This window comes from Musca vetustissima, unplaced genomic scaffold (assembly GCF_032173495.1).
Source record: "Musca vetustissima isolate MV318-11 ecotype Yass unplaced genomic scaffold, APGP_CSIRO_Mvet_v1 utg71086, whole genome shotgun sequence".
Taxonomy (NCBI): domain Eukaryota; kingdom Metazoa; phylum Arthropoda; class Insecta; order Diptera; family Muscidae; genus Musca; species Musca vetustissima.
This window is the reverse complement of record NW_026875128.1, coordinates 36283-103295: the sequence shown is the minus strand read 5'-3', so window position 1 is coordinate 103295 and position 67013 is coordinate 36283. Positions and strand designations below refer to the sequence as shown.

General features: G+C 35.0%; 1 protein-coding gene across 1 annotated transcript; it reads left to right on the top strand.

Annotated features, from left to right (window-relative positions):
* The first annotated feature begins 11760 nt into the window (after window positions 1-11760).
* On the top strand, window positions 11761-12538 carry LOC133337635 (uncharacterized). Its single transcript, XM_061545846.1, has one exon. The coding sequence runs from the start codon at window positions 11794-11796 to the stop codon at window positions 12277-12279; it is 486 nt and encodes a 161-aa protein (XP_061401830.1). The 5' UTR covers window positions 11761-11793; the 3' UTR covers window positions 12280-12538.
* The last annotated feature ends 54475 nt before the right edge of the window (window positions 12539-67013 follow it).

Here is a 67013-nt window from a genome sequence, read left to right as displayed (position 1 = left end):
CTAAAGTTGTTACTGGAGTTGCATCAATCAGGAAATTATGATTACACTAATGATAAAGTTTCTATTATTGAAGCAGAAATAATATATTAATGATGAATCTAATTCATCCAGTCTTATCCATATATCATGACATATAGAAGGTAGTCAATTTCAAATAATATGAAAATTAAATTCTATAAGATTATATATTATATAAAAATGTGTATTTTCTAAAGCTTTTATATTTGTACGGGCAATTGTTTTAATAATTACTTATAAATACACATATAATCAATAAAATTCATATCTCAATTTTTATACACATTATTCTCAAGATATGACTATATATTTTGAAACTTATATTATATATTACAAAGGCAGGAAACTTTAAAATGTCACCGAAAATAAATTATTTTGTATTTATTACAATCACGTGTAAATTTTGAAAGCTGAATTATTAAAAATTTAAATTATATGTCTAAATGTATAATTATGTCATGTCCTTGTATAATTTTGCCATACTCTGATACATACTCCTATTTCATTGGTATGAAATGATAATGTATACAAAGGAAATAATACATACATGGAAAAAGTCAATGTAATAAATACAGATTCTAATTAAAATATATTTTTACCAAACGATTTATTCTATGTTCAAGAAGAAGAGTACTAAACTATATTATAAAAACAAATAAAATTGAAAATCAAATGAATACATAAACATATGTTGTTGCTTATTACTATAAAAATGGAAATTTTTTAAATTATTATTTAGTGTTCAATCTTAAGTTTTACAGTACAATTGAATTTCTCTAATTTAGAAAATTTAAAACCATTCAACGTCCTTGAAGCAAATCTTCAAAAGAAAGATGCACGATTGATAACGTTTAATTCCTTGCCCTTGACAACTACGGGACCCCAAGAACTGGCTATGATTGGATTTTATTATACTGGAGAAAGGAATAGGGTAGTGTGCTATTTTTGTGATGTTGAAATTTGTTGTTAGAAAGGACTCCCCAGTTGTCCAACATGCACGTTTGTCAAGTAACTGTGCTCTTATGAGAAAAACTTTAACCAACAATGTAGCAATAAATTCTAAGGAACTAAATAAAGGTCTACCTGAAAATAACGTTGATATATGTGGATCACATTATATTACTATTAGACATCAAAATCATCCCAAAGAAATGCTAAATTCCACTGCGACATTAATATTAAAAAGTTTAACTATTAATAATTTTTTAGTGTTATTTTTAATTTTTATTGTTTTTATTTCTGTTGACTGTTTTACATGCTTTTAAACATATTCGATATACAAATTATTATTTATTACTATTACTAGCTGTCAATTTTTTTAAAATTCAGTCAACAATCGATCATGATATCGATTAGTCGATTGTTTCTTCTGCAAATTCTTATGCAAATTTCGGACTAAGGTGTCCTTACTCTTATTTTCCTTTTTGCACCGATTGCCATTTTGGGGTCATTCTAAAAGTGCAATTCAAATTAACAAGACGTAGCGGCTGACCACAACAATAATTTTCGCAGTATAAATGAATATACCGGTGGAAAGTGCTACTGAAGAATTTTAAGTGGAGTGTTTTTTTTATTTTTCCTGTTGGTAGGTTTCAGTGAAACTAACAAACCAATGAAAATTAGCAAGTTTGTATAGGATTGCGTTACTTTCTTCCAGAATTTTTGTAGCGGTAGTTGTAACGGTACATGACCGCGTGGTTGCCTTAACGGTACTTGGAGTACCTAGAGTGCAACGTGTCTATCCTTGGTCAGGAATTCTATTACACTCCTGTATTATACAGTGTAAAATTACATCACCAAAAACCATCTGTTGCTGTTAGCATTTTTTTCTTTTTGCATTGGTGTAACCACACCGAAGGCGACATTAAAATTTCTTTGGACAATTTTATTGAACATCACACACATTTTTGGACATTCATCACATACGAAGCCATCATCAGCACCACCATCTGCATCAACGAATACTTTCCATCCATATTTCACTGGACGATCAAAAGACAAGTCAATCTTACAGTAAAGGTTTGGTCTCGGTTTCACAACTGTAAGTACACACCTGGAAAAGTGACAGTTTGCGTCAAATTTTGTTTTTGTGCTCGTTTGGTACCCTATCCGACCAGTCACATACCGGGAGGTTAGGGGCCATATTTTCCCATTGTTCCTCGACGGTCATCCGAGTGTTTTTGAAAAAACTTGTAACATACTTAAACGGTCAAATACATCCTTAAAGGCTAGATTGTTTTGTCTTGGAAATCATATTAATAAAAGTTCGAATTCCCCCCATTTTGTGCACGAGATTCCATCGTTTTCTTTGTTTTCTTCAAATTCATTAGAATCGTACCAAAATTAAATCTCTGAAATCAATATATTGTTCAAATTAAACACTCTTTCGCATTATAAAACAAATTTAATTGTAATTTTATATTTAAATTTTTAAATATAATTATATTAGATATACATATTTTTATAGATGATATATATACCCGCAAATATTATTGTATATAATATACATACGTATATATATATATATATATATATAGATTTAATATTTATGTGGATGAATATGTGGACATAGATGTATATAGATGTATGTTACATATATATGAGCATACATTTGTAATATACATGCAAACACACATACATATGTAAACGTACATACATATTCAATTGATTCAATTTATATAATTCATATATGTATATAGTATATATTTTTTTATCATTATGGATTTAAATATTAAATGTTAACGCCTATATATACAGCTATTATTTTGGATTTAAATTTTCTTAAAAATATTTCTCGATTATTGTTGTCAAATGTTTATCCCTGTTCATAAACAATTTTATTAAAACATTTTAGGAATAATTATAACCCATTGAGCTCGATAGGTTATAAATATATCCTTTATAAATATATATCCTCTAGTATACAATATAGTGCACAGTGGAACTTAAATTGGGATGAACATACCAATGTAATTCATATTTGTATGGACTTCCTTATATTGTAATTTTTTTGACATTGTCGATGGTTACTTAAGTAAATAGGTTTAAATAAATATAAAATGTTCTTCAAATTATCATTATGTATAATATTATGTATTATTATACGATATAATTTTATTATATCATAAATAAAAATGAAAAGACTTATTGAATTAAAAAAAAAATATGAAGATAATAAAACATAACAATATGTTTTAATCCACTAAGCGGATAATGTAAACTAAGGGTGAAGTCAATATAGGTTTTGGGGGTATCTCACCATAGTGGGAGCCCAAAAAGGGGATTCATGTCGGAATCGATAGTATGAAGGTATCCATTAACATCTGGATCCCAGAAAACAATTCTGTCTTGAAAAAAACGCAACAACGATTCCCTTCTTTTTGATTTTTTTATATTAGTAACTCAATTTTTGTTGTTTCTGTTATGCACACCGCTGAGAGTGCCGACTGAGCAGAGCCGGAGCAAACATAAATAAATCGATACCACTGTCATCTAGGTTAAGTTAAACGATATCGACCTCTCGTTTTGAGAACGTGCAAGATAGCAGGTGCTATGGCGCTCAACGTTAAGGCCAGGTCCATCCTGGTACCTCTTTTGAATTTTGGATCTTGATTACGTTTTTGTTTTCGACTTGAGTTGTTACCTAATGATAACACTCAATAGCGACTTAGCGTGATTGATAAATATTTTATTCTAGATTTCCATCTTATAGAATTGTATTTTATATGTCATTGAATCATCGTTTTTATTACGGTATCAATTTTGCGATAAAATACAAGCAAATTCTGAATTTTTATTTGAAGCATTAAATTTATATAGCCATTAAATTTATTTATATAGCCAGCAGTAGGTAAATATATGACCAACAGTTGAATTTGCGAAAGCTAATGTGTTTCATTTTTGAATTACTAATTAGAATTTCTTTCTAGATCGTATTTTTTTGTTGCGTTACAGATATGTTGTTGTTTTTCCATTTTGACTTCTTTAAACCAACCTATTTACATTTCCCTTTATATTGAATGAAATTCACCTACTTGATTTTCTTAAGAAGAAAATTTAAAATTTGTTTTCGACGAATATTAGAGTACAGTATTTGACTTTTTGAGTATTTGTTTCTGATTTTTACTACAATTTTGGAGTATAACCCTTTTGATGAGACTTTTATAAATTTAATTCTGTTATTAAATAAATAACCTTTAAATACATTGCTTTTTTATTTTCAAATTTTGAAATTTTTATTAGAATTTATTTCGGATTTTACATTGACAATTGGAATTTAAATATCAGCTAATTATTATCGTAATTATTTGGCTTCATGAAACCAGCACCCTCAGCGGTACCGAAGCCTCACGGCAGGAGCACCCGTTCCAATAGTAGGGCCGCAGGAGATTTAACAGATAACCAGGGTAATACACAATCAGAAGATACTGGTAGTGGTAACGGCATTACACCGACAATTGTTGATGACAATGAATCTCGATCTGTACAAGCTAAAATAACTGGTGATAATAGTACAGTTACTAGACCTTCTTTCAATCCACTCACATTTCGTGGAAATAGTGTTGACCGAACCGAACCATTGAGCAGTACAGGGATTGTTGAAGTGGTGGAGACAGCTTTAGAAGCTTCTCAAGCCTCTATGATAGAAGTCATGAGAAAGGAAATGCAGTCGGCAGTAGCGGCGGCAGTGAAAGTTGCTCTTTCACAATCTCCAATTACTCCTTGTAATCTTTCTGACGGTTATGTTTCTCCGGCGCAAAATATAAACTGGCCACACGAATTACCACCGATGCAAACCGATACTAGGCATGTAGGTTCCGGTAGACAAAATAGTGAATTTCAGAATTGTGATGGCAGAGATTGTTTTAACAGGTCAAAATACCCGTATATTAATAAGTGGGGAATTAAATTCGATGCAACGCCAAAGATACCATAGATTGAAGATTTCCTTTCTAGAATTGAGAGACTGAGAAGAAGTTATGGATGTTCGGAAAGGGAACTGCTCGATAGATTTCATCATTTATTAGAAGGCTGTGCCAGCCAATGGTATTGGGGTCAAATCCGGCGGTATCCAAATATGAACTAAGAGAATTTGAAGGTTAACATTACTCATGAATCCCAGCGTTTTTAATCCAATTTGGACGTCATGCGTCAAATTATGGGCAGGAATCAGGGAAGGGATGAGTCTGCAACCCAATATATAGATGCAATAACCAGCTTGTATACTCAATTGAGAGAACCTTGAAAAGATTTTGAAGTTATAGACATTTTGAAAGCAGGATTAAAAACCAAACTTGCACATCTGACTTTTAGTGGTAATTTGTATTCCGTTGAACAATTTCGTAATGAAGCTAGAAAAGCCGAAGAGTTCTTAGAACGAGAATCGCATTCTGAATGAAATGTTTGAATCCGAAACTGACGATATGGTTAATGAAGTTGATGAGTTGAGATTTAGATCGAAACCAGCAATTGCTAGCAATAAAGATTTTTCTCGATGTTGGAACTGTGGAGATCGTAGCCCTGTTTTTAATCAATGCGCCAGTTCCACACGATCTTTATTTTGCTTTCGATGTGGTACTCCGGGTGTTACAGCTCCACAATGCAACAATTGCAAAGAGCAAAGCCAATCAAGTAATTCCTCAAAAACAGAATCAGTAGACTGACTAGGCTCGAAAGATGTTTCCACTTCCATAGACCAAAGTTTTATTGACCAGATTGCAACCAATAAACCTTCCGATTATACACATAAATCCAAACCAACATTGCCATTCCATGTCCGCATGGCTAAATATTTGAAAACTCGTGATATCCGCAAATTCTGTTGATTTCATTTCCAAACGAATTTTGAATTCTCGCGAACGATACAGGCGTATCGTTCCACAACCTTTTCTGAATTTAAAACTAATGATCCTCGACCATTCTGAGAAGTTTTAGTAAATGGCGAATCTGTTTTGGCACTCTTTGACAGTGGAGCAACTGTTACTTGCTTAGGCAAATATTGTTTTTCTCTGATCGACAGATTAAAAATCAAAGTTATTCCTGTTTATAAATGTAGTCTAGGTACGAGTTATGGACAACGTGTTTCCTGTGCCGGAAAAGTTAAAGTAGATCTCACGTTCGATGATCAGACGCAGGTCATGGAAGTATGTTTAATTCCGGGTCTTGAGAATTTCATGTATTGTGGCATTGACTTTTGGAAGAAATTTAACATAGCACCGAAGCTCATTAACAGTATCGAGATCAATTCTGTAATTAAAGATTTTGATATGCATTCTTTATCTGATGATCAATCAGCTCAGCTGGAAAAAGTCAAGGAATGTTTTGTAGATTTTGATATGTATGGTCTCGGTAAACCCCATTTAGATGAGCACATCATTGATACTGGTGATGCGGTTCCAATTAAACAGCGGCATTATCCTGTGTCTCCAGCTGTGGAGTCATTAATTTATCAAGAATTAGGTCGTATGTTAAATTTAGGTGTTATTGAACCCAGTATGTCACCATGGAATTCGCCGGTCACTCTCGTTCGACGTGAAGAAAAGAATAGCCTGTGTTTAGATGCACGCAAGTTAATTAGGTAACCGTGAAGGCTGCTTATTCCCTCCCGTTCATCGATTCTCTTTTAGGCCGACTTCAGGACACCTACTTCATTTCTAGCATTGACCTTAAGGATGCTTTCTGGCAAGTTCCTTTGGCTGTTGAGAGCCGTCCGAAGACTGCGTTTACAGTGCCGGGGAGACCACACTATCAATTTACTGTCATGCCGTTTGGGCTGTGTAACGCAGCTCAGCGGTTATGTCGGTTAATGGATAGAGTGATCTCACCGGACTTGAAGAACAAGGTTTTCGTATACCTTAATGATCTGTTAGTCGTTTCGCCAGATTTTTAGACTCATGTCGATCTGTTGCGCAAGGTAGGAGAGTTGCTTCCAATCTAGGCATTGGTGTAGTCTTGTACCAATTAGACGCTGAAGGTTTGGACCGTCCCATAGCTTTTCATTCTGCACAATTATCGAAGGCTGAACACAATTATAGTGTCACTGAACGTGAATGTTTAGCGGTTATCAGTGCCATTAAGAAATTTCGCCCGTTTATAGAACTAATGCCTTTTACTAATGCTTTTACTCATGTCGATCTGTTGCGCAATGTAGGAGAGATGCTGTTTAGAGCGAATTTGACCATTAACTTAAGAAAATCCAAGTTCTGTCGTCTAGAGTTACGATATTTAGGATTATAGTCGGTGAAAGTAAACTCAAGCCATATCCTTCCAAAATAAACAGTATTACGGATATAACAATTCCTAAACCAACTCGCGATGTTCGCAGATTTTTAGGAATGGCTTCCTGGTTTAGACGTTTTATTCGCAATTATGCCGAAATCACAGCTTCAATTGCAAGTACTTTGAAGAAAGGAAAACCTTTTTGTTTCGATGGACAGGCGGTTGAGTCATTTAATAAATTGAAAGTAGCTTTGACTACTAGTCCCGTTTTAAGTCATCCCGTTTTCGATAAGAGATTTTATGTACAGTGCGATGCTTCCAATCTAGGCATTGGTGCAGTCTTGTACAAATTAGACGCTGAAGGTTTGGAACGTCCCATAGCTTTTCATTCCGCACAGTTATCGAAGGCTGAACACAATTATAGTGTCACTGAACGTGAATGTTTAGCGGTTATCAGTGACATTAAGAAATTTCGCCCGTTTATAGAACTAGTGCCTTTTACTGTTGTTACGGATCACAGTGCTCTGAAATGGCTTATAGGACAGAAGGATCTCAGTGGTCGTTTGGCTAGATGGAGTCTGAAACTCCAAGCTTTCAATTTTGATATTCACATCGTAAAGGATCGCAAAACGTTGCCGGCGACATATTATCTCGTTTACATATGGATGAAATAAATATGTTCATTTCCGAAAAGCCTTTAATTGATTTAAAATCTAATTAATTCAAATGTGAGGAGTATACACAGTTGATTGAAATGATACGCGAAAACAAGGATAAACTTCCCGATTTAAAAATTATCGATTCGTTTGTATACAAGAAGACACTTCCGTCGGATGACAATCCAGTTCACTAGAATTTCACTTGGAAACTTTGGGTTCCTACTGGTTTAACCGAATCACTTATTGAGAATGCACATAAGTCTATAGTAAGGAGTTATTGTGGTATCGGTAGAACCATAGCTGCACTTAGGGACTATTTTTATTGGCCTAAAATGGCAAGACAAGTACGAGACTTTGTTAATGGAGATGAAAGCTCCAAATAAAGTCTTGAGAGCCAAAATGGGCAATGAAACCGTTACGGACAGGTCATGACAAAAGATTTTTATTGATTTTATTGGTCAATTTCCCCGATCGAGGTTAGGCAATACATTAATTTTCATTGTGTTAGACCACTTGACGAAATTTATTCTTTTGAAACCAATGGCCAAAGCAAATTCGAAAAATGTTATTAAATTTTTAGAGTCTGAAGTTTTTCACAAATTTGGTGTGCCAATCAGATCGTACATTTCGGTGGATCAAAAGGATTGGGACAAATATCTTTCCGCAATCGAATATTCTTTAAGATCCACTATGAACACATTAACCGGATTTACACCATGTTTTTCACTATTTGGAACACATATGATAACACACGCGAGTGAGTACGATTTGGCACACAAACTTGGGATTTTAAAAGACGGTACGGTAGATATAGTCACGAAAAACGACATTCTACATTTAGTTTGAGACAGGATTAAAAATAAATTACACGATGCTTTTGAAAAATCTGCCACACGCTACAATACACGATCACGCGAACTTCATTTTGAGTGACGCATCCCGCCATTTTAATTCGAAGTTGTGTCAGAAGTTTGTGAAGTGTAGAGTTGCTCATCACCCGATAAAATAGTGAGCTAATATGTGCCGCGAGTTCACCCATAAGAACTATAAAAAATGGGTTGAGGCTTCGGGTTAGTTGCCCACTCTCGTAAAACCCAACCTACTATGAACAAGCTAAGAAAAAGAAACCCAAACCCCCCTAATGCTGACGACCCCCGCAAACGTATAAAGGACCACGATCTGCGAATCTGCACTTGGAATGTGTGCACGTTGTACAGAAGAGGCGCAGTGTTCGCTTTGGTGGATATACTCAAAAAGTACAAACCCGATATTATTGCCTTACAGAAAATGCGATGGAAACGGCAGGCGTAAGTAAATTAGACGCCCTGCATTATAGCTGCCGTGAAACGAAACATGAATAAGACTGCGGATTTATGGTTAACAGGAGAATAAAAGACCGTGTCTCCAGATTCACTCCAGTAGATTAGCGAATTGCTATAATCCGTATAAAAGCGAAGTTCTTTTACACCAGTCTTTGCGCCCATGCTCCGACCGAAGATAAAGATGAACAGACCAAAGACATATTTTACGAGCGCCTAGAAACAGCATATGACCGTTGCCCTGGCCATGATATTAAAATTCTGCTGGGAGATTTTAATGCAAAAATCGGAAGGGAAAATATCTTTGGCCCCACCGTCGGAAAATTCAGCCTTTATGAAGAAACATCCGACAACGGCATGAGGTTGATTGACTTCGCGGCAGCAAAAAACATGGTAGTTAGCAGCACCAGATTCAAGCATCTCGATATACACAAGGCCACCTGAATCTCTCCTTATCCAGTAACGAGAAATCAAATTGATTATGTTGTGATAGACGGAAACGGATGATAAACGTGTTTTCAGAAAAAAAGAACAAGAAAAACGTGAGCGTGAGCAAATCTGATTAGCAGCTGATTAGCACAATTTGGCTAGATGAATGCATGCCCAATGATTGGAACCTCAGCATCCTGTGTCCCGTGCACAAAAAAGGAGACAAGACGATATGTGCCAACTATAGAGGAATAAGTCTCCTTTGAAGGCAATGGTCAATAACATCATCGGACTATACCAATGCGGCTTCAGACATGGCAAATCCACCATTGACCAGATTTTCACTCTGCGCCGAATCCTGGAAAAGACCCACGAAAAACACATCGACATATACTACCTATTTGTCGACTTTAAAGCCGCATTCGACAGCCCTATCCGTTCAGAGGTTTTTAAAGCCATGTCTGCGTTCGGCATTCCTGCAATATTAATACGGCTAGGCAGGATAACTTTAAGTGGCACAAGGTCAGCAATTAAAGTAGGAAAGGACCTATCGGAGCCCTTTAATGCCGGATGACGATTCAGACAAGGTGACAGTTTGTCGTGTGATCTTTTTAACATCATACTGGAAAAGGTCATACGAGACGCAAATGTGAACAGAAATGGCAATCTGTACACCACACAACATATGTTACTCGCCTACGCCGATGACATCGATATAATGGGTCGAACATTGCGACCGGTAACAGCCTTTGAACAAATTGAAAAGGAGTCTGCAAAAGTGGGTCTGGCAGTAAACGGCGAGACGACCAAGCTGATGGTATCAACGCGCAAGACGTCCAGTAGACTCGGACCAACTGTGGAACTTGAGAACTACATCTTCGAGGTACTTAAAGACTTTATATAACATGGTACCGCCATAAATAAAACGAATGTTATAACCCAAACCAAATTCCTTTCCAATGACTTGGCAATATATTCATATTACAATTATCGTACCATCTGTCATTTAAAAACAGCCACACCCTTCTTGCAAATCACACAATCGATCGTATTTCAAATCATACGATCGAATCAAAAGACCAGTAGAATAATCATATTACAATAATCATACGATGTATCTAAAATTTAAGTAAACAATTATGTATATTGCACTTATATTCACAAATAAAGATTCAGTTCTATTCTAGCAGCAAACTTTAATTAAAGTTTTATTTTGTTACGCGAGTTTCGCTAAAGGGAGAAAAACTCACTTTAGTTTTTTTAAAAACACAATCCTATTAAGAAGGATTAAAATTGGCGCAGTCGGTAGGATTACCAAGATCGTTTGGTAGTCCGTGAAACAAAATCCTACGTAAAAGGATAAGTCCTCCAGAAAGGGACAATAAACTTAGTGATTAAAGAAACATTTTAGTGAATAGTAAATAAGAAAGCAAATAATTACAATATAAGAAATAATTACGAAACTTAAAAAGTGAAAGTGGTAAAACATTAGAGGAAAACTAAAAAACATTTAAAGACTTACAAATAGCCAAAAAAATAGCAACGAAGTGAAGTTTGGAACATTAATAAGATTATAAAAAATTGAAACAAAATGAATAACGCAAATCAACCAGCCCTTAACCCAGCGCAAAACAACATACAATTACGTACGCTAGACATCAATCCCCTTACATATATTGAAAAATTAAGGGAATTTGATGGGAAGAAGGAAGACCTCACAACATTCATAACATGACATAATTCCTACATTAATGTTATACAACGAACAAGCTCAAAGAATGTGTATGAACTTCGTAAAATCAAAACTAACTGGAAAAGCCAGAAGAGCAATGGAGGTTCATCCCCATTTGACCCTTTGGACTGACATAAAAGCGATGCTAGATACCAACTTTGGTGGCTTTGCCACTGTGGACCAATTATATCAGTAACTGAGAGCAGCGCAGTATAAAGGAGATACTATGGATTTCTACAACCACATCCAACACAAACTAGCAATTTTAACCAAAAATGTGGTCAGGAGAATCGATTGGATGAAGTGGATAGGAATATCCAAACTGGTCTGAAGACTTTTATAACACGCCTTCCAATCCATATGAGGACTGTATTATGCGCATTAAAACCACCAACAACAACATTGGCAACCAAAAATAATGCAGCCACATTACCAACAACAGCAACATTGGCAACCAAGGATAATGCAGCCACATTACCAACAACAACATTGGCAGCCGAGAATTGTACAACCAAATTTGCAGCAACAAGAATCGCAACAACCTTACTACAAGCCTCAGCAACCACAAACCAGACAACAGCCTCCAACATCATATCAACAAAAGCATGAATCAATGGATGTTAATGCATCTCAACAATCAAAAAGGCAGACACACTACCAGGAGCAGAAATCATGTAAGAATTTAGAAAGTATTAACAATAAAATAGATATAAGCGAAGATGATTTGTATCAAGACAATGTATATCAGGATAATAAAGAAGATCAATACAGTTCTGAGTATGAGTATGGTACTAATGAAAATTTTGAAGCCAAAGCGGAAAATTTTCGGTTAGTTCCTTACAAGGAGCCACCGGACTTCCCTATATTATACTCAAAGGAAGATCAAGGAAAACAAGATTATTAATTGACACGGGTTCCACAGAAAATCTAATATGTAAAGATCATTGTCCCCCACAATATATAAAAAATTCTCACACTCCAATATACATTAAAGCTGCAGCAGGGGTCATTACGGTTGAACGCAATGCCCATTTTTCAAAAAATTCTATTAAGATTCCCCTTAATTCAGGTACAACATTTAGGGTGTATACCTTTCACAAATTCTTCGACATTACAAGAAAATTGTTCTGTAATTAGTTATAGGAAAAAAGAAGTAAGTATTAACGGTCAAAAGTTCCGGATATATCTTGAAGGAGATTCTGAAGAAGACGAATTTTCAATCAGACTTTTAGAAAAAAGAGACTGAATTTTTAGGACATGTAGTGACTAATAATGGGATAAAACCAAACCCGAATAAAATAAGATGTATTAAGGTGTTCCCCATACCAAAAAACGTTAAGGAAATACAAAGTTTTCAGGGATTAACGGGTTACTACAGAAAGTTTATCCCAAGTTATGCAAAAATTGCAAAACCCTTGACTATGAGACTTAAAAAAGATGCAATAATTAATACTAAAGATACTGACTATGTACAAGCATTTAAGAACAGATTCTGATGTCCGATATGGTACTTCAATACCCGGATTTTGAAAAGAATTTTACTCTGACTACCGATGCTAGTAATTATGCATTAGGAGCCGTCCTGTCACAAAGCAATGGACCAATAGCATTTGCTTCACGCACTTTAAACCGTCATGAGATTAATTATTCCACGATTAAAAAAGAATTACTTGCAATTGTTTGGGCAGTCAAGCAATTCAGACATTATCTTTACGGTAGCAAATTCGAGCTAAAAACCGACCATAAACCCCTTATATGGCTGGCAAATCGTAAGGACCCTAATTCCAAACTAATCCGTTGGAAAATAAGGTTAAATGAACACGAATTTGACATCAAACATGTAGAAGGGAAGGATAATAAAGTATCAGCTACTTTAATTCTCTCAAGAATTAGAGAAGTTAATGCAATCACAGCTAAAAAGAAACATAAATGTGAGATATGTAATAAAATGTTTAGTAAGAAGAATCTGCTTAGGAAACATTTAGATGAACATTTAAAGAAAAGACCACCTTCACCTACTTCTACAATACACAGTGCTGACGAAGATTACCATAATTTTTTTAAGATATCAGAGAAACCTCTTCAGCACTACAAGAACCAAATAAAAATTCACAATTCCAAGGACAATAAGACGACACATGAACGGATATTTGATAGAAATAGGAAAATATACGCTTATGAAACATTTGACGACGAATTAATATCAAGAATATTGAATGAAGCCATGGAAAATAATCTTACAGCATTGTGTTGTGTGGATACGGAAATTTTATTGAAATTACAGGAAAAATATAAAACCACAAAAGATAATCCTTTAAATACAAAACAATTTGAAATCATATTAACAACTAAATTTCTGCAAGATGTTAGATACGAAGAACTCCTAGAAATCATAAATAGACACCACCGATTTGAAAACAATCATCGAGGAATAGATAAAACATATATTGAATTAAAAAGAAAATACTATTATCCGAATATGAAAAAGGAAATTGTTAAAATTATAAATAACTGCGTTATATGTAATTTCAAAATAGAAAGAAACCTTGTCAAATTACCATTCGAGAAAACGGAAACACCACATGGACCTTATATTACCACTTGAATATTTGGTATCTTAATAACCAAATATTTTATTTGACCATGATTGACAAATTTACCAAATATGCAGCAATGGAAGAATTATCTGACAAAACACCATTACAGGCTATAAAAGCTGTAAATAAATTGTTCCTCATCATGAAGAAACCCCAAAAGATTACTATGGATAATGACCCGACGTTTTCTAATCCAGTATTTACGGGACACCTTGAAGATAATGATATTTACAACACCTCATAGACATACTGGTAATTCGGACATTGAACCTTTTCATAGCAGTTTAAATGAGAATATTAGAATATTAAAAATTAGGAAGGGAAATAATGATGTAGCATACAACTATGATTTACCTTTGCAGGCATTACAGGCATACAACAAAAGCTTATATCTTTCTACGAAACAGAAACCCATTGAACTTAATTTTTATAACTCAGATATTCAAATGGAAAAAGTTTATAATGAAATTGAAACAGTAAAAGAAAAGATGTTAAAATACAGAAATAAAGAAAGAAAGGATGAATATATTAATCCTAAATTTGGAAGAACAGCAATCCCTCATAAGACAGAGACTAAAAAAAACAATTGACTACACGGAAAATTAATGACAAGAAATATAAATTAGATAACCGCAATACAATACTTCATAAAGACCAGTTCATTAAAAGGAAATGTCTTTCCAGGTGTCTGGAAGTCCTTGCTGGCGATTTTCTTGATGATATCCCCAGTGGTAGCGCAGAAGCTCGAGGCAGTCGATTTGAATCAAGGCAACGGATATGCAATGCAATGAATGAATTGGAAGAGTAAGTTTCGCGTATTAATGATTTATTTTTATCGCATGAAATCGAGCACATAAATTTACGACTTAAAAGTATTATTCCCCATTAAGCTAGAAGTAGAAGAGGTTTAATTAATCTTTTTGGTACAGGATTAAAATATCTAAATGGTACAATGGATAATAATGATAAAGAAGAGATTGAAAGACAACTGCAAAATTTGGAGAAGAATGAACATAATATAATAACGCAAACTAATAATCAAATACACACAAATACACAATTTGACAATCAATTAGCTAACTTAACAAAATTATATAATGACCAAACAAAACTGTTGATTAAGAGCATGTCAAACGTTAAATCAATTAAAGATAACACAGCAAAAGCTGATAAAGTTTACCGTCTTAAATACCAAATTGATCATATGGGCAAATTATTAGATAAAGTAAGAGACCTAATCTTGGCTTCTAAATTAAATGTTCTCACTCGAGATATCCTGAGTGATGAAGAAATTAGAATATATAATATAACCATAGACAAAATGAAAGAAATTAAGATGAATTTAGCCCTTTACAAAAATTATATAGAATTTGTCTTATAAGTACCCCAATATAATCCTAAAATATTCCAAGAAGTATATATCCAACCAATACCTAATAAAGAAAAAATGCAAATTAATATTGCAGAAAAATTGTATATCATCAAAGATAATAAAATTTATTATGATGTTAATGAAACACCAAATCTAAGGGAAGTTGAGGATGATTGTATATCCAATCTGTTTAATTATAAGCTCATGAAATGTCATTATATACAAAATACTAAACCAGAAGTTGTCGAGATTGGCTTAAATATTATAATTGCTATAAATACTAATCAAATTGTTAATCATACATGTAACAAATACCCCTTAAAATTTTCTTGAAATCACATGCTGATCATAGAAAATTGCAAAGTAAAATTGGACAAATGGTACAATAAAGTAATGTTTCAAAACATGTTAATAATTTCAAATCCCTACAGAGACATACATATGATAAATGATTCATATGATTATTTAGAGGAAATACAGTATCATCATATTAAAAATACCGAATTCATATCAGACATAAAATTTGTACAGAAAGTAACTAATTACACAGTAATAGTCTTGACAGCTGTAATTATACTTATTATAGCATTGTATCTGTATGTAAAATTAGATCAAGCACAGTTAAAGTAAAAGTAACTATGTCCTTCCCCTCAGCTCCTTTGGCACACGGGAAAGAGTCTTCGTCCGGGGGTGTTATAACCCAAACCATACCATATATTCATATTACAATTATCGTACCATCTGTCATTTAAAAAAGCCACACCCTTCTTGTAAATCACACAATCGATCGTATTTCAAATCATACGATCGAATCAAAAGACCAGTAGAATAATCATATTACAATAATCATACGATCGAATCAAAAGACCAGTAGAATAATCATATCACAATAATCATACGATGTATCTAAAATTAAAGGAAATATATGGATCAGAAGCAGATGAGGCAGCTCCTGGGGTGTTTGAGAGAAAAATTCTCCGAAAAATCTACGGGCCGATCTGCGTCGACGGTGAATATCGGCGTCGAATGAACCACAAGCTTTACAATTTATACTTTTTTTAAGCTCGCCTTATGGAACAAGCGTTCTGTAACAAGCCAGCTAAGTAAGTAAGTAGAGTTGTTCGGAAGGTAGGGCCTCACTATACGAAATTGAAGACCTCCAGGGAAAAAATTAGGGGTCTATCATTCGAAAGATTTGCAGCATATGGTACCGACGAAATCGTTTCGCCCGGCTTTCGTTTTGATTTATCAGGGTCGCGGTTCTTCTCCAATTCCCTTATTCTTCGGTTGACTTCCGAATCAGTACGCTTTCGGCAGACCTCCATCAACGTGTTCGGGTTTGTTATGTCAACCTCGTGTTAACAGACCATAGCCCATATGTCATCAGTCAGCATATCGATCATGATATCGATTAGTCGATTGTTCCTTTTGTAAAATCTTATGCAAATTTCGGACTAAGGCCCTTACTCTTTTTTCCTTTTTGCGCCGATTGCCATTTGGGCATCATTCTAAAAATGCAATTCAAATTAACAAGACGTAGCGGCTGACCACAACAACAATTTTCGCAGTATAAATGAAATGAATACCGGTGGAAAGTGCTACTCAAGAATTTTAAGTGGAGTGTTCTTTTTATTTTTCCTGTCGTAGCAAAATATTTTCGCCGAAAGTGAGCGGTTTAGTGGGTAGGTGAAACTAACAAACCAATGAACATAAGCAAATTTGTATAGGAGTGCGTTACTTTCTTCCAGAATTTTTGTAGCGGTAGTTGTAACGGTATATGGCCGCGTGGTCGCCTTAACGGTACTTGGAGTACCTAGAGTGCCACGTGCCATCCTTGGTCAGGAATTCTATTACACTCCTGTGTTATACAGTGAAGAATTACAACGCCAAAAACCATCTGCTGCTGTTAGTATTCTTTCTTTTGGCATTGTTGTAACCACACCGAATGCGGCATTAAAATTTCTTTGGACAACTTTATTGAACATCACACATATTTTTGGGACATTCATCACATACGAAGCCGTAATCAGCACCACCATCTGCATCACCGAATACTTTCCATCAGCAGACAAGTCAATCTTACAGTAAAGGTTTGGTCTCGGTTCCACAACTGTAAGTACACACCTGGAAAAGTGACAGTTTGCGTCAAATTTTGTTTTTGTGCTTGTTTGGTACCCTATCCGACCAGTTACAGACCGGGAGGTTAGGGGCCACATATTTTTTTCCATTGTTCCTCGACGGTCATCCGAGTGTTTGAAAAAACCCATAACATACTTAAACGGTCAAATACATCCTAAAATATTAGATTGTTTTGTCTTGGAAATTATTTTAATAAAAGCTCGAATTCCCAGAATTTGTTTTCTTCAAATTCATTAGAACCGTACCAAAATTAAATCTCTGAAATCAATATAATATTCAAATTAAACACTCTTTCGCATTATAAAAGAAATTTAATTGTAATTTTATATTTAAGTTTTTAAATATAATTATATTAGATATACGTATTTTTATAGATGATATATATACCCGCATATATTATTGTATATAATATACATACGTATATATAGTTTAATATTTATGTGGATGTATATGTGGACATAGATGTACATGGACATACTTGTATATAAGACCTATGCGTATATACCCTCATAAATATACCGATATATATATATATATATATATATAAATAAAATAGAATATATACATATATAAATATATATATATATATATATATATAATATATATATATATATATGCACAGTTATTGTAAGTGTATGTATATATGACAATACATTTGTAATATACATGCATACACACATACATATATAAACGTACATACATATTTAGTTGATATAATTCATATATATAGTAGATATGTTTTTTGTCATTTTGGATTTAAATAGTAATTGTTAACCCCTATATATATACATCTATTATGTTGGATTTAAATTTTCCTAAAAATATTTCTCGATTATTGTTGTCAAATGTTTATCCCTGTTCATAAACAATTTTATTAAAACAATTTAGGATAAATTATTACCCCATTGAGCTCGATAGGTTATAAATATATCCTTCATAAATATATATCCTCTAGTATACAATATAGTGCAAAGTGGCACATGAATTGGGATGAACATACCAATGTAATTCATATTTGTATGGACTTCCTTATATTGTAATTTTTTTGACATTGTCGATGGCTACTTAAGTAAATAGATTTAAATAAATATAAAATGTTCTTCAAATTATCATTATGTATAATATTATGTATTATTATACGACATAATTTTATTATATCATCAATAAAAATTAAAAGACTTAATGAATTAAAAAAATATGAAGATAATGAAACATAACAATGTGTTTTAATCCACTAAGGGGATAATGTAAGTGAAGTCAATATAGGTTTTGGGGGTATCTCATCATAATGGGAGCCCAAAAAGTGGATTCATGTCAGAATCCATAGGGTGGGCGATGAAGGTATCCATTAACATCTGGATACCAGAAAACAATTCTGTATTGAAAATAACGCAACAACGATTTCCTTCTTTTTGAATTTTATTTTATATTAGTAACTCAATTTTTGTTGTCTCTGATTGCCGACTGAGAAGAGCCGGAGCAAACGTAAATAAATCGATACCACTGTCATTTAGGTATTAAACGAACGTGCAAGATAGCAAGTGTTATAACAAATTCTATATGTGTTTAACTCACAACCGTAGTATGGAGGGTATATTAATTTTGTCATTCCGTTTGTAATATTCATTTCCAACCCTATAACTGATATATATATATATATATATATATATATATATATTCTTGATAAATTCTATTATTCTTTTCTTCGTTAAATTCTAAGACGATGTTGCCAAATTAAGATAGGGTTCTGACATTTTGCATAGCGTCTTCAATATCGGGCCACTGAAAACATTCCATTAAAAATTGCTGAAATATGTATTTGATTTGCATTATGGTTTACAACAATCGCTTAGTGTAATTGTTGGCATGGGTACACTTTTGGACATGTTCCTATATTTTCTTTTCAAGTAACTATCAGTATACCTATGTTGGAGGGTATCCTAAGTTCGGCCCGGTCGAACTTTACGCCTTACTCACTTGTTATTTTTTGTAGTTTTGTGTTGTTTGAACTCTGGTTATCATATACGATCATGCTATGATCATACCTGTAGCAGACCCAAAATCTTGAAGATATATGACTCATGTATTTTAAAAGGGGTTGAAGCTCATTTTAGATTCTGATACAAACCTTTGTTTTCTAGAAAAGTTTCAAAAATGTATTTCGTTATACATTCTTCAATATATCCATATAAGAAAGATTAATTTAACCCACTTTAAAAAGTATTAATATTTATATATGTGACACCCTGTCGTTACATACAAGTAATCAGTCAATGCGACAAACGATTCCTTTTGTAACTCGATATTCGCACGTATTGGCATTGCAAACCAACGCGTTCCTTCTTCGTTCTCTTTCGCTGGATAAACGTTCAACAGTCAAGACGCTCTCGTCACTGTTCCCCTTACGATTTGCGTTTAATTTATGTTCAAATATTAATTAGCTTAATAAAATTGGGAAAATAAATAAGGTAAGAATCCCATAAGTGGTGACCCCGACGTGATCTTGTCGTAATTAAAGAAAGCAAAAAACTACCGTAAGAAGAACAGTTATAAAATTGAACATTCGACATTCCTGCAAGTCAAATGGACGACGACAGTGACTTATCTTCAGCACCTACAGAGAACGTGGCGAATGAAGGAAGACATGCAGAATCTCTACCAGCTAGTGTATCAGCCGTTTATGCTCGACTGCCTTTCCCGCAAATGTGCAACAACAATATTGAAGCTTGGTTTGTAACCATGGACTTCTGGTTTACAGCATCGGGTATGATTTCAGACAAGCAAAAAGCAGCAACTGTGATAGCAGCGTTAAACCCTAATGTGATTTCGCAGTTAACCGAGGTTATTGCATCGATTCCGGCGACAGACAGATTCGATTATGTCAAGCGCAAAATAATAGAGCATTTTGCAGACAGTGAGCAGAGGCGTCTCAACAGACTGTTGTCTGAACTACCCCTTTGGCGACAGAAAACCGTCCGATCTGTATTTTGAGATGAAGCGAGTAGCTGGTAGCTTTGGTAGCTTTGGGCGAAGCAGCTTTAAAGGGGTTATGGACAAAGCGGCTGCCTCAGTTTGTTCAGCCTGTTGTGGCTGCGTCGACGGGTACAGCGGCAGAGTTTACGAAAATTGCAGATTCCATTGTTGATGCTGTATCACCCGGACAATTGTGTAAAGTGAGAGACTAATCAAACAGTGAGCTAAACGATTTGCGGGCAACAATAGTGGAAATGGGTAAGAAGCTCGACGAATTTTCTTTGCGACCACGTTCTCGATCCCGCAGGCCAACCACAGGATGAAATCAATCTCGAAGGCGCGACAAGAGCCAAAACAACAACGATTCTTTTGAAGAATGTGTGGTACCATCGGACATATGGCCGTAAAGCGCAAAAGCGAATGAAGTGAGTTCCGGCGAAAACAATTGGCATTCGAGGCCCGTGGATAATTTCGGCGAGAATTGTTTCACGAAGGGTCAAATATTTCGCCTACAAGTAAAAAACAAGTACACCAAAATAAAATTCTTAGTGGACAGTGGCGCCGACGTCTCAATATTGCCATTGATTGCTAAATCTTTCGATATCCGTCCCACCTCTATAGTCCTGTATGCAGCCAATGGGTCTCCCATAAAGATCATTGGCGAAAAACGTGTCAAATTAGGTTTAGGACTCCAAAAGGATTTTTACTGGTCTTTCATCATCGGTGACGTGACCACACCAATCATCGGCTCTGATTTCTTTAGACATTACGACTTGCTAATGAACCTTAAACGTAATCACCTCATTGACAACTCCAGTGGGTGCAACTCGAAGCTACGGAAAGCAACGATGTCCGACATCGCAGTCATGAAGACATTTAATGAAAACAATTAATTTGCTGACCTACTCGAATTCAACGACATAACCGTACTTTCACCACATGTCTCGAAAACGAAATCGACAATAGCCCATCGAATCGGAACAACTGATCAACCCGTATTTTGCCGCCCACGATGACTACCACCCGAGAAACTGGCAGCTGCAAAAAAGGAATTTGAGTTTTTGGTCAAAACCGGTATTGTCAACCATCAAAAAGCAATTGTTCCAGTCCATTGCACCTAGTCAAAAACAGTGGTGGCACTTGGAAGCTTGGAGCCTTGAACGCCCAAACGGTACCAGATCGACATCCTTTGCCTTATTTGACGGATTTTACAATGAATTTGCGTGGCAAACGGTTCTTTTCTAAGGTTGATATGCAGAAAGCATTCCAGCAAATCCCAATATACGAAGAGCCATACCGAAAACCGCCATAAGCACACCCTTTGGTTTGTTTGAGTTTAAGTTTATGACCTTCGACTTATGTAACGCCGCTCAGACGTTTCAGCATCTCATCAATGAGATTTTCCGAGGAGTCGATTTTGTTTTCCCGTACATTGATGACATCTTCGTCGCGTCGCCAACATTAGAGCAACATCGGCAGGACCTTCGCATTGTATTTCAACGGCTTCGTGAAAACCATCTAGCGATCAACTTAGCCAAATGTGAATTTGGTAAAGGCGAAGTAACATTTTTGGGACACCTCGTCAATAGCGAAGGTATTCGACCATTACCTGAAAAAGTTGAACACATCAAAATTTCCCAGAACCAAAAACGGCGCAACAACTAAAAAGATTTCTCGGGATATTAAATTTTTATAGAAAGTTTTTGCCGCATGCGACATCCTACCAAGCTATTTTACAGGAGATGGTTCCTGGCAATAAAAAGAACGACCGTACACCCCTCGTGTGGACATCAGATACTGAAGCCGCATTTGGTCGATGTAAAGCTGAGTTGGCTAACGCAGCGCTATTGGCTCATCCTGTTCCAACTGTCAATATGGTCATATACGTTGATGCTTCTGACACAGCGGTTGGGCTGTATTACACCAGAAAATTGGTGCCGACCTCCAGCCTTTTGCCTTTTATTCCAAACAGTTTACGCCCACACAACAAAGGTATTCAACGTACGATCGTAAATTAGCGGCGATGTATCAAGCAGTATGCCATTTTCGCTATTCTATAGAGGGACTTAATGTACGATTATCACGGACCATCGGATATCAATGCGTCTCCGGCAGAACTAGTCTACGGCACAACTTTAAGAATTCCAGGCGAATTTTTTCACAAATACTGTTCCCAAGAACCTGCTACAAGAGATTTTGTAACCGAGTTTCGGACTGCTATGCAGATATGACCCACTAAGTTATGACCCACTAAAACCGCTCATCACGCAAATAATTCCAGTTCGCTTTAAATGTGGCACCCTGTCGTTACATACAAGTAATCAGTCAATGCGACAAACGATTCCTTTTGTAACTCGATATTCGCACGTATTTGCATGTAAATCAACGCGTTCCTTCTTCGTTCTCTTTCGCTGGATAAACGTTGAATAGTCAACACGGGTTCCCCTTTAATTACATTTCATTTAATTTATGTTCAAATATTAATTATGATTTAGAATTTTAAAGGTAATTATCTTTTAATGCAGTATATATTGAGTATATGCAATACTACAAAACTTTGTCATTCATTCACTTTGTCATTCATTAATTGATTACTGCATGAACGATTTTATCATGTAAATTCTAAGCGTACCTAACAAAAACCCAACTGAAACATAATGAAATATATATTTTTTTGAGTCTTTAATTTCTCTATTTATTTTTAACACAAATTTATCTAAGCTACATGACTATAATTTAACCATAGCATAACTTTAACTCAAACTTAGCGTAACTCTAATTTAAATCTAGAGAAGAAAACACGGTACCAATAATATTTCTTTATTTTCTATAATAATATTTCTAATCTTCAATCCATTGACCATTAGGATCCAATGTCCATAGGGATGAATGAACGAACACACATATAATTCCTAATGTAGGGTACATTTAGGATCGCATATACAGTATCTTTGGTTTGAAAACATTTGTTGTTATAACCAAAAATAAACATGACTGCAGACAAACGCGATTGCACAAGATCCGTTTTTATTGTAATCAAGTGTAAAATGGTGACAGTATACCACCACAACATCTCTGAACAAAGGGTGACTTGCCGCCTGTATGTAGGTATACAAGGATGTGTTTAAATGTAGGGCCATAGATTGATACCCATACACATTTGTGATCGCCCTCACGCATTGATCAACATATGTATTCCGCAATATTATGAAATACCCATGTGCATCCCAAACATCGACAGACGGAAAATCTTTATAAACAATTTGACTTTTTTATTGTTTACAACCAAAATTTACGTTACACAATATTTCATGCAGTAGGTATAGGAATGGAAAAAAGTATTTCACATTATTATGAAAAAACCATGTGCACACAAACAGGGACAGATGGAAAATCTTTATAAACATTTTGACATTCTTTATTCCTTCGAACTAAAATCTACGTTACACAGTATTTTGTTTAGGTATTTTACATTAGGTGCAGGTGGTGGGAAGGGGAGAAGGGATTAATCAACAAATGCACGTGTTCATAAAAAAAGGCGGACGGACACACACATACAACGGGTTACGCTAACAACAAAATACACGAGTTCATACACAAAGTATAAGTTTGTTTATATTAATTTGAAATTTTTATTACTCCTGATTGCAATTAAAATTTCACGATATATTTACACTCTACTAGAGACCTCGGTAGGAATATACTCGACATCATTGAGGTATGCTCTCTTCTTCTTAAATCCTAAACACTTTTGGTTGTAAAAGCATTTCCTACATTATGTGTTTAATTTTATGCATTTTCTGTTAAAACTATTCTTATTCATATTATTTCTGTTTGAAATTAAGCATTTATACTCATTACACAGGGAGTATATTTCTGACTGTGAAACGTATAGGTTGTGCTTTTTCTATCAAGAAAATAAAAAAATACAAACTAAAATTCAAATTTTGAAAAAAAAATGAAATCATATTTTCTTTTCATTTTTGATTTCCCAAAGGAAACCTTTGAAATAAAACAAGAATAAATGCGTGGAAGGCATTTGGCGTGGGTGCAAATGATGGGGAAACCGCCATCCGTTTCTCAGAAGGGGGAAAGCCTCCTAATTCATCCTGTTCGGAAACAAAAATAGATCCAAATGATGTTGCTTCAGTTAGTCAATTGAATCGTATAAATAGATGCAAAGAAAGCAAGTCAGATTCGCAGAAACAATTGAATGAAGATTTTGGCAAGACTAAATTCAATTCTGTGTTGGATCTTCTAAGTCCTGGAGGACACAATGCTTCAATGTCAAATATGTCTGAATTATACGATGATTGAGATCAGGAGACGATGTCCATGGATCAAGAATTCAAAGAAACTAAAAGGAAGAAGAAACGAAAACATGATGGTGGTGTAGAAATTGACTTATCTAAGCATAATTTTAAAAATCTTTATGAAAAATTGTACATGCAATATCTGGGACTAAAGAATGAAAAATACAAAGTTTTGTTAATATCGGTTCTGATTTGGATATAGGCCTATATATATATATACCAAAGAAAGAACAACAAGGGTTTTAGAATAGGAATTTTCCAAATGGTGGAATTTTATTGAACAAAATCGGGTTTAATGGTAGGCAGTTTGATTTTATTACGGATAAGTCTAAAGGTCTCCTTTGGTCTTGCTTAGAATGTAGGGATCTAGACGTAAATTTTCATCGGCTTTTTAAGGAAACTAGGTCAGAAATTTTAAGTTTAAAAAAAAGTTGCAATTCGGTTTATCAAAATTTTGAAAAAAAATCGAAAAAATGGTCAATAAGTTTGAACTTCCCGATTGCTCCCCTAAAAGGAAAAAAATCAGTTAATATTGCTAGTGGTCCCAGTTCATCAAATCTAGGTCCAGATAACTTAATTAGTCTGTACTCGCCTATAGTGGCAAATTGCCCCTCCAATATGGAAAGTGTAATTCCTGAAGGTAATCAATTGCCTGCTCCGGTTTCTAATTTAAATTTAGCTACTGAACTTAATTCTGAATCAACTTCAGCATCTACTTCTGCAACCTCAAAAAAATTATCCTTACCTCCTGCTATTGTTGTCAATGGCCATCCTTCAAATGCTGTTATTCCCCCTAATGTTGGTAATATTGGAACTGGACCATCCTCTTCAAACCAATTGATTGTTGTAGCTCCACGTAAAACCGTGTTTATATCTAGGCTTCACCCTAACACCTCTACTGATAATATCCGTGACTATGTGAAATCTAAAATAAACGATTTATCCGATAGTGATTTAAAAATATTTAAATTCAATTCATCTCAACCTCGGGATATTGCTTCATTTAAAATAATAGTTCCTAATAAATTTTTAAATTTTATAGTAAACAATTCGTTTTGGCCCGATGGTATCTTGGTAAAAGAGTTTGTTTTCAGGGAACGTCCATACATTCCTAGAACTGTGAATATTCCACCTGCTTCAAAAAACTAAATATAGTCTTACCGATTCTATATCAAAATGTTAGAGGCCTTAATACTAAATTGAGAAATGTGTTTCTTAAAAGTTTCCATAGTGATTATAAAGTAATTATTTTTACCGAGACATGGCTTAAACCTGATGTACTCGATACAGAGGTATTTTCCGATAATTATCAAGTTTTTAGAAAAGATAGAACATCTAAAAAAGGAGGAGGAGTTCTTATTGCAGTTCATAACACGATTCCTTCTGAATTTGTTGAAGTTTCAGTTGATCAGGATATTGAATTTGTCTCTGCAAAATTGACATTTCTTGGTAACACTATATTCTTAACTTGTTCTTACATTCCACCCAATTCAGGAGTTGAAATATATTTAAATCACGCTAATTTTATTGCAAAAGTGTCTTCGTTACTTAATAACAATTCTTCTTTAATTTGCATGGGAGATTTCAACCTTCCAGGTGTCGCTTGGATCCCGGGCGATAATATATTGGATTATGTTCCCTCGACTTATCCAATTGTATTCGATGCTTTTTGGGATAAAATTTTTGAACTCTGCCTTTACCAGGTAAATGACGTATTGAATGTTAAAGAGAAACTATTAGATTTAGTATTTTCGTCTACGTTAAATATCTCAATCTTTAGAGGCTCTCCATATGTAATTCCTGAAGACATTTATCATCCTACACTCACTGTGAATTTAGAATTGAAAAATAATTCTTCTAATACTACGCCCGCAAAAACTTCAATTATCAGACGTAACTTTGCTAAAACAAATATTGTGCAACTACGTTCTTCATTGTTTTCAACTATTTGGGATCTAAGTGGTGACATCGATTCGTGTGTATCAAGATTTTACGAACTACTAAATACTTCTCTAAATAATTATGTTCCTACTGTTAACAAATTGAATGATCAGAGTCCTCCCTGGTTTACACCGACTCTTAAGCGTTTACGCAATATAAAAAGTAGATTATTTAAAAAATTTAAAAATTCAAATACTGCTCTTAATTATGCAAAGTATTCATTGGCGAGGAGCCGATATAATTCTGAAAATTCTAGATGTTATTCTCAGCATTTAACACAGATACGATTAAACTTATTGAATAATCCTAAATGCTTTTTTAAATTCGTAAATTCCAAGAGAAGAGCACAACAATTTCCTAGCTGTATGAAACTTGGAAGTAAAGAATCATCAGACAATTCAGAAATTGCAAATCTATTTGCTGACTTTTTTCAATCTTCATATACTCAAAATGCATTTAGTGGTCAATATAATTTTCAAATTGATAAATTAAATCATTTTCCTCGTTTCTGCTTAACTGAAGATGAAGTTTATTCTGGGTTAAAGGCATTACGTTCCTCATTTTCCCCCGGTCCTGACGGAGTTCCAACCTACATTTTGAAATCTTGTGCTAATGAATTATTTTTACCCCTTACAAAAATATTTAACTATTCCTTAAATACAGGTTATTTTCCGCATTTCTGGAGGTCGAGCTATGTTATCCCCCTTCATAAATCTGGTAATAGATGTTTTATAGATAATTATAGATGTATTGCGAAGTTAAGTGCCATACCTAAACTTTTTGAACTATTAGTTTCACGAAGAATATCACATTTTATAAAAAGTATTATTTCCCCTTTTCAACACGGTTTTATGAAAGGCAGATCTACTACTTCCAATCTTCTTGAATTTGTTTGTCATGTTCATAATGGCTTCGCAAATAAACAACAGACTGATGTTATTTATACAGACTTCAGTAAAGCTTTCGATACTGTAGTTCATAAGCTATTGCTCCATAAACTTAATGTTATGGGGTTCCCGTCAATTCTTTTAAGCTGGATTTCATCCTATTTAGAGGATCGTACCCAAAAAGTTTTGTTCAGTGATTCCTTTTCTAAAGATATTGTTGTTTCCTCTGGAGTTCCGCAAGGAAGTCATTTGGGTCCGTTATTGTTTGTTCTTTATCTAAATGATCTTCCGAATTCCATTCTTTATTCCAAAATACTAATGTATGCAGATGATGTCAAGCTGTTTTCGCATATAAATACACGTAATTCAGTTTATTTACAGTACGATTTACACTCACTCTTTAACTGGTGCAGTGCAAATGGAATGTCTCTTAATTTAAAAAAATGTAAGAAATTTTCCTTATTCAGATCACATCCAATACAATCCGATTACTTTATAGGGTCATACAAACTGGACAATGTTGATTCTTTCTCTGATCTTGGCGTCATCTTAGATCCTAAACTAAGGTTTCATCTTCATATCGATTCTTGTGTTAATAAAGCCAAGTCTTTATTAGGATTCATTAAACGCTGGTCTAAAGAGTTTGATGACCCTTATGTTACTAAAAGATTATTTGTTAGTATTGTCCGCCCAGTCCTAGAATATGGTTGCATTCTTTGGAGTCCGTTTTATAAATGTCACTGTGATAAAATTGAGTCAGTTCAAGTTCAGTTCTTAATCTTTGCCTTGCGTGGCCTAAATTGGAACCCATCGGAATTACTTCCACCTTATAAAAGTCGCTTATTGTTAATTAATCTTCCAACACTAGAAAAAAGACGTTTCATGTTAAGAGCATTATTTATTATTAAATTAACACGTGGTCTGATCGATTCACCTTTTCTTACGGGAGAAATAATTTTTAATGTTCCCTCTCGAACAACACGTAATTTTGAACCGTTGAAATTGTCCATCGCGAGAACAATTACGAACTAAACAACCCAATGAGGTCCTTAATATATAATAGCATAAGTAATGTTATATGCCTAAGTAGTCCATTGCATGCTCTATACTGGGCTTGGAAACAGTAGACCCTGAAATTTGAGCAGCAGTTGCCAAATTTTATTTTATTTTATATTGTAGCTTTTAATTACTGCTGTCTGTTTAATGCATGTTAATGTAATGCATGTTAATGTAATGCCTGTTTAATGTATCTGATTCTAATTTATATTTGTTGTATTATTACTAATTGCCGGCTGATGATCCAATCCAATCCACGACAATTGTGATTTTCTGTTGTTCTCTCTCTCTCTCTCATTCACACTGTTTTACAATCCACACAATTTGTTGCGTGGAAGCAAATTGGAAAATATACTCTCCTCAGTGCAAAGAAGCAACTTATCATCAAACATCTCCACTACTCTGAGTTGGGAGTTGTGTCTTGGCTAAACAACCGTACAACCAGCAACAAATGTGTGTAAGGTCGTGTGCGAGTCCAAAAATACTGGTTTTTAATGTTGGCTGGCTTCAGTATTGGGCTATTGCAAAATTTCAGTTTGTTTATGCTCTTCGTGCGGTTCAGACGTTGTAAGCGGTACTTTGGGTATTGTCACGTTAATGCCATAACTTAAAGCCGGTGGTAAGACGTTAAGCCTTGTCTATTGGCATTATTAATACAACCGTGTTAGAGAAGCTGTGGATTATAAAACGGAAACTTATTTTCGAAAGAGGAAAAAGGAGTAGCGGTCGGGGAGAGTACTGTACGGATTAATGTTTCACATTTATCGTTGCTGTTGTTTGGAATAATGCCATAAATGCAAAATAATACAAAAAAAAATTGGGAATAAAAATAAACCAGTATTTTTATTTCTAATTGGAGTTGTGTTGCTTTGCGAAGTTGGTTGTTATTAGTTTGTGGCCTTTTGTGTGAAGATTGGATTTGTTTGGCCTTTTAAGTGTCAGTGTGTGCGCGTATGTGTGTTGATACCAAATTCACAAATGTTTGTGGTAAAAGGAAAAAATAAAGCAATAACAAAATAAAGAAAATAAAATAAACAAAACAAAGAAATATAAAAGAGTGAAAAAATAAACAAACAAGTAATGGAAGAGAGTCTGTGTGATGTTTGTTGCCTGTTAAAGGTGATGTGTTCGAAGAAGTAGTATTGCCTGACGACTATGGTTCGGATGGTGGAGGTATGAAAGAGCAGTGAAGTGGTTAAACAACTCAGACGCGTATTCTCACCGTCAGACACATACACACAACTGCTGTGAACCTTTTGGATGTTGCATACAAGCCATAACGTATAGACGACGATATCGCCGCCAATATCTTCTCTACCATTGAGGCTTAAGTTTTCTTGAAATTGTTGCTGTTGGTTGGTTGCTGGCTGGCTGCTATGGCAAAGGACCGCCATAACAAGAAGTTGCAAAGTAAAACAAATAAACATCAGCAATTCAATAAAGGCAACGATGTAGAAGTGGAGAAGCAGAAAGAAGTTAAAATAGTGACAAATTCAGTTACCGGTTTTTGGCCACACATTTACATTGCCTTTTGACGTTTTTCTCTACAGTGAGGCATATGTTTATTTGTCTTTTCGCATTGCTTTGAGTTTGGCCTAACTCAATTTATGGCGGTTGTCTGTGAGACTTTTTTGTTTTGTCTTAAATTGGTAATAAAAAACCATTGAAGTATGGAATTGATAACTAGTTTTTGTTTTCCTCTTTGCCAATATTCGTCAATTTTTTAAGTTAAAAGCCAGTGTGTAACCTTTAACACAGGCATGTATGAACCCTGAAATTTAATTTCCTGTTTCGGTGAAGATATTTGACTCTTGATCCCTTAAAAAATAACCTAGAAGCCTTATTAAATTCATAAAGTTTGAAAACATTCTTAATAAAATATATTGAAAAATTGTGAAAAAATGGCAAAGAAATTTAAATAAGCTCCATCATAGAACTTGTAAGGAACAATTATATTGGGGCTGTACTAAAAAAATAAAGATCCACTTCTGTTGAAATAAAGATATGGAAATAGATTCCTAAACTTCGCCGAAACGACTGTAAAGTTCGACAGTATCTATCCTAAATCGAAAATTATTGTAGGTTCTCGAAAATGCAGTTTCGGGGTTATTTAGGGTTTCGCCTGGTTAATGAAAAAAAAAAATATTCTAAGCAAATGTACAACCTCATGCAATGGTCCCGCTTAATTTGAGATATTTTGTCTCAATCGGACAAACCTTTGGACTTTGGTGCACCAGTTACCAAAAATTTGGACGAAACTATATATGGAAGCTACTTCTGAATCTGTACCGATTGCAACACAACTTCACATATGAAACTGGACTAAATTCAGTACGCTGTGACAATCCTGACTCATTTGGACCATAATTGGGAGTTTGGTGCACCATTTACGTAAAATCGGACGAAACTATATAAGGGAGCTATATCTAAATCTTAAGCGATTCCCCCCAATTTCAATAGGGTTCGTAATCGGGCCAAATAAGTGACTTTTGCCAAATTTCATCCACATCGGATCATAAATGCTACCTGTACTTTGCTCACAAAAATACATGGACGGACAGACAGACATATTCTCAAAAGGAACCTTGGGTCTATCTCGATTCCTTTTGCCTGTTACAAACAAGACATAATACCCTGTACCACAGTGTGATGAAGGGAATAAAAAGGGGGTTATATTGGGACTATCCCTAAAAGGGCCGAATATTAATAATTATCGGGAGAGAGATTTGTCACCATATACGACTACAAAATATCAAATTACAGTCAAGTCGGTATAAAAACACGTTCAAGAACCTCAAAATCCCGAAAATTGGGTTACCATTATATTGGGGCTACCCGAAAAAATTGGCCTATATTTGTAATTTTTCGTGGAAAGATTTGCTATCTAATAAGAACTGAATGTACCAAATTACAGCCAATTCGGTCAAAAAATACGCTCAAACTCCCAAAATACTAAAAATTGTGAGTACCGTTATAAGGGGAATACCCGAAAAAAGGGACCTATATTTATAATTTTTGGTGGAAAGTTTTGCTACCCAATGAGAACTGAATTTACTAATTTACAGCCAATTCGGCCGTAAAATACGCTCAAACCCCAAAAATACCGAACAATTGGGGTTACCTATACATATTTATAATTTTTGGTGGGAAGTTTTGCTACTCAATGAGAACTGAAGTAAAACCTCGTTAGAGCAAGTATTGAAAGAGCTGGAAAATTAAGGATTAAAATAAAAATTCTGTTCAGGGGACTTTGAAAGAAATTAGGATTGGTTGGGAGCCTTATAGGGAGGCAATGGCAAAACAAACCCAGACATTAAAAATGTCTGCTAGGAGTTTGACATCGAAATGCCAAAATTTAAAAATTCATAATATAAGACAGGTCGCTATGTAAAAAATTAACATATTCAGTCAAACGATATTTTATCCCATGAAAACCCGAAATTCTTAATTATCAGTACAACATCTGGGGGTTGCGGCTAGGACCTTCAAAACATCAAAAATTATAATACATGGAACCTTGACAAATTTTCTATTAAGTATAAAGACCTATGAATTAGGCAGTCTGGAAATGTCTAAATTATGTTATAAAAGTTCGGTCCGAAGAACTTGTCTACATTTTCGCTATTCAGAATTGCTATTTAAGCGATATGGTTTTTCATAGCCTTAATCAATTTTGATGGATATCTAAATTATGATATAAAAATAAGAAAACTGCAGAATTTCTGTTACAGATGGTTTTTCATAGCATTTCAATTTTAAAGGATTCAAACACCTCGCAACTGAAATTCGATTACAATTTTATGCTTCTAACCATCATAACTTGGAATGCCTTTAATTGCAATATCCTGCACCACAATGTGGTATAGGGGGTAAAAACTTGTTTAACACTTGCAACGAGAGCAGCAGCAGCAAATGTTGTATTACCACTTAAAAGAAACTAGGAGAAACAGCAACATTTCAAGTATTTTTTGTTTCATGGTTTCAAAGAAATAGTTGTGGCAGACACCACAAAGATCTCTTTATCGGCAACCATCAGAGTTGTTCTCACATCACTGAAATTTAGTAACAGAGAAAAAAAATAGCATAGCAGCCACCAAGCATCCAACCAACCCACGAACGACAAACCAAACAGATTGCAAAGATAATCCGCATCTCGTGGCATTTTTAACACAGCTCAGCAGTTTTAGTTTTGCAGTCATTTTTTGGTTTTGTTCTTGTTCTTTAGTTCCTTTTCAGTTTTTGGTCAAAAAGTTAGATTTCCACTTAATGGTGACACCAAACAAAGAATAAATGAAAAACACAAGTCAAAGAGTTTTTTTTATATATATATATATATATATATATATATATATATATATATATATATATATATATATTTGTTCATGGTTTATTTTACAGTTCAATTTTTGGTGAAAGGAAATTGTGTAGAAAAATTGCAGTTTGAAACGACGACAACAACAAAAACTCACGAATATAGTTACCCAACAAAATAATAGAAAAAGTTCACAAATCTTTACAGCAAAGAGTCATCCAAACAGCAGGAGGAGAAAAAAAGAAAATTGCAAAACTTAATGTTTCCCTTTCATGACCAGGAAAATCTACAGTTTAACAAAGGAAATCCATCAAATCAAATGGAAAATATGAAGTGATGTAAAAGTGTTTACCGAGAAAATAAAATAGAAAAGAAAAAAAATAATTCAAAGAAAAATAAATATTCAATCATAATTGCAAAAAAGAAAATATAAATAAAAAATTTCATGGAAATATATGCACGCAAAAAGAAATTATGATGAAAATGAATGATGACGAATTTACATAAATAATCAAATTATCAACAATGAAGTGAATACATGATAATAATTGAAAAGAACATAAAAAAATATTAAACACGAAAAAACATTCTTTAAAATGTAATATAATAAAAGGAGATTAAATAAAAAATAATATTTATATGAAATATGTTGATGTGCAGTATTACAAAGAAATGTTAAAAATATTAAAATACAAAATAAAAATTGCACACAAAATTTCAAAATGTAAAATGTGTTAAAAAGTGAAATATTTAATATTAAAAATAAATAACAAAAATGTTCTATGTGTACTACAAGTGTTATGTGTGTTAAAAAGTCCTCTAATATTGAATAAATATATGAAATAAAAAAATTGGTTCTACCGTATATTGGAATTGTTGAAATAGTTTGTGTATAGAATTAGCACTAACGAAATACTATTGCCAGTTTGTGGATTAGCTGCTACTTTATAATCATAGGTAAGTTTTTTTGTCTATGTATTAATGTTATAGGTTCCAAAAACAAGGTATTTTTAACATTACCCATAGAATATTTAAACAAGTGAAAAAAGCGTTAAGTTCTGCCGGGGGGTACCCTTATATGGTACGCTTATTATTTATAGTGGAGAGATTTGCTACCTAATAAGAACTCGACGTACTAAATTACAGTCAAATCGAAAAATACGATCAGAACCCCCAAAATACCAAAAATTTGGAAGTACTGTTAAATGGGGACTACCAGAAAAACTGGAACTATATTTATAATTTTTAGTGGAGTAATTTAGTACACAATAAGAATCCTATGTACAAAATTTCAGAGAATTCAGTTATAAAACGAGCCCAAGCACCCCAAAATACCGCAAAATTGGAGGTACCCTTATATGGGAGCTATCCGAAAATATGGACCCATATTTATAATTTTTAGTGGAGAGATTTGCTACCCAATAAGAACTCAAAGTACCAAACTTGGACCGATTTTCTCCAATTTCAATAGGGTTCGTCCTTGGGCCAATTAAGTGACCTGTGCCAAATTTCATCCAGATTGGATCATAAATGCGACCTGTACTTTGTTAACAAAAATATATGGACGGACGGACAGACGGACATGCATAAATCGACTCAGAAAGTGACTCTATGCATATTCTCAAAAGGAACCATGGGTCTATCTCGATTATTTTTGCCTGTTACAAACATATGCACAAAGACATAATACCCTGTACCACAGTGTGGTGAAGGGTATAAAAAAAAAACAAACAAAAATGTAAAAACCAGTGAGCGGAGCAGTATAGTCGGACGGGGCCGACCATATGATACCCTACACAACTTCCACGAACATCTAACTATCTATGGTACCACATTCTGAGCTTGGGCAATATTTAGCGATGTTTGCACCCTCATGACCCACCAGAGGTCCACATATATTACTAATATTCAGTACAGTCCTCCCAAGTACTTGTCCAGATTCCCTTCAACGTGGGTTATTTTCTGATGTTCGGCTTTCAATTGTGGCCTGTAGATCGACTCGAAAAAAATACGTTTTCGGTCCACTTCATCCCAACATTATTATCTGATCATCACCGAAAATTATAGGCGTTGTCCTCGACCATACCTGGATAAAAGTGAAAGCGATGAGCGCTATATTTCCATATTTCCGCCCTCTAGTGTGGTAATGGGTTACTAAATAATATCTGAGTACGTAAGCACCTGTAAGCATTTAATTGTAACTCCCACATCCGAGTACATACGACAATAAAATTAGTATCAGTTTAAAGGTCAACCACTCCTCTTGGATATACTATCAACTTCTCGTGTTTATGTCCTTCAGGGGTAAATCTGTACGCTATAGGATACAAATTTTGTAATTTTTCACACAAAAGTCAGGGTCCATTTGACCCGCTAAATATTGACCGATCTTTATCAAAACAGGCATGGTTATTCTTTGGCCCGATCCCCTTCTCCATGCAATATATTAGAAAAATTTACCGTTATACACATGCACTTTTTATACCCTACACAACTATGTTGTCAGGGTATTATAGCTTTGTGCAGCCCCAAGAGTTTGTAACGCCGCGAAATATTGGTCCTAGACCCACCTTTAAGTATACCGATCGCCATATCTTGACTAGATGAGTCGATCTAGACATGTGTGTCCGTCTGTCCATTATAATTTGTAAACACGATACAGTCCACAGTTATGGACCAATCTTCACGAAATTTTGCATGTAGGATGGGTTGTGGCCAATGAAGACCCCTATTGTTTTTGAAAGAGATCGGTTAATATTTAGGGGATGAAATGGACCAAAAACTTTATTTTTGTCGGTTTTTCTGGTCGCTCCAGAGGCCGCAATTATGACCCAAACACCGCGAATTTTTGCATGGAGAAGCGGATAGGGCCAGAGAATAAGCATGCCTGTTTTGATAAAGATCGGTCAATATTTATTCAAATGGACCCTAAAGTTTGTGTGAAAAATGACAACATTTGTATTCTATAGAGTATATATTTACCACTGAAGGACGTAGACCCGAGAAGTTGATAGTATATCCAAGAGGAGTGGTTGATCTCTTAATTGATACGAATTATATTGTCGTAGGTACTCGGATGCGGGAGTTACACTTAAATATTTACAGGTGCTTACGTATTCAGATATTTTATAATAACCTATTACCACACTGGAGGGCGGAAATATAGCGCGGATCGCTTTGATATGTTCCATGAGGTTCCATTTATGTTCAAGGACAACGCCTAAAATGTTAGGTGATGATCAGATAATAATTTTTCGGATGAAGTAGACCAAAAACTTAATTATTTGTACATTTCAAGTCGAAAGCCAAACATCACAACACAACCTACGGTGAAAGGACAAGTAATGAGAGGGGCTGTCTGATTATTAGTAACATTTTCTGACCTCTAGCCAGTCATAAGTGTGCAAATATCGCGAAATATTGCCCAATCTCAGAATATAGAACCACAGAATGTTAGATTTTCATGGAAGTTGTGTAGGGTATCATATGGTCAGCCCCGCCCGACTATACTGCTCCACTCACTGGTTTCATTTATAGTTGTTTATTCATATTTCTTTTGTGTCAAATTCAAAAAATTACATTTAAAGAAAAAAGTTCAATGCATTTTTAAAGAAAACGTAACCCTTTTCAAAAATATTTGTTTTAAAATTTTAAGTTGGATCAAAAAAATTGTAATAAAAATTTTGTTTAAATAATAATGGATTAGTTTGATATAAAAATATTAGAAGTTATGTGCAAGTTTGCTGCCCTTTAAAAGGACGGTGGCAAAATAGCCTACTATTATTTTGCCAATTTTACATTATAACCAGAAGGAAAGTAGTAAAGTCGAACGGGGCCGAGTATATGATACCCTTCACCACTTTGTGAATATTCTACATATGAATCCTAACAGACGTCGCATTTTTGAAGGACCAGTAAAATGAAATTGCATCCATACACATGTCATTCTGCAACCTATACTAAATATTTCATTTGTACAGATATAGATTTGCTTCTTACAATGGTATAAAATTATATACATCCATTTAAAGCAAATATCAATCGGACACCCGTTGATTATTTAAATAAATATCCGATGAAATAAAAATGGGGAGTTTGGTGCACCATTTACTGAAAATCGGACGAAAATATATATAAAACCTATATCGAAATCTAAACCAATTTAATCGAAACTTGTCACAGGTTAGGTTAATCTAATTTCAGTATGTTTTGGGCATATCGGCCACATTTCGAGTTTTTGGTGCATAATTTACATAAAATCGGGAGAAATTATATATGGTAGCTCTATCCAAATTCGAACCGTTTTCAACAGAACTTTCCAAATGCTAGGTTACATTAACTTCAGTATGTTGTGCAAAATGTTGTGTCAATAGGCCTAACGTTGGGTCTTTGGTGTATCACTTAACTAAAATCGGACGAAACTATATATGGGAGTTATATATATATATATAAATTTGGCAAACGTTAGGCAATATAAATTTCAGTACGTTGTCCAAAATTTTGTAGCAAACGGCCCAACTTTGGGTCGTTTGTACACCTTATACTTAAAATCGGATGAAACTATATCTACGAGCTATATCTAAATCTGAACCGGTTTCAACAAAACTTGCCAAATTGTGTGGCAATCGGAAAACTTTGGGTCTTTAGTGCACAATTTACATAAAATCTATATCTGAAACGATTTCCAGGAAACTTAACACACATCATTCTAGACTTTATTCGGTACGCTATGCCAAATTTAGTGCAAATAGAAAGATATATGCGGACTTTGGTGCGCCATTTACATGAAATCAGACGAAAATATATATGGGAGCTATATCTAAATCTGGACCGATTTTCTGAAATCTTAAAACACATCATTCGAGACCTAATTTATTACGCTATGCCAAATGTCGTGCATATCGAAAGATATTAATTGACTTTGGCGCACAATTTACATTAAATCGGAGGAACATTTTATGGGAGCTATATCTAAATCTAAACCTATTATCAGGATATTTAACACACATCATTCTAGACCTGATTCAAATCTGAACCGATTTTCAAGAAACTTGACACACATCATTCTAGACCTCATTCATAACGCTGTGCCAAATTTCGTGCAAATCGAAAGATATATAGGGACTTTGGTGCACCATTTACATTAAATCGGACGAAAATATATATGGGAGCTATATCTAAATCTGAACCGATGTTCAAGAAACTTAACACACATCATTCTAGGCCTAAATCATTAGGCTGTATCAAATTTCGTGCAAATCGAAGGATATAGAGGGACCGTTTACATGAAATCGGTCAAATATATATATGGGAGCTATATCTATATCTGAACCGATTTTCCCAATTTCAATAGGGTTCGTCCTTGGGCCGAATAAATTACCTATGCCAAATTTCATCCAATTCGGATCATAAATGCGACCTGTACTTTGTTTACAATTTAACATGGACAGACAGACGGATGGACGGACATGCATTATTCGACTTAGAAAGTGATTCTAAGTGCATATTCTCAAAAGGAACCATGTGTCTATCTTGTTTCCTTTTGCCTGTTACAAACATATGCACAAAGACATAATTCCACAGTGTGGTGAAGGGTATAAAAACATACAAAAGTAGTTGAAGTCAGAATTCAAGTTTCAGATTTTATTAAAAATATCGCCTATTTTTGAAGACGTGAATTTTGCAACTGTTCTTTTAAAAGGACACCTGATTCTGGGAATAGTATATATTTTACGAAAAAATACCATATATTTTACGTCAAAAATGTCATTTAATAAGGCATAAAAACATACATTTTATGAAAAAAAAATTCATGTATTCCAAAAATTGTTTTTGTGGCCTTATGTGGGTTAAATTACTGTCAAAAATATTAATATTAAATTCAGTGTTTTTATCGAATATATTCGACATTAACTCCCTTTCTTTGCGATTTTTCGGATATTCTATGTACCGTTACTATTGATGTTTTTGCTGAAAGACAGACGAAACTGGCAGAGGGTTAAAATGACAATTGCTATTTTTTCTAAACTATCTGTCTTTTTATGATATTAAATACAAAATTTTAAATTTTTATTCCGACAAAAACATTTTTTGGCACCGAAAGGGTTAAATGTTCACCATAAAGTATTGACATTTATTAGCAGCGATGTTTTGCAACACACGAGGAATTATGCTATACTGTGGAGACTTCTGATGTTAGGAATAATACCAAAATAATGGAATAATACATAAATAATGGGGCATACCAAAAAGTGGATATATATCGACAATTTTACCAAGCGACTATTGTAAGTCATAATGCATACGATTTTTTAATGGAGATTTCCTAAAATTCCAAAACCCTAAACCGCGGTCCAATAATGATAATGCATGGTAGGACGGAATATGTGCTATTTTGAGGGCAAAGTTATAAGTGAGGCTATACCTAAAGATGGACCAACATTGATTTTACAGTGTGGAGGAGTAATCATTATAGGAGGGGCTATGCCTAATTAAGGATCGATATAGCTCAATTTCGAACCTAACATTTTCGTTTGCATCCAATACCTTCCCTAAATAATACAACTACCGATCAGAAGGCCTAAATGCGAGCCGATATAAGTTTTTATTTCGGGTTTCTAATTTTGTATTTCAATATCTTCCGAAGGTAGAATGCTTACAACAGAAGGCTAATTCGGCTACAATTTCGAGTACAGAATATCTCCCTACTATGATGGAACACGGCTGTATGGGAATAATCCTAAAACGGCGGCGAACTTTTTATTTACTTTGAATATGAGGATGACAATAAAATTATCTAAAATTAATGGGGGCCCCTAGAAAAAAATTCATGTTATGATAGGGCCTGGAAAATACCGAAAAATACGTGAGAAAAAGATGACTGAAATTCTCAAAATATCTAATAATGGGGCTACTGTTATATGAGATTTTCATAAACCAGAGATCAATATTCACATTTTTTGATAGTGAAATCTGGTCTTGATTTTAAAAATTTTCTATATATTTCCTGCCCCGTAAGTGAAATCGCACATAATTATACCCTACACAACTATGTTGTTAGGGTATTATATTTTTGTGCAGCCCCAAAAGTTTGTAACGCCTCGAAATATTGGTCCTAGACCCACCTTTAAGTATACCGATCGTCATATCTCGACTAGCTGAGTCGATCTGTCCATTCGTCCGTCCGTCTTTCCATTATAATTTGTAAACACGATACAGGCCACAGTTAAGGACCAATCTTCACGACATTTTGCATGTAGGATGGGTTCTGGCCAATGAAGACCCCTATTGTTTTTGGAAAACGATCGGTTAATATTTAGGGGATGAAATGGACCAAAAACTTTATTTTTGTCGGGTTTTCTGGCCACTCTAGAGGCATTGAGAAGGGGATCGGGCCAGAGAATAAGCATGCCTGTTTTGATAAAGATCGGTCAATATTTAGCGGGTCAAATGGACCCTGACTTTTGTGTGAAAAATTACAAAATTTGTAGTATATAGCGTATATATTTACCCCTAAAGAACAAAGACCCGAGAAGTTGATAACATATATAAGAGGAGTGGTTGACTATACTGCTCCAATTATATGGTCGTATGTACTCAGATGTGGGAGTTACACTTAAATATTTACAGGTGCTTACGTACTGAGATATTATTTAGTAACCCATTACCACACTACAAGGCGGAAATATAGCTCTGATCGCTTTGAAATTTTCCATGAGGATCCAGGTATGGTCAAGGACAAACCCTATAATTTTCGATGATGATCAGATAATAATTTTGGGATGAATTTGACCGAAAAATTAATTTTTTGTGTTTTTTTTTCGAGTCGATCTATAGCCCATAATTGAAAGCCCAAGCATCACAACATAATCCACTGCAAAGAGAATCTGGGCAAGTACAGCCCTCGTCTACTGAATATTAGAAATATTTGTTGACATCTAGTCGGTCAAAAGGGTGCAAATATCGCGAAATATAGCTCAGAATGTAGAACCACAGAAAGATTTTCGTCGAAGTTGTGTAGGGTATCATATGGTCGGCCCCGTCCGACTATACTGCTCCGCTCACTGTTTATCGATATAAATATAGATAAAATATAAACTGACTCAAAACAAATATATCACATGTAATTCCAGAGTCATACTAAACATACATAAACATGTTGTTTTCCAAAAATACCCCTATTTTTTGTAACATCCTCATAAATAATCTTGGAAACAAGAGCTCAGGTTTTCTCAACATTATTTGCCTTTGTATAGGTTTAATTTAATTTTTTTTTCACTAATTTATTTTAATTTACATATTTTCTTTTCCCCCGGAATCTAAACATTAAACCTTTTCCCTTATGATTTCCTCAATCAAATCTATTCCGAATACTTTGCAATTTTTATGACAAATTGTTGTAGCATTTTTCAAACCCACAGACCGGCTACATAATGACCACATCAAGAGGTGAACGTATTGCCTCACATTAAACATTGCCGGTCGGTCGGTCTATAGAAAAAAGTTTTTACAAAGCTCCGCTATTCAATGACTGTATCTAATTTCTTTACGTTTCTCAAGTTGAGTTGAGTTGTTGAATAATGTAAATAATGAATAATAAACCTACGCAACTCTTGAGGAATATTTAAAAATATTTCTTTCTTTCATGTTCCTCTCTTCCTCTGTTGTATGCTGTATAGATTCAAATACTTTTGATTTTTTTTTTTTTTGGTTTAGCCGAACAATAGATGACAAATGTCAATTCGATTTAATTACACCGCTGGTTTCTTCGTCGTTTCTTTCTCTCTCTTCGTTTCCATTTGATTTGATTACAAACAATGGACAAAACTGTCAATCAACAATGCGAAATCAAATGGCTATTATTGTTTGCTACTGTAGAAGCCCTGGAAATGATGTTGAACCAGTTTGTGACGTGAACAAAAATTGAAAGTTTTATTTTAAATATGAATGAATCAATTGTTGGGTATAATTTTTTTAGGACTAAGTTTTTTACGATGTTGAAAAGTATTTGAAGTAAACATGGGTATAATAAATTGGGTTTGCCAGGACTGACGCATAAGAGGCTAGAAGATAACAATTGCAATTGATTTCTTTAGTTGTGAGGACGATGTAAATAGGTAGCTGGGCAAACTGGGCCTTTATTGTAAAATAGGAAAACTAAGGACACATATCATTCTTGTCAAAAGACTCCGAGCAAAAAAATACTTATTGTTTAAAAATAACAATTCAAATGTGTAGGATTCGTGGTGAGTCCTAAGGTTTAGGGATTTTGAGTTTTTATTAAATTATATACAATAATATTTTATTTTATTTATGTTAAATTGTAAACAAAGTACAGGTCGCATTTATGATCCAAATTGAATAAATTTATAGGTAAATAGTGCAGCGAAATTCAAAATTTATGCCGATTGTTTCTATATAGGAGTTATGCCGAAGCTGACCTTCTAGTTTTTTTTTATCTCGACATTCTCAAAGAAAGAATGAATACATCAACCATATTTATAATTTTTTGTGGTGAGATTTACTACCTTATAAGAATTCAAAGTACTAAACAACAGCCAACTCAGTCGAAAATACCCTCAAAACCTCCAAAAACTGAAATTTAAGGATACCGCTATATGTGAGCTACCAGAAAAAGTGGACCTGTATTTATAATTTTTAGGGGGAATATTTGGTACCCCATAAGAACCAGTGTACCAAATTTCAGCGAATTCGATTGATAAGCGCGCTCAAGAACCCCAAAATACCGAAAATTGGGGGGGTACCCTTATATGGGACTTGACCTGCATGCAAACATAAGACGACTCCATGCAAACGGAAAAACAAAATTAATATACCCTCCAAACTATTTGTGGAGGGTATATAAAGGGGGTTTTATATGGGAACTACCCCTAAAAGGGGCTGAATATTAATATTTTTTGTAGGGAGATTTGTTATCATATACGACTACAAAATATTAAATTACGGTGAATTCGGTTGAAAAACGCCCTCAAGAACCACAAAATACGGAACATTGGGGTGTACCCTTATATGGGGGTTACAAGAAAAAATTTACCTATATTTATAATTTTTAGTGGAGATTTTTGTTGCCCAATAAGAATAGATTTGCTACCCAATAAGAACTCAAAGTACTATACTACAGCAATTTCGGTCGAAAAATGCAATCAAAACCCCCAAAATACTGAAAATTGGGAGTATCGTTATATGGGGGCTACCAAAAAAACTGGTCCGATTTTTATAATTTTTAGTGGAGATATTTAGTACCCAATAAGATCCCAACGTTCCAAATATCAGTGTTTATGTATGGGAGCTATGCCTACATGTGGACCGATTTAGCCCATCTTCAAACTTGACCCCCTTGCATACAAATTCCTATAGAAGCTAGAGTGCTTACAATAGACAAACACTGATTTTCTACCACTTTTTGACGCATATTGAACTATATCCCAGCCATAACTTGACGAATGTTGGTTTGTAAGTATTCAAAAGATGGTGTAAAATCGCATGATCTTGTTGGCCCGTTAATACCTTCAAAGACCGCAACAAACTGTAATTTTTTTCGGAATGACCTCTCATCACTTACTTGAGGATTCTCAGAACCGCAAATGTGGATCCTTAACCTCAGTTTAGTTATTGTTTCATGTTTCTATTAAAATTATCAAAACGAAGAGTTCTTCTTGGACACGTTCTAGGTATATTTATACCCTACACAACTATGTTGACAGGGTATTGTAGCTTTGTGCAGCTCCAAAAGTTTGTAACGCTGCGAAATATTGGTCCTATACCCACCTTTAAATATACCGATCGTCATATCTCGACTAGCTGAGTCGATCTAGACATGTGTGTCCGTCCGTCTGTCCATTATAATTTGTAAACACTGTACATGCCACAGTTATGGACCAATCTTCACGAAATTTTGCGTGTAGAATTAGTTCTGGCCAATGAAGACACCTATAGGTCAATATTTAGGGGATGAAACCGACGAAAACTTTATTTTTGTCTGTTTTTCTGAGGCTGCAATTATGGCCCAAACACCGCGAATTTTTGCATTGAGAAGGGGATCGAGCCAAAGAATAAGCGTGCCTGTTTTGATAAAGATCGGTCAATATTTAGCGGGTCAAATGAACCCAGATTTTTGTGTGAAAAATGACAAACTTTGTATTCTATAGCGTATATATTTGCCCCTGAAGGACCAAGACCCGAGAAGTTTATAGTGTGTTCTAGAGGAGTGGTTGACCTATAAATTGATACCAATTATATGGTCGTATGTACTCAGATGTGGGAGTTACACTTAAATATTTACAGGTGCTTACGCATTCAGACATTATTTAGTATACCAATACCACACTAGAGGGCGGAAATATAGCGATGATCGCTTTGAAAATTTCCATGAGATTCCATTTATGGTCAAGGACAACGCCTATAATTTTCGGTGATGATCACATAATAATTTTGGGATTAAGTCGACCGAAAACTTAACTTTTTGTGTTATATTTTTTTCTTTTTTTTTTTGACTCAAGCCACAATTACAACATTACAACATAACCCACGGTAAAGAGAATCTGAACAAGTATAGCCCTCGTCTACTGAATATTGCTAATATTTGTTGATCTTTAGTCGGGTGTCAAGAGGGTGCAAATAACGCAAAGTTAGGTTTCGTGGTAGTTGTAGGGTATTATATGGTCGGCCCCGTCCGACTATACTGCCCGCTCACTGGTTTTAAATATTACATGATGTTCCGGTTATGGTCAAGGACTATGCCTATAATTTGCGGTGATGTTGAGATGATATTTAGTGGGCACAATGAACCGAAAACTTTATTTCTTCAGATTTTCTACTCACTCTTGTGGGTATTATTATATGCAGAATATCACACATTTTACCCGGTGAAGGGGTTCTGACCAACGCTTGTTTATATGATGATCGGTCAATATTCCGAGGTTCAAGTCAACCCAAACCTAAAGTGACTAAATTGTTATTTTATGGCGGGAAACAGGATTTGGAAAACATGCCAGGGTTAGAAAGTAGAGCTGTTCACCTAGTGCAAATATCGCGAAATATTGCCTAGACTCAGAATATAGAATCGCTGAAAGATATGGCTAATCTCCCATCCAAACATTCTCTATATTGGGCAATATTTAGGTATTGGAACAATATAATAGTAGCAATTTTCTGTTTTTGAGGATTTTGGATGCATTTTCCAATATAATATTTAGGTTTTGAATTGAATATCGACATTGCTCAAATTTCTAGCATTGATTAAATTTTTAATATTTTAGAAAAAATTTGCACAAGTTTAATTGCCAAAGCGTTAAACTATCTCGTTTGAGAAAATTGTCGGTATAGGTCCACTTTTATTGTATATCCCGCAATTTTTTCATTACACTTATATATTTTAAGCTACTGCAAGTACAAAAATTAAAAAAATATATATTTTTGATTTATGTCGTAAATAATGTATGACTTTTTATTAAGGGGACCCCCCGATGTCCCAGTGAGGAGTTATCATGCCCGCCATCAAAAATAAGGTCTTTTCATTGATCACAAAAAACAACAACAACAAATTTTTGTAAATTATTTTTTTTTTTCTTTTTAAATCTTCAAGTATATATGTGCAAAGTTTCAAACCTTAACAGTCATTGGTATTCATTTACTAGTTCATTTAAAATCTTAGTCTCAATTTAGATTAGGCGAGTTTACTTGCGGCAAGTCTTTGTTTGTAGGAGAGAGGGGCAAGGGGTATAGAAATGAAAAAAAAATTGCTCGTACCGACAATTTTCTGGCAATTCGGTTTTGTGTATTTCGTATTTGTTGACATTTTATATACATACATATATTTAAATGTGAAAAAAACAACAAATAAAAAAATTTGTTGGAAACCGAATTGCCTTGTTTAGACGCATGGATCAAGTTCAAAAGAGAACGATAAAAATTGCCGCGAGTAAACTCGCCTAATATAAATCAGGACTTAAAAATAAAAAATCGAGAATGGGGGTTTCCTTAAATCACTGTCTGCCAAAGGTTATAAAAACAATAGACCAACTATAAAAAACATATTATCTTCCCTTCAATATTTTAATATTTATCTCTACTGGTATCAGAATTATTTCTCACCTTTTGTTTGTGGTCCCCTGTGACATAATAGCGTCAAAATTTATTACAACCAAAACTAAATTTAGTAAATGAGATTAAAAACATCAACAACAAATATATTACCTCCAGCATATCTCACATTCTTAAAAAAGGTGAAACAATAATCATCTTTATAACCTCTGTCATTGCCCAAGAAAAGTCATAAATTCCATTTAACTAGAAAATGAAAAACAAAACCCAAAGGTAGACAGACTCTCCCCTCTGGTTTGAAATGTAAACCTATTCTAGGCATGGTGAGGAGGAATTGTTAGATTAGTTCTACCTGGTTTGTTGTCAATGAATTTTCGTGGACATTGCCTTTTTCAGTTTACAACAAAAACGAACGAATGAATGCAGACTTATCTTATTTTCCTCTCTTGTGTGGCACCTCTTCCCCTCCGTCTATCGCATCAAGCGAATGCATCAAATGACACAACACAACGTTTAAATGCCCATAAAATCGACCAACAAGAGTAACACCGAACAAAAAATCCAGGCGAACACAATGAGATGAGACAATGAAAATGAACAATGCACCATATAAAGCGTATAAAACAACAATAGCAATAACAACAACTACAATAATAATAGTCCAAAATGAAGTTACAACAGTTGAAAGATATCCCTCTCTCGTTCTCTATTCAGTTTGGCTTTATCGGGTTAATCCCCCAGTAATATCTTCAACTCTATACAATTTTATTGTTTCGGAATCACAAGAGCCTGTTTTTATTCCATGAAATCGAGGAGAATGGTAGAATTACGGTAACACACACAAATGTCAGAAGAGGCTTATGAACGAGGAAAAAAGTGTTTTTAAATAATCTGTGAATGTGTGAGTTGTTAAGTAAGTCAAGTAGAATACTAGAGTTGAGTTGATCTCTATAATAAAGGGACAGGATGATATTTTAAATTTCATTATTATCATTTCGAATATTAACTAAAAATTATATTTTCTTTGATAGGTTGGTCGTCGAAGTATTTCCGCTTAAATAAATTGTGACAATCACTTGTTGAAGAATATGACATAATAATCATGATTGGTTGAGGTTCCAAGATATTCAATATTCGGTTTTTATTGTGAAATGTTTGTTTGTTTGAGCACAACATTTTGGTAGGGACAAGTATTGGAGATTGAAAGCTAGTGGTCAGCAAATTCCTTATTCAGTTTTATATTACGTGAAGTTCGAAACTAGTAAGGAGAAGACAAATTTCGATCGGACTAAATGATACCCTACATCACTATTGGTATATACAAGAGGTGCTTCCAATATTATTTTTATACCCCACACAACCATGTTGTCAGGGTATTATAGCTTTGTGCAGCCCCAAGATTTTGTAACGCCGCGAAATATTGGTCCTAGACCCGCCTTTAAGTATACTTATGTAATATCTCGACTAGCTGAGTCGATCAAGACATGTGTGTCCGTCCGTCTGTCCGTTATAAATTGTAAACACGATACAGGCCACAGTTATGGACCAAATTTTGCATGTTGGATGGGTTCGGCGCAATGAAAACTATTTTTGGAGAAGATCGGTTACTACTTAGGGGACGAAATGGACCAAATACTTTAATTTTGTCTGAATTTCTGGTCGCTCCAGAGGCCGCAATTATGGTCCAAACATCGCGAATTTTTACATGGAGAAGCGAATGGGGTCAAAGAATAAGCAATCATGTTTTGATATAGATGGGTCAATATTTAGCGGGCCAAATGGACCCTGACGTTTGTGTGAAAAATGACAAAATTTGTACTATAAGGCGTATATAATATTTACAGGTGCTTACGTATTCAGAAAATATTTAGTAACCTATTACCACACTAGAGTGCGGAAATATAGTGCTGATCGCTTTGAAATGTTCCATGAGGTTCCAGTTATGTCCAAGCTCGGAATATAGAACCACAAAAAGTTAGATTTTCGTGGAAGTTGTGTAGGGTATCATATGGTCGGCCCCGTCCGACTATACTGCTCCGCTCACTGGTTTTTAATCTGCAACTTTGGTAATACTAAATACAAACTCATTTTAGACTCGATTCGATATGCTAAGTAAATATGTTAATCTAAACCGATTTCTAAGATTAATTACATACGCTGTGCTAAATTTCGCCTCAATCGGAGAGACTTTGGGAGTTTCGTGCATCATTCGGATAAAATCGGAAGAATATATATGAGAGGTATATCTGTTTTTTGACATATGTTAGTCTATACCCACTTCGGTACAATAATATTTACAATAATACATGGATAGACAAACTGACTTCCATACATAAATGGACTCAGATAGTGATTCTTTTTGCCTGTTACCTAGTACCTTACTTATTTATCTGGCTCGAGACAGCGCATTTGCTCCATAAAGTGAACTGAAAAAAAAAAATCGAAATAACGTTTAATTCGACCGGGCCGAACTTTTTGTAACCTCCACCATGTGGGGTGCATTAAAATTTTTTTAAGTCGATCGGGACATTTATATGGATACCATGTGATAGTAGATTGTTCATACTCCAAAAAATAGTGTTCCAAATTACAGACACTCTAGTTGGATAACTTAATCGGGATTTTTTACACTCCACCATAGGATGGAGTGCATACTGAACTTGTTTTGCCGGTTGCAACAACTCGAAATATTCACCGGAGACCCCACAAAGGTTATATATTCCTGATCATAATAAAATCTATGCCGATGTACGCATGCCCGTCTGTCAGTCTGTCTGTCCGTCTGTCGAAATCACGATAGAGGTCACAATAATTAAAATAGAGCTCTGATACGTTGCACAGATATTGCTAGTAATTCTTGGATATTTGGTATTGCAAATGGGATATATCGGTTCACGATTTGGTGCAGTCCCCACACAACGATACCTCCCAATATTCGAAATTTAGGGGTTTTGGACACGTTTTACAACCGAATTGGCTGTAATTTTGTTATTAATTAATATTGACCCAAGTCGTTATATTAGGAATTTTGGGCACGTTTTTAACCAAAATGGGGTGTAATTTGTACTCTCATTGCCTGTCAAATTTCACTTCCCCGTTTTGGTATAGCCCCCATAAAACGCTAGCCTCCCTATCATGCAATCATCTTTTTCTCTCGTCTTCCTTCAAATTCTTATCATAACATGAGTTTTCTCCTACCGAATGAAGCGGTATTTTTTGGGTTATATCAAAACTTGGACCTTTATATAAACCGCACAAAGTTGTGTATAAGTCAGCTTTCCAAAACCGATTCTATCAAATTCCAACGCCATCGGTTGGAAAATGTGCTAAAGTCTCTAAAGTCAAACATGTCCAAAACCCCAAAAATATCGAATAATGGGGGTTACCACTTTATGGGGGCTACCAGGAAACATAAACAAATCAACATTTTTGGTAGGGACATTTCCTACTCAATGAGAATACAAAATATTAAATTGGTCCGAGTGGATTGAAACACAGGCTCAAGTTCCCCAAAATATCGATCTTTCAGGTGTAGCGCTATATGGGGCTTCCCAAAAAGGTCGGCCAATATTGATCATTTTTAGAAAGAAGATTTACTACCATACCGCAACCCAAAACAATTAGGTAAAAATATGTACCCGAATATTTGGGGGTACCGTTATATGGGTCTACACCGAAACAGTGGCCAATATTAATAGTTTTTCGTATGATTCTATTCCGCTGATTCTATTGAAAAACGTGTTAAAATACACACAAAATTCTGAATAATTGGGGTACCGTTATACGGATGCTACCTTCAAAATGGACCAATATTGATAGCATTCGGTAGGAAGATTTGATACCACATCAGAACCAAACGTAGCAAATAACAGCACACTGGGTTGAAGAAACTTGTTAAAATCTCCATAATAACGAATACTTGGGTGTACCGTTGTATGGAGGCTATACCAAAACGTGGACCGATATACTTCATTTACAATACCAGCCATCCTAGGAGTAATAACAATGCAAGTGCAAAATTTCAAAGCTCTATCTCAAATATTGCGATCTCTATCGTGATAAAATCACAAACAAACAAACTAATCAAGAATATATATAGAGTCTCCGGTGAATATTTCGCTGTGTTGCAAACGGTGCAGGTGGAGGGTATAACAATTTTTCCAAACCCTTTTATATGTGTATTTTGCGCTTGGTCATCCTCATCCATTCACACAACATAGCATAGTCACAGTAGTTGCAGCAACTCGATACGTTTGACTCGATGTCCGTGTCTAGATGGTATAGCTCTTGGTTCATTCGACGCCGATATTCTCCGTCGAAGTGAACGGCCCGTCGATACTTCGTATAATTTTTCGCTCAAGCACTCCTAGTGTATTGAAGGATTCGGAGAGGTCCTTTCCGTCATTAACTGCTGACCATTGGCTTCATATGTAACAGGAAGGAGACTAATTCCTCTGTATTTGACACATATCGTCATGTCTCTTTTTTGTGTACGGGACAAAGTATACTGGGTTTCAATCATTTGACATGCATTCCTGTAGCCAAATTGTACTAATCAGTTGATGAATGCTGGTCGGCTGGTAACTCATCGGCACCTGATGATTTATTATTCTTCAGTTGATTGATTGTTATTCTGACCTCATCTAGGCTAGGTGGTATGCACCCCATGCCATCCTCACTAAATGGTTCTGAGACATCTTCTTCACCGCCACTATTTGATACCTAAAGTTATGTGAAATATTCTTTCCGGATCCTTAACACAGAATCGTTATCTGTAACCAGGATTCTTTCTTCATCTCTGCAGGATCAGGTCAATATCCTCAATTGATATCTGTCATCTTCTCCGTCATCATATCGCTAAAACCATGACGCGTGCTGGTTTAACACGTTAACTGCCGTGTCACCCGGGTGACAACAAAAGTTCTCATCAGGCCACGTCACCCGTATTCCGGTGACAGCAAGAGTTCTCATCAGTCCTCATTCCAAAGGATTTCCTAACATATTTAGATAAATATATGACAGGAGATAATTATACTGTTGATTTTTTTTAAATCGTTTATTAACAAAATTATTTACAGTGCAAAATATTGAAGCATTCAATGCAAAGTTGCGATTGACCAGGGCAGCTTGGGCAAAAAGTAGTGGGTTTTCTGAGATTTACTCGTGCCTTTGATCGTTCCAGTTCTTCTCTGGAACGATCAAGACCCAGTTTTGATGAATAATCGACACGGAAACTGTTTATACGCATATTCTAAATAGTGTCTATCTCGTTGCCTTTGGCTGTTACAAAGCCATATGCACAAAGACATAATACCCTGCACGACAGAGTGGTATAATACATTTCGTGTCTTACCAAAACCCCTCCTTCCATTTATAACTGAATATAATGAAAATCTCTATAAGTCATTCAATGACTCCATAACACTTGTCTTGATAGATAGCCCTCTGCAACAGTACTACGCTATGATCACCATAAGCTTCCAATAATAAATTCTTGTTCTTCTTCCCCATACAAATGTAATTCTTGACCTTTTTAACTTTTTATACAAGAAAATAAACACAATGCGACGAAAAAAGAATAATAATATCCAACTTGTCTGCATGCTGAAAACTCTGAAAACAATTTTCTTATTTGAACTGTTTCAGTTCATTTTTTATTGTTGATGTTGTTGCTGCTGTAGTTGTAATTTGAGATCAGGTTTTTATTCTTCTTCTTCTTCTTGCACTCATTTGTACGCTGATATTCCGTATCCATTACACTCCATGCTATTCATGAACGAACGAGCGAACAAATTTTGTAAAAAAGAAACAGAACAAAATTCTTTTATGGGAAATTCTTGAAAAACTTGTTTTCACTTTGTATGAACGTTGTTTGGGACATTATGTTGTAGCCTTAACGTTGGTGTAGAGATGCAAATGCATAATTTTTATGAACCTGATTGGGATATCCTGATTTTATGAGCATATCATTGTTTTTGAATTAAAGGGATCAAATATGCAGTACTGGCCAGAACCTATGCACCCCCTCAGTATATTTTTTAAATGATAATTTTTTTATGAAAGGAAGCTTATACTATTTGTCTTTATTTTACTTAATATTTATTTATATTTATTGAAAAATTAAAAATTAAGAATTCAGAATTAAAATTTGATTACGGACTTATGGCTAACAAGGGAATAAAGGGATGGGCGAATTGCTACAATCCGAAGTTCTTCTACACCAGTCGATCGGGTGCAAATTCTCCGATCGAAGATAAAGATCCACATATTTTACGAGCGTCTAGAAGTACCATATGACCTGGTCATAGCATTAAAATTCTGCTTGGAGATTTTAATGAAAATATCGGAAGGGAAACATATCTTTGGTCCTGCCGTCGAAACATTTGCCTAATTGAAGAAACATTTGACAACGGTATTAGGCTGATTGACTTCTCGGCAGCAAAAAACATAGTTAGCAGCACCAGATTCGAGCAACTCGGAATACTCAAGGTCAAAAAAAAGTGGCGACGAGGAAGATACCCAAGAACCAATAAAGTCTGTCTGTTGAAATCACGATAAAGGTCGGGATATTTGAGTTAGAGTTTTGAAATTTTGCATTGGCATTTTTTATACCCTTCACCACACTGTGGTACAGAGTATTATGTCTTTGTGCGTATGTTTGTAACAGGCAAAAAGAATCAAGATAGACCCATGGTTCTTTTTGAAAATATGCATAGAATCAATTTCTGGGTTTACGCATGTTCGTCTGTCCGGCGTCCATGTATTTTTGTGAACAAAGTACAGGTCACATTTATGTCGCATCGATTTGGATGAAATTTGGCACAGTTCACTTATTTGGCCCAAGACGAGCCCTATTGAAATTGGAGAAATTGGAATCGGTGCAGATATTTATATAGCTCCCATATATAGTTTCGTATGATTTTATGTGAATGATGAACCAAACTCCCGATATTTGTCGGATTGGGACAAAATTTTGCACAAAGTACTGAATTAGATCCAGACCGATGTCTGCGAAGTTTTATTACAAAAACAATAAACAAAATTTTGCTCAGATTACTGAATTAGGTCCAGACTGATGTTTGTAAAGTTTTTGTAAAAATCGGTTCTGGTTTAGATATAGCTTCCATATATAGTTTCGTCTAATTTTTGTGAATGATACACCAAACTCCCAATATTTGTCCGATTGAGCAAAATTTTGCGTAGCGAATGCAATTGAGGAAAATATGATTGTGATAAGCTTTGTTAAAATCGGTTCAGATTTTGTTATAGGTCTTATATATTTTCGTTCGATTTTGTAAATGGTGCCCAAAGGGCCTATGATTTTTCGATTTACACGAAATTTGGCAGAGGGTATTACATTGAATATAGAGTGATAACAAAAAACAAATGGTGTATGCAACGGTTGCACATGTGTTTATATATAGCTTCCATACATAATTTTACTCGATTTCAAACAAATGGTACACCAAAGGATCCAAGTCGGCCCGTTTGATATTGGTTGAGTTTTTAGGTTACCCTCATATAACGCTACATCCCGAAGATCGTAGTTTTGGGGAACTTGAGCACGTGTTTCAACCAATTCGGAAGCAATTTAATATTTTGAATTCTCATTGATTAGAAAATATCCCTTACAAGGAATATCAACATTGGGCCATGTTTCTTGGTAGCCCCCACATAATGTTGCCCCCATTATTTAATATTTTGCAGTGTTTTTCAATAGAATCAGCTTGGTATTTTGGATTCCACCAAAATCGGTTTTTTGGCTAGCTCCCATATAATGGAAACCTTCCTTATTAATAAATTTCTAACCAAATTTTCTCATTTTCCATGAAAAAATTGACATATCGAATTCCCGGAGAATAACAAATGAATTAATAAATCCCGATTAAGCTCTCCAATTAAAGTGTCTGTAATTTTTAACACTACATATCACCATTACATTGTCCCCAAATGTCCCGATCGAATTGAGGTATTTTGAATGCATATAAAAAGTTCGGCTCGGCCGAGCTATACGATCTTTTTACTTGTTTCCAAGTAAAATGGCACATTTTTACTAAACCCGTCGATGAAACAATTCTGTTGGCGAAGCAGAAAATCCATTTCCATTCCGTCAAAATGTGGTTCAAACTACTTTTTAAAGGTTGTTTCTATTTTTATACCCTGCACAACTATGTTAGGGTAACCTCCAAGAGTTTGTTCCTAGACCCACCTTTAAGTATACCTATCGTCATCTCGACTGGCTGAGTCGATTTAGACATGTGTGTCCATCAGTCTGTCCATTATAAATATGATACAGGCCACAGTTATGTACCAATCGGCACGAAATTTTTAATGTAAGATTGGTTCTGGCCAAAGAAGTCCTCTATAATTTTTTGGTAAAGATCTAGAGACCACAATTATGGCCCGAACACCACGAAATTTTATCACAAGAGATAAAATTATTTTTGTCAAGGAAATGGACAAAGAATCAGCATGACGGAAATTTCGCGATGATCGCTTTTTCAAGAAGATCCGGTTATGATCAAGGATGACACCTATAATTTTGAACCGAAAACATTATTTTCATAAGATTTTCTAATCGCTCTAGGTGTCATTATTGTATGCAGAACATCACATATTTCACACGGTGAAAGGGATCTGACCAAATACTTAGAACGGCTGTTCAGATGATGATGATCGGCCAATATTCTGAGGGTCACATCAACCAAAACCAATAGTGAACAAATTTTTTTATGGCGTAAATATTCACCTCGGGAAAACAAGATAAGGAAAATATTCCAGTGTTAGATAGTGGTCCACTGAGGTTGCTTCAATTATGTGGAAATAAGACAAAATAATCCCAAAATCTAGTTCTTACATAGTATTAATAATATACAGACAACAGCAGCTCATCTGTAGAATAAATTAAGACACAACACAGATTTAGATATAGCTCCCATATATATTTTTGTCCGATTTAATGTAAATGGTGTACTAAAGTGCCTGTATATCATTCGATTTGGACGAAATTTTGCTTAGCGTACTGAATTAAGTCTAAAATGATGTGTGTTAAGTTTCGTGAAAATCGGTTCAGATTTGGATATAGCTCCCATATATATTTTCGTCCGATTTAATGTAAATGGTGTACTAAAGTCCCTGTATGTCATTCGATTTGGACGAAATTTGGTTTAGAGTACTGAATTAAGTCTAGAATGATGTGTGTTAAGTTTCGTGAAAATCGGTTTAGATTTAGATATAGTTCCCATATATATATTTTCGTCCGATTTAATGAAATTTGCCATAGCGTACTGAATTAAGTCTAGAATGATGTGCGTAAAATTTGTTGAAAATCGGGTTAGATTTAGGTATAGCTCTAATATATATGTTCGCCCGATATGATGTAAATGGTATTTCAAGGTCCTTATATATCTTTCGATGTGCACGAAATTTGGCATAGCATACTGGATTGAGTCTAGAATGATGTGTATAAAATTTGTTGAAAATCGGTTAAGATTTAGATATAGATCTCATATATATGTTCGTCCGATTGTAAGTAGGACCCAAAATATGGCCATTAGGGCCAAAACCAACTGAAATTAGTACAACCTTACCTGTGACAAGTTTCGTTGAAATCGGTTCATATTTGGATATAGCTTCCATATCTATTTTCATCCTATTTTAAGTAAATGGTGCACGAAACTCCTCATGTTTGTAATATTGGCATGAAATTTTATACAACGTACACAATTGAGCATTTTGATATTTGCTTCAAATCGATTTACATAATTTTGTCCCATTGTAACAAACGAATGACATATTTAGGGATTGATCTAAGTTGGTTCACATTTAGATAAAGGTCACATATTTTAGTTCCTCCAATTTCATGTTAATGGCCCTTCTATTAGGATGCATTCGTTTAATATACCCATAGTGGTGAAGGGTATCATATAGTCGGCCCCGTCCGACTTTACTACTTTCCTTACTGTTTTCTTTTTACTTTTATACAAAAGCTGAATTTTTCCAATTTTAGGTTTACAGTACGAATTGTTGCCTATTAGAATTAATTTTAACGAATTTTTTTTCAGACTTAATTTGCTAACACAAAGTTGTTTGGCATCCCTATTTCCTAGCCATAATTTCAATATGCAATGGTGGTCATTGGTTTGGCCTGGCCAAACCAGTACAAACAAGTGTATTTATGTGCATGTGTATGTGCGAGTTTATGTTTATGTTTATTGTTATGTGTTTGTGTATGCCAGCAAGTGCATTATGTATTCATGTTGCAATGAATGCTCCTTTATTTGCTGATACTTTTCAAAAGATAGCAGCTGCAAAAGTCATCCGGCTCTTGTATGAGTCTTCTTTTCCCCCTCTTGTTGTTGCTTATTTATGTTTTTTATTGGTGGTTTTTGTTGTTGTTGCCATTGGTAACACAGCATGTGAGTTCCTTGATTTGGTTGCTGTGTGAGGACTACTTCTTGCGCAAGACATGTTCGATGTTGGCTGTGTCTTCTAGTCTTACTGGCTTTCCTTTTTTTTCTGCACAAACATTCATGGTTTGTCACAGGTGTTGTTTAGTCTGAGATTGATGGTAATGTTGCGTCTCGTGCCGCAACTCTCCTCCCCTCCTCTACTACATAGTATCTGACATATACATTTAAACAAGTGCAACCAAGCAATGATATCTAAAATGTATATGTTTAATTTTGAAATTTATTGCCAAATTGTGAATAGCTCTGAAAATTCCATATTATATTGCACTAATGAAAATAGCGTAAAATTATTGCGATTAATTTTGCTTATGGCGTTTGGGTAAACAGCTATCGAAGTAGTTTTGTGGATTAACGGTTTTCTTAAAATAAAAACTAGAAATTTGGTTAGGAAATTGAAATTTAGACAGGAGAATCGTTTAATTGAATGGAAACAGGTTATTCTGATAAATAAGTTACAATATTGACACAACTTGCAAGAGATACACATATCACGTCTGTTATGACTTTTTAATGGATATTCATTGCAAAAATATACACTAAATTTAGATTTGTTGCAATGTACCGTAACTGTTAATGCTTTAGAATATGAAGTTTTAATGGTTTTTCAATTAAGTAGTTAATTACCAAATTCTAATTTCAAATTTAATTAGCCTAATGTTCATTATATATGTATTTGTATGTTGTCATCGCGATGACAGTGCATGGACGGGGGGACTATATGTGTCTATGAATTATTTATTATAGATCGTGTTCGAATCATTTCTAGAGTGACAGTTTTATTCATCATAATTGGGGAAGTTTACCTCCCCCACACAAAAGGTTATATTTTTCACTATTTATTGTTTCGTAGGCCCACATTTTAGAAGAAGTTAGTTCCAATCAGACCTTCGGAAGAAACATCCGACAACGGCATGAGGTTCGCGGCAGCAAAAAACATGGTAGTTAGCAGTACTAGATTCAAACACGTCGATACAACCTGGCTTTCTCCCGGAGAAACAAGGATAAATACAGTTGATAGTGTTGACGGAAGAACGGAAGGAGGAGCAAATATCTATTCGAACCACTATCTTGTATCAGCCAAGATTCGCAATCGTCTTAATGTAGCAGCAAAGGTGTGATGTAACACAACACGGAAACTCGACATCGAAAGGCAGCAAAACAATAGGTATCAGAAGCCTACTCCGCTCAACACACTCACTTGCTTGGCACTTATTGTCCCAATACTAATATAGAAGCACAAACTGCAGCAAAACCAACACTTGGGTATCAACGACCACCATCAAGAAACCCGCGGTACGATCAGTAGTGTTTTAATTCTACTGATGTGAAAAACGCAGCGTATAGGGCAACCCTGCAGGTAGTAGCAAAACGTAATACGAGAAAGTATTATCGGAGAAAAGGAGAGAGGAGAAACGTATTTTCTGAAAAATAAGGAAAGAACAAGAAAAACGTGATTAGGAGCAAATCGAGATGGACAGGAGTCAGAAAGAAGTCCGGAAATTTTACCAAACAGAAATCTTTTTTGCTGGCACATCCTCCTGTAGAGATGAAGAAGAAAACCTGGTGACAGATACAGACAGCGTGTTGAGGATCTGGAAGTAGCATTTTGGAAAGCTTCTTGTATCAAATAGTGGCGGAGAAGAAGATACCACTGAGCCAATAACAGATGACAGTATAGATTGTATACAAACTAGCCGAGATGCGGTCAGAATAGCAATTAATATGTTGATGGATAAAAAGCAATAGGTGCCGTTTGGTTACCAGCCGAATTATTCATGACCGGTGATCAGATGCTGGTCAGGGGAATGCACCAGCTCATTTGTAAAATTTGGCTAGAAGAATGCATGCCCAATGATTAGAACCTCAGCATCCTGTGTCCCGTGCTCCTTCCCATCGCTATCCAGCGTGCTGAGTGAACGACTGAAGCCAGTGATCAGTGACATTATTGGACCACACCAATGCGGCTTCAGACCTGGCAAATCCACCATTGACCAGATTTTGACTCTGGAAAAGACCCACGAAAAACACATCGACACATTCCACCTATTCGTCGACTATAAAGCCGCATTCGACAGCTCATCCGTTCAGAGGTGGTTAAAGCCATGTCTGCGTTGGGCATTCCTGCAAAATTAATACGGATATGCAACATAACTATGAGTGGCACAAGGTCAGCAGTTTAAGTCAGAAAGGACCTCTCGGATGACCGCTCTAAGAAAAAGGTCATACTAGAGGCATAGGTGAACAGAAATAGCACTCTGTACGCCAATCCGCACATGTTATTCACATACGCCGATGACATCGACATAATTGGTCGAACATTGAGAGCACTAACATCCACCTTTGAACAAATGGATAAGGAGTCTGCCAAAGTAGGGCTGGCAGTAAATGGCGAGAAGACCAAGCTGATGGTATCAACGCGCAAGACGTCCAGTAGACTCGGACCAGCTGTGGAACTTGAGAACTGCAGCTTCGAAGTGGTCAAAGATTTTATATACCTTGATTCCGCCATAAATAAAACTAATGACAATAGTTTTGAAATTCGGAGAAGGATAGTGTTGGCCAACAGATGCTACTATGGTTTAAGTAAGCAGTTTAGAAACAAGGCCACCTCCCGCCAGACCAAACTCACACTTTCTCTGCAAGTCGCTGATACTACCCGTCCTGGTATATGGGTCAGAAGCATAGGTACTTGTGCTAGCAAATGAGGCAGGTCCTGGAGTGTTTGAGAGACAAATTCTTCGAAGGATCTGTGTGCCGATCTGCGTCAACGGTGAATATCGCCGTTGAATGAACCATGACTTATACTATCTATTCTCGGATATCGACATAGTCAGACGTATCGAGCTGCAGCGACTGCGTTGAAAATGCCCCAGCTCTAAAGGCATAAAAGAGCGAGCTGATTGATCTTTCACGCAGAAGGGGAAGGTCACGAATTGGATGGAAAGATCAAGTGGAGGACGATATAGGAAAGCATGACCTTTCAAATTGGAAAAACTGCACACAAGATCGAAGCGCCTGGAAATGTTTTTTAAGTTCGGCTTAAATGCCCAAATGTTCTGCCTTTAGCCAGCTAACTAAATATATCTAAATCAGAACCGATTTCAACAAAACTTGACACACGTTACAGTACGTTGTGCAAAATTTTGTGCGAATCGGCCTAGTTTACGCCCGCAGAAATGTTGGTGCATCTATTACATAAAATCGGACAAAATATATATGGGAGCTACATCAAAATCTGAAGGATTTCAATAAAACTTTGCATACGTCAATCAGTACTCAATTAAGAGCGTTGTGCAAAATCTTGTGTTAATCGGTATAACCTTAGGAGTTTGATGCACCATTTACATAAAATCGGACGAACATATATTGGGAGCTATATCTAATATGCACCGATTTCAAGAAAACTTCGAAACATCACTGTGTACCAAATTCAGTACATTTTGCAAAGTGGTGCCTCATTTGGATAAACATTAGGAGGCTGGTGTACCATTTACTTGAATTTGGACAAAAAAATATATATGGTAGCTTTATCTAAATCTGATCGGATTTTGCTCAATTTCAAATGTGTGGTCCTTGGGCAAAATAATTGGGCTGTGCCAAATTTCTCCTCATTCGGGTTAGAAATGCGGCCTTTACTTTATTTACAATTCTACACGGACTGACGAACGGACGTTCATAAATCGACTCAAAAAACTGTTTCTATGTGTACAAATATATGCACAAAGACATACAACCCTGTGCCACAGTGTGGTAAAGGGTTATAAAAACTCAAAGTTTTTGCCGTATGTCGATCGATGTTTAATGACATCTATAATATAAATTCCTTGGTTTGAGTACACGATGGTCTTTATCAAGTTCTATAGCGACGGAAAAGCTAGTATTGATGCAACAATGTTTCTCCGCTATTCAATACTATTTGAAATGTGTCAATACATGTGATTTTTGCATACCTTATAGATGTTAACCCTGTAATAAAATGATTTTTGAAGGCCTGTATTCCTCCTAGCTTCGACCAACCCAACAGTTCATCTGGAGGGTATAACAAACAATATTTTCTTTATTGTTTAAACTTTGTATCACTTCATATACATATCGTATATTCTCATATGTTTGAATAAATATTCAAATTCCTATGCGAAGTATGATGAATGCTATGACGGTGCAATAAAAAGTCGTTTTTATTTTCTAAATAAATTATAAACGATTCATACGTATAACCGAAACTCGTTTACGTAGGTTGGCGGCTGAGTGCCTGACCGGCTGGCTGCCTGCCTGGTAGGCTAGTTCGTTCGTTGGTTTAGCAAAACAACCATCAATTTCAAATCAAATGTAACAATCATAACTACTTGTCTGCCGGGTAGGATAGGCAGGCAAAACGAGTCGCTCGCTAGGTTGACTAAATGGATGGATAGATGGATGGCTGAAAGAATTATGATGACGACGATGATGATTGTATAAAATGCTTGCCGCCGGAGTACGTGCTCAAGTGTTGATTGATGTCTATGTAACGATCATTGACTTAGGTTAGTTAAGTCGAGACATACGTTGTTGCTGTTGTAGGCACTTTAACACTAGTCATCGCCATCCTCATCATCATCACCATTGTCATCATCTTGGTGTGTTTGTTTTCGGAATTTTTGCGGGTAGGTTGGGGTATGAGGTATGAAATCAATTGAAAAAATCCGGTTGTGGTTTCTTTTATTTCTTTGGTTTGTGTGGTCAGCACTCCTTTTGTATGGCCAGAAATAAATTCACATACATATGAAATACATTACTAAATTTGTATACCACTACAAACACATGAAATAATTTGATCAATTTTTGTATACATAAATTGAATAGGAATTAAATTGAGATCCAAATGCTGCTGCTTAAAATCTGACAGTTTTATAACATAATAAAATTTTGACACTAATAATATTAAATTGGTTAGTCATCAAAAGTGTTGTTTGGAAATCTTTTTGAAATGTGTATTCTATTTGATGTCTATACATTGTCAATTACTAACTTCCCGTAATTTAGGTCATTAGGCATAGATTTAAATATTTTTAAGTAAAATATGCTAATAGTATAACACCTAATTAGTTAAATCATACAAAGACTCAATTTGTTCTACTGAAGTTTGTAAAGATTTCTATGTTTTTGGTTGTTTTGAGTTTTACTAAAATCTCAAACCTTTAAAACGTGGACAGATATTGAAATCACATGATGGATGGAACATGTTTCTAAATTCTTCAAAATACTGCCACTTAGAGGGAAAAGTTTTATGAGGTTATAACTAAAACGGAACCATTATTGATTACCGCTGGTAGAATATACCGAAAATTGGGAGGTATTAATATATGAGGGGCGATGCCTAAATGAGGACCTATGTAGCTTATTTTCGATTCTTCTTATTTTTTATCTCAATACCTTCCAACACACTAAATATTTATGATAAAGATTTTCGAACCTGACCTATTACTTTTGTATCTCAATACTATCTATCAGAGTATCCCCAATTCTATGATGAACTACTACTATATATGGACAACCCCAACACGCAAAAAATCAGATTTGTTAACAAATAGGACTAGACAACACTGTAAATTACTGTAGTCGATTTTCACAATTCTCCCTAGATACCAATTTGTTATCATTAAAGAAATTTTGCAATGCAAGAAAAACATGATAATCGCTTGGTGCCAAGTCCGGACTGTATGGCGGATGCATTAAAACTTCCCATCCAAGCTCCCGAAGTTTCTGGCGAGTTACTGTAGATGTGTGTGGCCTAGCTTTGTCCTGGTGGAACACGACACCTCTCCTGTTGGCCAATTCTGGTAAATTGCTATCTTCAAACGGTCCAGTTGTTGACAGTAGAGATCAGAATTTAGCGTTTGGCTATATGGAAGCAACACATAATAAATAATCCCCTTCCAGTCCCACCAAATGCATATCAGAACCTTCCTGGCTGTTAGTCCTGGTTTGGCCATTGTTTGAGGTTCTTCACCGCTCTTTGACCATGATCGTTTTCGCACTGGGTTATCGTATGTGACCCATTTCTCATCTCCAGTCACCATCCGTTTAAGAAATGGTTATATCTCATTTCGTTTGGCCAAGGCTTCGCATATGGAAATTCGATCGATTCTATTTTTTTCTGTTAATTGGTGTGGCACCCAAACATCGAGTTTCTTTTGGAACCCAGCTTTGGGTAAATGGTTTACAACAGTTTTATGGTCGATTTTTAGCTCATGGGCGATATTACGACTATTAACATGTCGGTCATCTTCGATTATTTCTCCGATTTTATCGACATTTTCGACGATTATAGTCACTTCGGCTGTAGGTAGTCTGTACCAAAACATGAACCTATATTGACATTTTTTGTGCGAGAAAATGTTTTACCCACCCAAGAACATAGAATTATAAATTGCAGTTACAATTGCGGGATCTGTATATCGCAAACAAATTCTGCAGTCTTTAACTCACCCGGAATCCAAATTTATAGACACTTAAGTTTGGAAAATGTGTCAAAATACCTAAATTGGAAAATGGGATAGGGCCATTCCAAAAAAGCTAATGTGGACATGCCTATATCGTCTTAAAATTCATTATAACCTCCAGCAAAAGCAAAATTTGTCATTACGTTACCAACACCTCGAATTATTCACCACTTCCCCACAATGTAAATATATAATTGCGATCAGAATTAAATTCTGTGTCGCTTTACCCTTGTCCGTTTGTCTGTCCTTTTGTTGAAATCGCGATAGAGACCACAATATTTAAGGTAGAACTCTGACATTTTACACAGACATTGCTCTTAGGATATTTGATATTGCTAATGAGACATATCAGTCCAATTTTGGTGTAGCCTCATACAACGGTACCTCATACAATTGGCTGGCAAATCTCACTACCAAAAATATCAATATTGATCTCCTTTTTATTATTTATATATATAAAATAGAAAAAAATTAGTTTGTTTGTGTGTATGTTCCCGATAGACGCTAAAACCGCTGAACAGATGTTAATGATATTTACACTGTATGTCATGACTTGCCCTGAAAGTAACATAGGCTAGCTAAACTTCTAAAATTCCGCGTAGATGTAGAGTTATAGCGTCAATAGTAAACAAACCTCAAAATTTCGGAACATGTAATATGCGTATATCTTAAGAACGGTTACAGATACCGGCTTCAAAATTTGTGTGAATAACGTAGGTGTAAATACACACCATTCATACAAAAACGATTAATGGTATGATTAACGGAAAGTACATTTTCTGCTGCATTTTCAAAATCTGCATATTAAAAACAGAAAGCATTTCGTTTGTAGACTCAAAAATCGCTGGACAGATTTTACTGAGACTTTCACAGAATGTCATGACATGTCCTGGGAATAACATAGGTTATATAAACCTCTAAGATTCGGCGTGTTTGCGGAGTTATAGCATCGAACGTACTCATGCCTCAGAAATTATGAACATGTAATTTGTGTATATCCTAAGAAAGGTTACAGATACCGACTTCAAAATATGTCTGAGTAACGTGGGCGTAAGTACGCATAATCCATTTAACAGGAAAATGCACTCCTCATTGCATTCCTATCTATACATATGTATATAGAAAATCGAAAGCATATTCTTTGTGGAGTACGTCAAACGATGGAAGTAACATAGGTTAGATAAATTCCTAAAAATTCGCGTGGATGCGGTGTAATATCATCAAAAATAAGCATACTTTTCAAAAAATATATGTTTGTATGTATGTATGTTAGTAGCATGTAGCTACATTCAAATTTGTTTCAGAAAGATGGGTGCAATTGCGCATCATCCGAAGATTTTGGAACGTTGAGGATATTTTTTAAAATATATAAAATACAAAATATTTACATACATATATATGTATGTGTATTGAAATGCAAATAGAAAGAAATAATTGACATTATACTTTTTTCATTTTTGTCAGTTTGTGAAAAAGTTTATTTGAATAAAAAAAAAAGTACCAAAACAATATTATTCTTATAGAAAAAATGTCAATGCCTAATATCGAATATTAGAGTTGGCAATATATAAAAAACGGCACGTTTGGGACTAATTGAGAATAACTTTATTGAAAATAGTATTTGAAGTGAAGACCCTAACACCCTGAAAAACACGTTATAAGTCGGATAGTGGGATATAAAGATGTGCAAATTAGTTATTTACCCTATTAAGTGTACTTATCTGTACTGACAATAACGACCAGTTCATTAATTATATTAACCGTCTTCTCTTCATTTTCATACACATACATACATATAACGAAATAAAATTTGTGTACAATTTATGAAAAACATCTTTTTCTTAGTTTCAAAGGAAACATGAATTACCACCAATACAAAAAACAGCGAAAAATTCAATAACTTCTATGTAAATATCAGTCAGTTGCCAATAGGAAGACACGAGAATGCATATATATTTCACACATTTCTGTATTGTTAATACGAGCATATAAAAATTCAAACTTCAGGGGCAGCGAAGCGCCACGGGTCCTGCTAGTAGCCCCATATAATTGTAGCCCCACAATCAGATATTTTGAGAATTGCAATCATATTTTTCTTACGTATCATAACATGAGTTTTCTCCTAGGAACACCCGTTAATTTTGTTATCATCTTCATGGTGAAGGGAATAAAAAGTTCGGCCTAACATCTCTTTTACTTGTTTATTATTGTTTTTGCAGAAATTTCTTGAAAAATTATTTTGCTTATAAGTAGACTGTGAAAAAGTCAAAAAAATTTTATATTTATTTAAATTCTGAAAAAAATTTTTTCATTTCATTTGCAGTTTTTTTCATTTGCAGTTTTCAATTTCAACTAAAATAAAAGCCATCAACAAGATCTCAAAAAATATTGAACACAACTACAATTTTTGGATTTAAATTGATTAATTCATCAACATCACGGCGAACAAAACGAATCCACGGATATCTCATTAACAGAGGTAAGTTCGAAATGTTGTTTCTGTATTTGACACTTTGATTGCAATCGAATTTAGTTCAGCTCAATTTCATTGTAAGGCCAGATAAACGATATCATTGCCAAACTAAGCGTTTTGGAAAAAAAAATTTCTAAAACATTCTCAGTGTGAGTGTAGAACATTTTTGTTTTTTTTTTCAATTGCTATTTGGGCTGCAGCCCACTAATGCTATCATCATAGTGACCAAGACCCAGATAATGTTGTCGATTCTGAATGGCAAATAGGCAACCAATGTGTCGATGTTAATTTGAAATTTGTTTTTGACCCACAAAACGGATATTTGCCTATCGTTGGTAAAAGAGATGCTGGTTTTTTTCTCATTACGAAAATGAACGATGGCCAAATTTATCCGAAAGCAGTATAGCCCATGGCCAGTAAAATGCAATTAACTGGAAACAACGTGCAAATATGGAAGGAATTTAAAAAAATCGGTGCTAACAGAAGAACTGGGATGTTTTGTTTACCTTTGGAGATCATTAGTTACAATTTCTATATGGATGGAAAGAAGACCAGATAGCCTTCTTTTACAAAGGGTATTATATAGATGATCTCGGGTCTTCTCATATAGAAGACCAGGTAGTCTTCTCCGAGTTTTGTTCTTATAAAGAATAGCATATCGTCTTCTCATATCGAAGTCAAAACTACATCTCAGGATTCTATATAGAGGGCCGTCTTATATGGTTGGTATTTAATACGTATGCTTTAAAAGAATCTCAGAGTAAAAGGTGTAATATATGATCTCTCATGCGGAAGGCCAGAGGATCTGCTTTCATAACACCAGATGGTCTTAATAGAATACCGCAGGGTCTTCGGATATCGAAGGGTGTTCCAATATTAAAGATCAGGGCATCGTCACATTTAAGAAATCATACAGTAGCTTCATGTAGAACAACATAGCGGCTTCTGATATAGAAGCCCAGAGATTATTCTTCTATGTAAAAGCATAGAATGTTGTAGTATAGGAAGCCCATTGGTCTAGATGGAAAAATCAGTAGTTCTGAAAGGTTTTTTTTATAGAAGGATAGATGGTATTTTGGTATTGAAGATTAGTAGATACAAAAGGGTCTCCCCATGTAGACTTCGGAGAGTATTCTTGTATAGTCGAACAGAGGGTCTTCTTATACTGAGGACCAGAGAGTCTTATCATATCAGAAGGCTTTCTCATATCGAATATCAGAGGGTCTTCTTACAAACGAGTTTCAGATATATATTCTTATATAGAAAACTGGAAGGTCTTTTGTAGAATACCAGCGGACTTTTATGTAAAATACCCTATGGTACCTCTTTTAAAAGATCAAATATTTTTTTTAAATATTTTTCATCTAAAGTTCTGTAGAAAAATTCCATCCGGCATCTATAGAAGAATATCCTCTGGTTCTTATTTTAGGTATTTTCATGGTGCTGGGCGAATTTTCCAACCGAAGAGGCTGTAATTTATCATACCGGTTTCAAGGTGGATAAAAATTTGTTTTTGGAAAAAAGGTTCAATATAGATCAGTTTTTTATATAATCATCAC

Coding starts and splice junctions, on each gene's coding strand:
- LOC133337635 (XM_061545846.1), top strand. CDS start 11,794: ATGCAGCCACATTACCAACAACAGCAACATTGGCAACCAAGGATAATG.